General features: G+C 41.5%; 1 protein-coding gene and 1 long non-coding RNA gene across 2 annotated transcripts in view; both read left to right on the plus strand.

The window, feature by feature from the left end:
• The window catches only part of LOC148185185 (uncharacterized), a 17,129-nt gene extending 16,267 nt beyond the window's left edge, over window positions 1-862 (plus strand). Inside the window, exon 4 of the long non-coding RNA XR_015773859.1 lies at window positions 662-862. This is a non-coding gene — a long non-coding RNA (uncharacterized LOC148185185). The remainder of the gene's footprint in view (window positions 1-661) is intronic.
• A 20,050-nt stretch (window positions 863-20,912) lies between these two features.
• Window positions 20,913-60,272, plus strand: TBX20 (T-box transcription factor 20). Its single transcript, XM_005519054.2, has 8 exons — window positions 20,913-21,111; window positions 23,250-23,484; window positions 24,873-25,037; window positions 30,204-30,312; window positions 35,812-35,970; window positions 39,381-39,457; window positions 50,421-50,530; window positions 54,834-60,272. Exons 1-8 carry the CDS (start codon window positions 20,985-20,987, stop codon window positions 55,172-55,174), a joined length of 1,323 nt encoding a protein of 440 aa, XP_005519111.1. The 5' UTR covers window positions 20,913-20,984; the 3' UTR covers window positions 55,175-60,272.
• The last annotated feature ends 7,271 nt before the right edge of the window (window positions 60,273-67,543 follow it).

Raw genomic sequence — 67,543 nt, forward strand, 5'->3', positions numbered from 1 at the left:
TACCTGTGTAGAACACATTTAGTTGAATGATGTTGAATGAAAGGAGCAGAGCAGTTGATAATCACTACTTTGTCCAACAGAGTTCAAACAGATTTCTGGTAGAAGTCATTGCTTGGGGTTTCTTTTCTTCTTGCTGTTAATGCCACAGAATCGGGTCTTGTTCACTCTTGATCTCTGAGATATGCTGAGACCATCCTGTCTGAAATCAGACCAAGAGAGTCCTCACTTGGCTGAAAACTCCTGTTTCCCTTGGATTTCATTGCTCAGTGGGATAGAAAGTCTGTTGAAGTTGCACAATGCCCACTTTTTCAAGTCAGGCTCTGAGGAGGCTCATAGACATACAGTGATTTCCAAGCAGTCTTCCCTCAAAATCAGAGAGCTGTGCCTTTCCGCTCCTGAACCATTTTACTAAAATTAAAAGCATCAAAAAGAATAGGGGAAAAACCCAACCAACCAACAAAATTGAAATCTTTTCTCCCTCTTTTGTGGTGTTGTCATGCCTCAACTGTAAATTAGAATTTTAGGACTTTAATGGGGAATGGAGCATTTGGCTGCCTCATTTCATCCTAAATCAGAAATAGTATAATAAAGCAGTTATTTTGCAAAGAAAAGAACAGGAACTACTGCCCAGAAAACTGCCAGTTTTCTCCTGTCTTTGCAGCCAAGCCCTTGGGCCCCTTTCATCTCAGCCCTGCTATAATTGTAACACCTGCTCTGGAGTTACACGGGGAGCTGAGCCGATAAAGGTGGTGGTTTGCAGACCTGAGAGCACTGGAGCGCCTGAGCTTTTTGGAGGGCCCTGCTTTCCCTGGCCCAAATCCAATACACCACTTAGACATCTGCTTAACTTTAAGCATGTGAGTATCCCCTTTGAAGTCCAATGTATATTGTTTTGCTGGACTGAGGTCAATGAGCTCAGTACCTTGCAGGATTGAGCTCCTGAATGTCAGATTTGATTAAATGCTCCCCTTTTCTTCCCCCCTCCTCCTCCCCTACCATGAAAGCCTGACCAGAGCTAAAACAGCCTCAGCAAAAATCAAAAAAAAAGGAAAAGAAAAAAAAAAAAAAAAAAAAAAAGAGAGAAAAGAAAAGGCAGGCAGCTGTTGGGAAGTGAGCCTGGCTCAGCTGTGGTAGCTTGGTTTTAAACTGTTGCAGATCTAACCAAAATAAAAGCAGAGCAAAAAATCCAATTGGAGATCTGGTTAAAAATTAAACTATCTACACTTTCCTAAGGGAGCTGGAGAATCTCAGCTAGGAGTGACAGTGACCGTGATCGTGCTGCTTTTTTGTCCTTAAACTCTTGGTGCTCTTGCTTCACAGGTACGACTGCCTGTTTTATCTAAGTGTCTCCTGTTAATTGTCCTCCTGTTTCTGTTTTTTTCCCTGTGGCTCCAAAACGCACTCTCCACAAGTGGAAAGGACCGTGCTCTCTCTCCCCCAGTCTGTTCCTTGTCAATTCGCATCAGTTTAAGGTCAGGAAAGCTAACGGGGAACAAGGCACTGCAGCATTTGAACTCAACCTTGCCTTCCCAAGGAACAAACTGACAATTAGTCCAGGGATCAGCATCAAAAAAGAGCAACCCAGCGTGAAGCCTGTCTAATTAGTCATATGAACGGAGGGCTTCCCCTCCACTTCCTCAGGAACACATGCCTGTCAGATCTGATACAAAGAGACTTCTCTCCCTAGAATAATACTGAAATTAGGTTGAGAACAGGTAGCCCTGCTTGTTTAAGCAACAGGAGGCTTAGCTGCAGGATCGGCTTGCGCACCAGTATCCACAGTTGCAGCGTGCTTATGACCATGTGCTTTGCAAGTGATTGCAGGATATTTCCTTCCTTGCAAAATACAGGGGGAAAAAGAAAATGAGTTGATCATGTTGCTAATCTTCTCGATTTAATAACACTTCTTGTTTAGATGGAAAAATGAGCAAGGGGAAAAATTAGAGATGAAAGTTGAATGACAGTCTCCTAATCCCAGAGAATTGTGCTGGTTGAGAGACTCCATGTGTCTGACTTCTTTTTTTTTCTGTATGAACCAAACATGCCTTGATCCCCTACAAAATGAAAGACAGTATACGTATAACTTAAAACTTTGATTACTGCTAATTTTGCTGTAGGATTTGGATAGTGGCTAACAAGCTTGAAATTAGGATCCTGTTGCATTCACTCTGTGATGAGGGTGATAACCAAAGCTTATGCAGACTAGCAGCTTGTCTAGACAGAGACACAAAGAAAAGGAATGAGGCAAATTAACTGGAAGTGTATATTTTATGATTAGTTATTTAAATTCCTTAGTCAAACTCCTAACTCAGAGTTTAAAAGTCCTTCATCTTATTCTGCGATTCTGTTGAATTTACGTTGTAAGCGAAGCAAACGAGATGAAATAAAACTGCTTTTACCACGTCCTGAAACTTTTCTGATGTGGGCTGCAGAATGTATGTGGCATGCTAGCAATTCTGAGTTTTCATTTTGTTCTTGAACATAAGGTACCTTTTATAGTGCTGTGGCTTATTTCAGAAAGGAAAAAGGAATAAGCTACTTGGACATGCAGAACTTTTGCATTGAGGGAAAGAAACATCTGCATAGGTGCTACATGTGCATAGTAAGGAAAGAAACACACCTCCACCAGTGCCACTGTTTAGTCAGTGCATCTGCTGCATTTTTAGGGTGACGTGTTGCAACAAGTCCCTCAGCAGTGATATCCATACAGACCACAGCCTAGACTGAGCTTGCTTCTCTCTCCCATTTCTCCAAAGTGCTTTATGCCTCAGTTTCACTGATACATCTGTCCTTTCAGATAAACTCTCTGCTCCTTCTGTAGGGGCTGCCAAAAGCCATCAGAGAAGCTTTGTTCCCATAAGGCTGCCTGTTTCTGACAGGAGACTGACAGCTGCATGTCCAGGTTTGGATTCCTGGCATGGCAGGAGAACACCAGTACCAGTCCAGGCATCTGTATTCAGGTTGCTCCTTTGTTTATATACCAAAAAAGGAACACAGATGTTTTTTATTTCATATAATGCTGGGCTGAGTCTTGGGAGACATGCATACACTTCCTACCATGCCATTTACCTTCTGGTACTTCAGGGAACAAAGCTGGAACAGTTTATGTAGTTCTTCCTGTCCTATCTATCATGATCATACACTTATTTGCAAAGACCTTGAGCTGTCCCACTGAAAAGTGTGATAGAAGGCCTTTTCATCATTAGTTATTTTTATTAATGCAGAAGCATGGGCAACCCTAGCTTGAGCTAAGTGTGGGCTCATGAGGAGCACTGCTGTGACCAAGCAGAAATGCCCACCAGGACCTGAGACAGTAATTCAGTTGTTTCCTCATGTCCCAGGGTGTGAGTGCCAGCGTGTCAATTCCTCTGATAACTCTGATTCAGAAGCAATGCCACATGCCTGCCGGTGAAGCTACATCTCCCCAGTATTCAAAAAGTGCTCTCTGCTTCATTCATGCAGATGCTCCATGTATTAATTAACTGAAATCAGATACTTGTTGCTTTTAGCAGCTTGTATTTGAATAGACACTTGGTGGCACACTTTCTCTGAACAGTGCTATGGGAATACTTAGCTGTTTTGTTAGTGACCCTTTTTGTTACCTTTCATTGCCCTTGGCATGGTGTGTTCATACAGGCTGCCAGCCTTGTCCTCTGGCTTTTACAGCTTACCTTGAGAGGGTGAGAAGGTGCTTTTACAAAACAAACAAACAAACAAAGCGTGTCCCCACAGATCCCTTTCCAGTTCCCCAGAAGGAGAAGAAAATTGACAGAGTTTTCTGCTAGTTTTGATGACCACCTGTGTGGTTCCAGCTCACCTGAATTTCTCTGTAGTCTGTGGGTGGTGGACACACAAAGTCCTGCTCTCATGGATCTCCTGGGCATTCCTTCCTGCTCCTTCATTGCTGCTTTCTAGAGGGTACAGTACTCTTCAGTATTTGCATAAACTCAAGAAAACACCAATATTTACTTTAGCTAGACTTGGTGCTACATATTTCTGTTACACTCACACATAAGGAAGAACCTCTCTGTATTAAAAAAGGAAAGCTATTTGTACAAATAGTAAGAAGTGTTTTGTGATTTTTCCTTGTAAAGATACTTGTGCTTCATAAATATTTACCCTACTGCCCCTGTTATACAAATACTTGCCTAATACTATTGCTCAGCCATAAAGCTGACTTTTGCTTCCAGCAGAGTTCAGTGGTGTGAACTGGCTAATAAAGGTATCATCTCTCTGTGAATATGCATTACTGGATGACTAAAAGAAGAATTGTGTCTACATTGACCTGAAATTTTACATTTTTACATGGTGCATTGTTGACTTCCCGTGCTTGGTGAAATATTGGTTGAAATGTGGAAAAAGTATAGGAGTACCCAATGTCTGTTGAACTTACAGCTCTGATCATCTTTCCTTCATGCTGCTTCTAGCAGCTGGTACTTCAGCCATGCAATGGACAGCACAGCCCTGGGTGTGGGGGCCACTAATGAACCAGCAGTAAAGAACTCTGCCAAAATCCACTGCCATCAGAGCACAAAAGTAGAGAAATGGCCATCTTGTCAAGTGTTTCATATATTTAGCTGTGGACAAAAGCTGAGGGGGAGGGGAAAGAGCAGAGGGACAGTACTATACTACATATCAAAGATGACTGTCATATGATGAACTGGTAACTAGTTCCCTGGTGTTTTATCTGCAGTTCCCCCAGCCCTGCAAGTAGTATTTTAATTAACAGGATAGTTGTCCAAAGCAGTCTTTGCTTATCTGCTCACTTTCCTTACTTAGTGTATTATGGCATTTGCTGTTCTGCAAAGCTCTGAGGACTTCTGTGAGGAGGAAAAGAAACAGCAGATTTGGCTTCCAAATGCTCTAAAGCTCCACTTAAAACCAGAGAGCTAGTAAAGGCTTCCCATTGCTCACATAGGAAGGTTTCAGATGATATAATAGTGTCTTTTTCATCTTTTACAGCTCTGGCTCAGGTCTGTTAGCCATTTCAGCGGTGTCCCTCTGAGGGAACATTAGCGATTCTTCTGCTGCTGACTCACAAAAAGCTCCACTTCCTTGACACATCACAGTGACTGCAAAGAAAGCCCTTCTCCATGTGAGCCATGCAGCAGCTCAGCCTGGTTCTTGTTATGTTCCTCCCCATACCACTATACCTCTGCATAGATGCAGTACCCACTCAACTGGGGTCATGTCTGCTGCTAACAATCTGCCGACATATTAGATAATTTATATGGGTTTCTTCACTGCTGCCAAGGGCAAAATATTCCCACATATACCGGTTTTTGTCATCCTTTACTTCTTATATTTTTTTTTAAACCAGATGTGGGTCAAGCTACAAAAGCAGGGAAAGTTCCTGAAGTATTGTGTGTTTAACACTGCCTGGTCTGCTCCCCAGAAGTGTAGGATATGAAACAATGGGGAGGTAACAGTCAGGCTTTTTCCCCTTGGCATGTCTGATGGGACTTTTGCTTCTTTGTTTGTTCCTATACTCATCTGATGTGGATGCTATGCAATTTATTGTCGCTCTCTTTTAATTGAGGGAGATCTAATGATTCACCTGCAAGATCTTCATCTTCAAGGTAGAGCACGCGGACAATTTGCAAGACATCTTAATGTCTCTCACAGAGTTTTTGACCCCAAAGCAATATCTTTGTTTATGTGACACAAAACTGATATGATTCATTGTTGTGATATTACTATGAGGGAGCTCTGTTTGTTGCCTGCTTCTCCTTAAGGAAACAAGGTTGAAACAATTCTGCCTATCCCACCCCTTCTCCAACAAAGCTTCTGAACTACTTGAGTAATTTCAGTTTAATTTGGAAACAAGGACAGGATGTCAACGAATTTCAATGTCTACTTGTTTTGTGACTATAGACAGACTAATATATGAGGCCAGAATTCTCTTCATACTTCCATTCATGGAAGAATTACAGCATGGTATGATTCTCTAATTAGAAAAATTATTGACATAGCATACTTTATCACAAGACATAAATTCATGGGTGACCAGCCTTCATAGGTTCTACTACTTTCTACTACTAATTGAAATAATTCTTTTTGTCCCCTTCAATACATGCAGCAGAGAAGCTGTGCCTAAATTTGCACATACTGCTGCTCCACTGTATCAGAGGAATAGCCTGGTTTCAAACAAACTGAGCATGGGGTAGAAGTACTAGCAATCTTGTTCCTTGAGCCTCAGCAACTGGTCTAGTTTCCCAACACATGAAGTTTTGTGAGCTCTTGACATGTTCTTCCTTGTTTTGATTACACAGGTCTCATTTGTTATAAGCTCCTGTTAATAAAAACAAACCAACCACAAAAACCCAAACCAACCAAACAGAAATAATTGGTAAATTCAAATTATACCAGAGGAGGCAAAATTAACTTCAGTTGTTTTGCATGTGCTACTATCTCATATATAATAGTTTATACCTTTTCCAGTCCCTAGCATGTGGATGACTAAACAAGCTTGTTAGGAGCTTCACTGTAAGCCTTCAAAAAGGACCTCACCTAGACATGTCTTAAGCTATTTAGTATCAGTGGGGCACATTAATATCAAATCTGCTGAACAGATAGTAAATCTGTTTTCTGTCTTTCTTCTTTAAGAAGGGAACCCAGCTTTTGTAAAATCTGGGTTCCATATGCAGAGCCAGCTATGAAGTCTTTCCTTTCACAGGAAAAGCCTGCACCAGTGTCCTCAAAGTTTCATCAGCTCTGTTATGCCTCTCATGTCCCTTCCTTCCCCCAAAGAGATTCAAAGTACCAGTGCTTTGGTCAGGCCTGCATCATCTTTACTAGAGACAGATGGTGATAAGTAGGTTTCATGTCCCCACTACCTGTTAATTAAATGGCACATTGAAGGACCAAGGTGAAGAGCCTAGCAAGGAACTGCAGCTTCTGGTGGCACTTGCATGAGTCAACAAAGATGACGTGACCAGGTTATAAACATCATAAACAGCCTATTAATATCATTCATTCTGAGTCTGGCTGCAAAAGTTTGTTACAATCCTTCCCCCCTGATTTATGGCTTTGAGGGGAGGTTATTTTAAGATATCAAGAACTAAGTTCAGGAATATGGAATATAGCTGATCAAATTACCCCGTCTTTACTAGATGGTGCATGGCATGTTTCCTGTGGATAGCTGGACTAAGCTCACTAGCAACTGTGTGTTAGCAAAGATCCATCTAAGTAGTGGCTTAGGAATGTATAACAGTGAAGCACCACAGGAAGAACACTGCAGAATGATCACTGTTTATTAACTCCTCTGTGTCTGGGGCTGAATGTGACAATGTTTCAGCTTTACATCACCATTTATGTGCTCTGAAAAAGATCTGGCATTTTACAGCAGAAACTGCTTTTCTTTAAAATAAAAAAAAAAATTAAAAAGTAAAATGAGAACCAAAGTGAATTACAGATGTCAAAGACTGTAGGCTGCCAGTGATGACATGAGATAGCATTCAGATGACTTAGGCAGCGTGTGAATAAACTGAAAATTCTTTTGTTGAAAAAAAGGGCAGGAAAAAGAAAAGATGGTTTTCACTTCCTCTTTCTCTAATGCACAACCTTCCTTCTCTACCTCTGCAGCCCATGCATCTCTCTCTTGTGTGTTTCAGATGTGCTCAAAAGTTGGTTCTTTTTTGTTCTCTATTTTCCATGAAAGCCCTCTCATTTCTGTGACAGTTGGTTCTCTGGATTTCAACATGGTGCATCTTTAAGAATGCACATTTGTGTTAACAGAGCAAAACCAGGATAAGTGACATGGATACATTTGAGATCCCACTCTCTGCCAAGTGGCTGCATCTCCAGTCCCACAATTGCTGCCATCTACACCACCATTGGCAGGACAAGTGCATGCTCCTCCTGTAATTCCACCATCACCACCATGGAAAGCACAACAGACACAGATTTTAAGGCAAAAGAGCAAGGTCCAGAAATAGATAAGAAATAACAAGGTTAAAATGTTATTCGAAACTGTATATACTCAGTTTTTAGTGGAGAAGACCAGCAAAGTGATGGTAACCATTGTGTTGTTCTTGTGATGGGTCTGCACCCATTCAGTTCTTCAGTGCTCAGGTCACACATTAGAGAAGGATCAGTCACTGTAGATTAGCAGATGTCATCCATTTTAGTGACAGCAGAACTAAGTAATACTCCTTTTTCTGCAGCAGTCGGTAGTTTCTCTAAAGACATTTCCAAATTCAATTGCTGTTGGGTTAATTCCTCTTCTCTTATATCGTACTGCAGACTGGACAGCTGCCTCAGCTGGTGTCTGAATCTTCAACAAAGAAGAGGTCAGCAGAACTATTTTTCAACATTTAGCAGAAATCTACTGAAACTGTCAATTTTAGAAAGCTGATGGCAAGTTGTTTGACAGATGCCAAGTGGTAAGAGCCCAAATATACTATTGGGAATGTTTATTTGTGGGCATAATCTCCCCTGTCAAACTGAAGAAAAGGAAGCCATGGAGGTTTCAGATATTAAGTGACAGATTTCATGCAGTCTTTCTTTTGCTGGAAATGTGAGTGCATGTTAAACACAGAAGTGCTCTTCCCAATCCCTAGGAACACATCAGTGCAAAAGGCACACAACCCTTTAAACCGGACTGAGAAAATAAAGAGTTCAAGTATTGGTTGCTTTGCTAACAAAAATATTTTAAAACCTCTCTGAAAACTGACCTAATTGAATATGATTGTGTCATTAGTTGTTGGTGGGTAGAAAGAGTCTATTTTTAAACCTGACCTATTTTCTTTGTGAAAGCCCAGAGAGAGTCTACAAATGAAGGTGCCTTCCCAAGTGCCCTGTTTTATAGGCAGTACTGACAGCATCTCTCTAGGTGTGGTGCTTTTAATCAGCAGACTCTGATGCCTTTTCTGCAGCAGGTTGGTATCACTCCACTTGGGCTTGGGCAAGGCAAAACAGGAATGTAGAGCAGTTGCAGCTGTGGGCTAGAGTCAAAGACCAGTCAGTTCTGACCTTGTGTTCTAGTTACCACATTGTACTGATCAAGATCAGTTGTGGCACAGCCAAGGAAGGGTGGAGGCATCACCTGAGCTACAAAGCTGTCATTAGAAAGCTGTAAAAGTTTAGCTGGGCTTTTCCTAGCACTTCCATCCCTGGAACTTAGCACTAAATTCTTTTCTCTCTCACTCTTATACCTTTGGTCTTAGTTTTTTTTCCAGTACCAAATATCTGGTATGTCTATATGTCTGTTTATTTTGCCGGAATTAACCATGGGTTTCTCCTTTTGACATGAAACACCTGTTTTAAAGTACTCACTAAATTATGTTCCAGCTTTCCCTCTCTTATCCCTCCTATAGCCTTACTGTACACCATTATCTTTCTTTTATGGTGCCAGCCTTGGTTTTACTATCTGCTTAGTAAATCCCCATAATTTATTCTAGGCCTTTTTAGGGGATCCATGCTAATCACAGTTAATAGTTCTAATATTTTGTACACTATATAGAGGTGAATATCACTTTCCACATGATCACTTACATCCAAGTGTTTCAAACCTGAGAGACAGGGTTTGTCTTGGCACTGGCACTCAAAGCATTCCTGGTGTTAGAAAAAAAATATTAAAATTCTTGTACAGTACTTTGGTTGCTGTCTTTGAAATTGAAAGATGCATGACAGGTTTCTGTACTCCATACTTGCTCTAGAGTTTCTGTAACAGAAAGAGGGATGTGAACCCAGGTATATGAAAATACCACAGACTTTTAAAGAGAACCCACTCATTTCAGCTTGTGTGAGACTTAAACTCTTGACTAAATCCTTAATTTGTCAAAAAGTGACAATATAAAATATATTTCTTAACTTGAAATATACTATTTTAACCTGTTTAAAATAATAATTTCCATTATTGGAATTTTTTTTCAGTTAATGAAATGTATTTTTTTATTTGATAAATATCTTTCTTTTTTACTTTGAAATCCATTTACATATGGAACTAAAGCCTATGACTTCAGGCTGATTTCCATCACAAAAAAATATTTTAAAGAGAAAAAGACAAAATGCTTAACCTTAAATTTAAGGGACTACTACGGAGGAAAAATAAGTTGCCCCCAGTCCTCAGCAGTGGTTATGGGGGAAGACAAGGAGGCTAATCCATCTCTAGTGTAACACAGAGCTGCCTTGGCAGCTATGATGTGGCAGGATTTGGGTACATTGGGTAACTATTGATAGAGAGAACGGCCAAATCCTGCTCCAAAGCCCTTGCAGGCAGGCTTGGGGCAGTGAGAATGGAGAAGGAATGAGCTGTCTTCTTCCGCTGATGGTCAGCTTGCACAAGGGGAATCTCTCCTGTCCAGCAGTCACTGGTGGGGTTCCCTAAGGCCCAGTGTTGGGGCCAGTCATGTTTAATATCTCTGTTGATGGTCTGGACAAGGGGGTTGAGTGCTCTCTCAGTAAGACTGCAGATAACGCTAAGTTGGGCTGGAGTGTTGAGAGTGCTGATGTGCTGGAGGGTAGGAAGGTTCTGCAGAGGGATCTAAACAGACTGGATCAGTGGCTGAGGCTCAATAGTGCAAAGTTCTGGGCCCTGCACTTATTTCACAACAGGAATTCATGCAGCACTACAAACCTGGGAGGAGCGGCTGGAAAGCTGTCCAGCAGAAAAGGAACTGGGGGTGCTGGTCAACAGCCAGCTGAACATGAGCCAGCAGAGTGCCCAGTTATCCTGGCTTGTATAAAAAAACTGTGTGACCTTCAGGACCAGAGAAGTGATTTTCCCTCTGTATTCAGCACTGGTGAGGCCACACCTTGAGTGTTGTGTCCAGTTCTGGGCTCCTCACTACAAGAAAAACATTGAGGTGCTGGAGCATGTCCAGAGAAGGGCAACAAAGCTGGTGAAGAGTCTACAAAAGTAAATCAAAGAGAAGTGGAGGCTCAGGGGTGACTTTATCACTCTCTACAGGTGTGTGACAGGAGGCTGTAGCAAGGGTGGGGGTCAGCCTCTTCTCCCAGGTAGCCAGTGACAGGACAAGAGGACATAGTGTCAAGCTGCACCAGAAGAGGTTCAGTTTGGGCATCAGGAAGAATTGTTTTTCGTGGAAGGGTTTGTCAAGAGTTGGAATGGACTGCAAGGTAGTAGAGTCACCATTCCTGAAAGTGCTTAAGAAATGACTGGAAATTGGACATAGTGCTATGGTTTAGTTGACAAGGTAGTGATCAGTCAGAGGCTGGACCTGGTGATTTTGGAGGTCTTTTCCAACCTAAATGATTCTATTTTTTTTTAAACAAAAAAGTTCCCCATTTACATCCCTAATGCTGGGCTAAAAGAGCACACTGGAATGCAAATGTAGTTCAGTCCTTCTGTAACCAAAGATAATCTCAATAAAAGACCAGGAAGACTTATTTTTCTGCTATAAAAATAAGATGCATGATAGTGTTTCCTTTTTGTTGGAAATGAGCTCTTCTCACACTTTTTTAATTCCCCTTGTTTTTATCCCTGGGATATCCAATGTACATGACTTAAACCCATTTAAGACCTATATTTATGACTGTATTTCTTGGTTGTTTCTTCAGCACAAGCAGCAAAGTATTATCCAATTAGTTAAGTTTAATTTGTGTTTCATAGTAACAGCAGTAACAATTCTGTCAAATTTTGCTAACCTTTCATGTATCTTGAAAAATCCAGCCCAACTTTGTATCTTGCAAGAACGCTTGGGGCTAACACATGACTTACTCTTGTCTAGCTATATTTTAAACAACCAGATTTGAGCACTACAAGACCATAAAGGTTCTTCACTAACAAAAACTACCCATTGGCCTATATTAAATATAAACTGTTATAATCTCCTATAAATTCATATAATCTCATGTCTGTCATAGGGCAATGCTAGTTTCTGTGTCACCCAGAAGCCTAATTGATTTGTATTTTCATTACTGCACTCTTTGTTGGTGAAGGTTTTAAGATCGACCATGAATTCTGTACTATGGTCAACAATAAGTTAAGCTCTAAAACCAGCCAAAAATTCCTGGTAAGGCTGAACTGAAATATTGGTCAAGCTCTTCTCTGATCCATGCTAAATGAACTGTTAACTTTAAAGGGGCCATAATTTCACCTCTGATCACCTGAAAGCTGATGGCAACCTACTTGGCTTGTAGCCACTTTTTATGGTGCAAATTCCAGGTTGATTGGTTTCCTCGCTTTGATATAACTAATGGAAGCAAGCTGGCTTCTCCTGCAATCCTGCGCAGGCAGGGCAGGAAGTGCTTACCTCGTAGGGTTGTCTTCATGCTGCTGAAATGAAAACCCTCACAGTGTCAGCCTTCCAGCAAAGTGTGTGCTGGGAGTTACACAAACTTGTGAACTGTTTTCCCCCCGTGTTATTTACGACCACATTATTTCAAATAAGCTTAGTTTCCCTCTGCGAGCTTAGCTGTTGCCAGATAAATCAGCGGTATGTTATGGGTACTGAAATATGTTTTTCAAACCCTAATCCCGAATGCTTTCAAAACTGCAGGCTTAAAGAAAAAAAAAAATCCTTTTTATGCCAGAACACCCCCAGTCCTGTTCCCCTTTCTGTTAAAATAAGCAAAAGCAATGCCTTTCACCATGCCATGGTGTGGGAATGCTTCTCCCTCCATCCTTACCTTGTGGAAATAAGCCAGAAATATCTGGCATTTGCAGTGCCTCATGAGTCCAGCAGCAGGATCCTCTCTTCACCCTCTGGGTTTCTGTGATCATGGCTGTGAGACTTCAGGCAGCAGAAGGCTGCTGGAGCAGCTCTTCAGTGACAGCAGTGTTGCTCCTAGACCGTATCACACGCTCTGTTACAAGCTCTGCAAGAGCTGGGAGAGTTGTAAACCACAGCACTTCTCACTTTCCAAGCTCACCAGGCCAGAAACGAAACCTTCTTTTTTTCTAAGTTCACCTTTCTCCTCCTTGATTTCTATCTTTGAATTTCCGTTTTTTCCCTTTTTTTTTTTTTAAGTACCATTTTTCTTTACACCTACCAGGAGAGGTGAATGCAAATTACAGATACATCACTGAGCAAAAATGGAAAAATCACCACTACTGAAGTTTTTGTGAAGTGGCTGATAGCCTTCTTTTAATGCTTTCTACCTCTGGCCCTCAAAGCAAAACTCATTTTCTTTACTCGTTGTCTTTGGGCGTATTCTACTGCTGTATGTTCACAGAGGGAAAATATGCAGAGATCAGCAGTTTCAAAGGCAGTCTCTAATTTTAGGTCCTTAGCTTTGGATATTTTGGGACAGAACTTTAGGCACAAAAAAAAAAAAAAAAAATTGCAAGGAACTATAAATCTAGATGAAGTAAATAACACCCAAGACATCTCGAACTGGCGAGCACAAAGTGGACACTTCTATTTAAAAAAAAACCAAAGTTTTAACATTTGCCAGATTTTTTTTTCTCTTACTTGTTGAGCTTTCTATTCTTCACAGCATTTCCCACTATTCCTATTTTCATGTTGCCATTACAGGCAGCTCTGAAACTCTCCTACCAATCCAAGGGCTGCAAAGAGAGAAATTTGCCCTTTCTCATTAATGTTCACATGGTCATCTTTAGTGCTATCTAAAGTCTCATGATTTTTTTAACCAAAAAATGCTCCTTGAGTTTTTTTTTATTTAGTTAAAATTGTTCTAAATTGACAATTTATTGTTTATTAGTATTCCTTAAACAGGCAATTTCCAACCAACAGCAAATAGATCAGCTATTTAAATCTCACTTGCTTAATAAAGCTCAAAAGTTCTGATTTATTACTTTTTAATTAAAATTAAATATGAAATGAGGAAAAAGACAAAAAGGCCTGAAAGAAAATGAAAATAAAAGTGTTTCAATTAAAATATCTGCCAGAGGTGCAAGAAAAAAAAAGAAATATTGTTTCAGGAGCTTGAGGAACATTTTCCAAGGTGTTCAACTTCACAAGCAAGTCACACACTAGCCAGAGATTTACTTTAACCAACAAACAATGTGAGTGGCAGCTTTCCTGAAGACTACAAGCCCAAAATTTCAGGAGGACCACTGTACCTGATCAAAGGAGAGGGAGCCATCATATCCCTGCAGTCTGCCAGAAGCTGCATCTTGACTTCCATCATCAAGGTGAAAGTCAAGAAGCTCCATCCTATCTCAAGGACAGACAAATAGGCAGACATACATGTGCCTGTCACGATATCTTGACTCCAGTAACACTTCAAAAGTCAGGAACTAGAAGAGATTTTTCCGAAGCTCCAGCAAACTGCTTCCATATCATTGGCATGAATTTTTATGTCTTTAAAATGAGAACTGAAATAAAGAAGTTTTGTTTTCCACTAAAATTTTGGTCCAAAGCAGTGGTTTCAGCTTACAGTAAATCTTGTGCTGTGGCAGACCGTGGCTTTCTTGTATTGTTTCATGGAAGACAACTAAGAAAAGCACTGGGCAAGTTTAAGTGTATGGTACTACAGATGTATGTATGTGTATACAAAAGTGTACACACAGGCACATTTTGTTTATCTTGAATAATATTCCCATCTCCTAAGTAAACAAGTCACATTTTATGATTTATAAAATTTTGAAATGTTCTAAAACCCTTTGTGAGTAAAGAAATTAATAATACTTTTTGTGTAAAGAAACCAGACAAACAGTTTCTGTTCCAAGCCATTGAAATGTAGTTCTCCCCAATGAAGAAGTTGGACAGACAATTCTGTGTCCTCTGTTGTCTAAGACCTGTGAAGGAGCTTTTCTAAAGGTGTCTTTCTAACATGCCAGCCCTTCTGCTTAATTCTGCCACTTAATTAATATTTCCTCTAACTCTGCAAAACAGGTGGACGGGTTCCTAAGGACTTTGATTTGGAATTGAGCATAAAATGGTTGTATAAAATAGAGCATTAACGATGTGGGTTTTCATCACACTTCTGTGTGATTTAAGCCCCAAAATCCAAAGCTGGTGCTTGGTCCCTTCAAGCCTGGTCTGCATTGCATAGGTCCTGGCAGTTCTGGGTGTCTGGGGGGGATGAGTCGTTTTGCTTTAGTTTTCAATTAAGTGATGTTGGGAAAGACAAGCAAGACAATCTTGTGTGTTAATGATTTATATGTATATACCTTTAAAAAGCCTTTAAAAAAACCACAAAGACACATGATTTTTGGTACGTGCGACATGAAAGGAGGCAGAAGTTCCCTCAATGAGCCAGGAAGGCCCTGCTGCCTATGCCTAGCCCATCCCGCTATGGGGAGCCCAACCTTTCCCTCCACCGCCCTCTGGTCCAGGACAGACTCTCCTGGGACAGGAAGTGGTGCCGGCCGGCAGCCGTGGAGCATCGTCTTCCCGGGGGTGAAAGAACCTGTCCCGTCCTCGGGGAGGGAGGCTCACAGTCCCCACGTCCCCCGGGACAGGCACGGCACCGGCGGCTGCGAACCCGCTCACCTCATGACAAAGATTTTGCAATATTGGAATTAAATGATCACATCCGAAAGTCGTATATTGCTTGGTGGTGCTTCAAATTATAGCTGCAGAGCGTTAGGAGTTCAAGCCCTTAGTGAAAATTTCGTCAGCTTCCAGTGACAGTTTTAAACCGAAAAAATAATCTGTGGAGTACCCAAAGTGGGATATTTATTTTTAATAAAAATGTCATCGCTGTCATTAAATATAAACTTTAGGTTTATACAGAAAAGAGTGTATTTTCTGCACGTGAAGGGACATTAAAATCTAATTGCGTCCAGCTGATGCGGCGATGTGTGAGAGCTAGATGATCTTCCAAGCTCTGCTATACACGAACCGCGCTATACACACACAGTATGGCACTTTGGAATAGGCGCTATGGATGCGCTTATCCCGGCGGCATCTTTGCAGCGGCTGTGCGTGCGCTCGCCGGCTTGGACCACAAACAGATTTGCCACACGGCTCTGGGTCGGGAAGGATGTGTTTAATGATCCTCCCGGCTGCGAGACCTCCTGCGTGTGCGTCTGTCCGTGTGTCCGTGCGTCTGTGTTGAGCTGTACCCGGCTGTTCGCGCTCTCCGCGGACAAAGACGCCTCGCGTTCAGGAGCGCGGCAGCCTGCAAAGTGTGAATAATTTTCAGCGAGGAGTTACACTAAATGGGAAAGCTTTTAGCACATTATCCACTGGCAATTGGACTATAATCTAATTGTCAGCCCTCGGGTCTTAATAGAGCCTTTCTCTTTCCACCATTGGATTTGCATCTGGGAGATGCCTAATAGGTTTAAAATGCCTCGCATTTTGCTCCAATAAGCCAGCCACCTTCTCGCTGTAGGTGACATTGAGATGTTTTTGTTGTGAAATTGGATCTCGGGTACCTTGCTGGCGCGGCTCTTTCCGTGAAGAGCGTGGAGCGAAGGCAGGGGAGCGACGTCCCCGCCGCAGCAAGAGCGCTGGGAGCGGGGTCTGCCCCGAAATCGGGGAGCGCAAAGAGAGAGGGAATCCGGCCGACAGAGCAATAGAATTACGTGCAGCGGAGGACAAAAAAAAAGCTCCTGAAAGCGGGGTTGATAATCTTGTGAGGTCGCAGGGCAGCAGAGCCAGAGCCGGGTAGCGCTGTAGCCACGGCTTTGAAAAGTAGCGGAGCGCTGGCAAGGCACGAACGGACGAGCTGGAGACGCTGCCCGAGCGAATAAACACCATTCTTTATGCTGGACAAATTGTTTTCATCTACAGCGGTGAAAAATAAGAAAGAACAAAAGACTTTAATTCTTCCTTCCCGAGGCAGGAGGAAATTCAATCCCTAGGCAGTGCAGTAGGTTACCTTGGAGAGGGGGTGCGGGCTGGAGGGTCAGACACACACTCCGGGCAACACCGGAGCGCTCAGGGTGGGACGGCAGCAGGGAGGGTCTCGGCAGCGGCACCCCGCACCCCTAGGCTCCTAATTAAAGGGAAATGTGGTCCTTGCCCTCCTCACAGGCTACGGATCCGGAGGGGAGACGGGAAAGTAACGGAGGAGGAGGGATGGGATGCACATGCCGGGTTATCCCAAGGGACAGCCGGGAGAAGAGCGGGTGTCAGCTCGGTCGGTGCCGGGCCCGTATTAGGGGCGCAGCCCCGCGGCTGCCGCAGCACAGATTTGTCTCTGCGGCGTGGGGGATTTTGCGGGAACAAAAAAAAAAAAAAAAAAAAAAAAAAAAAGTAAAAGGGCAAGGCCCCTCACCCCCTATGCGAAAGAGTTGCTTAAAACCTGAGCATGGTTCCTCGCCCTGTGTGCGCCTCTCTCCGCACACCCCGCCAGCCGGCGGGGCCTGCGCGGCAGCGCAGAAACGCGCAGCGTAGGAGCTCTTGTCGCACAAGAGAAGGCGCACCTGAAACCACCCTCTGGACTGGGGTTTTGGGATTGCTCGGCGGGTTTCTGCGGGTTTTCTGTTCCTCGTGTGTCGTTCCCGTCGTGATTTTGTCTAGGTGAGGAAAGGGCCGGGAAGATGCGGTGCTCATGGTTTTCTCCGGATCGAGTTTTCTCCTTGGCTTTTCAGGGATCAGAGAGGGGTTTTGGAGGCAGGCTGCAAGGGGAGCAGTTTGAAACCTGAAGGCGAAACTGAGACCTAATCCTGATTAAAGCTGGGAACAGAACGAGCGCGATGAGGTGTGCAGCGATTACCGCACGCTGTTTTTCGTGGTGCACAAGAGAGTAAGGAGCGTTTTAGGTAAAGAAAGGCGGTGGAAAAAAAGTATTTTGAAAGAATAATGAAACCTAATGAAATGTCTCTGCCACAGCAGGCTGACAACAGCGATAAACACATGGATTTGCTAGATTAAAAACAAACTGCGGTGTACATTGCGTGTTCTTTATATTCGGATAAACAGTAAGGAAGGATTTAATTGAAACGGGTTCAAACGAGGTAACTGCCCTGTTGGGGAGCAGCAGGGTTGGTAACTCTGCTCTCGGGAGGGGGTCGGTACAGTGGTGACAGCCGCTCTGCCTGGGTGCGGCGGGGACTGGCAGCTCCGGTTCGCATCCCCTGGGAAGAGCGCACGGACGTTTTTAAATACATCCACTCGGTTGGGAAAGCAGAGAGGCATCAAGAGCCTTGGGTTAGTGGTGCGTTCCCCTGCCACCCCCTGGTCTCTGGAAGCCGGCCCGTCGCCGGAGAGGGCTAAGGGCAGGGACGGCAAAGCAGCCCAGGGAAGCCGGGCTCTCACACTTTCCATACTAGTGTTGTCTGATCCCCGTGTCTCCCCAGCTCGGCCCCGGCGGGGGAGGGAGACGTAGCGAGGATTAGGCGGCCGGAGTTGAGACCCATTCCCTGCCCACGGGAGAGGAGGGGGTGCTCTGGGCGTCTAGACAAGGCTCATTTCCTTATCGGAGGCGGAGCGAGGGGGAAAAAAAACTTAAAAAAATAAAGATTTTCATGGGGTAGAGCAAAAAATTGCATGGCTTAACCAAGCAAAAGAAAAGCCATCCCGTGTGGACGGACCCGTTAAAAATAAAATAAAACTAAGCTCCTCGTTTATTTCCATCCCGTTTTTATTTTACCTCCAAGGTACGAGCAGACACCCACAGGTCCCCAAAGCCAGTTCCTCTCCCCGGGGTGAAACGTCCTGCTCGGAGGTGACCGGCAGCCCCGTCCCAGCTCCACGGCCTCGCCGCGGCCTCGATTCCTCCTCGCCCCCTGCTCCGCTCCCCTCCGCGCCCGGGTGCGCCGTGCCCCGCTCACCGCGCAGCGCTTCCCCCCGCCGCGGCCGAGTCCTCCCCCGGGCCAGGGCAATGACCGCTCGCCCTGCGGGACTGGAAATCCCGCGGAGAGGGAGAGCAGAAATCGGTCCGGAGCTGCCTCAGCTGCCGGTGTTTCCCAGACGGACGCACAGAAATATCCACAGCCCCACCGCCCCTCTCCCCTCAGCCCCGATGGAGCGGGGAGCCCCTGCTAGGGACAGGTATGTTACGACCCCACTGCTAGGGGAAATAAGAAAGGGAAAAAAAGAGGTTGTTTTTGGGGTTTTGGGTTGGTTGCTTTTTGTGGTTGGGTTTTTTTTTGTTTGGGTTTCCTTGTGGGGTTTTTGTTGTTGTGGGTTTTTTAGTTTGTTGGGTTTTTTTTAGGATCTGCGCTGTTACTTTGACGGGTTTTAACCTGTGGGTTTTCTTATCCTCCTTACTTGCGCGGTGCATACAGTAGGTAGTAAACCAAAAGAGACTTGGGCATCCCTGTTACCACCAGAGGAAAGGTGAAGAGGATAACTTCCCCGGCTCTTTGTACCCTCTTTCGTCTTTCTTTTCAGGCAGGCCGGACCCTGCTTTTCAGGTAGGGCCAAGGGAGCGCAGGGCCGGGACCCCCGTCCCACCTCCTCTCGCAGGGAGGGGTCCCAGGAGCGGGGCTGTCGGATAGGGAAACCGGACCCATAATTGGTGGGATGTCCCTCGGGATAAAGCGGTAAAGTGTTGGGGGGACTTTTTGTTTGTTTTTATAAGATTGATGTCGGCAGAACTTCTCGTCTGTGTTTCCCTGTGTCAAGCAAGAGGCGATGCTTCGTGAGCTGACCCTCGCAGCTCGCCGGCCGCGGGACAGGCTGGGCTTTCCCCTTTCGCCCCTCTCCTCCCACTAATGCCTGAGGCGAGACCGGGGCCCCGGACCGCTGTGGGCCACGCCGAAATCTTCAGCCAGACTCTTTAGGCGCTTCTAAATATTCACGTCCCGTTTGCGATAGATATTCTGTCTGTTAGGAAATTCAGGTAACGAAAGGGCAAGCTGCAGTTGGTTCTCGCCGATCTCAAGGCGATGAAGCAATGTTTCGTCTTCCCCACTCCACTGGCTGGGGAGGGTGACCCAAATCATTCTTTGTCCATAATAATTAATTAAGAGTCGTAGAAACGAGGGTGACACCGGGTATGGCTCTTGGCAAGAGCCTGCATAATAAGAGTCCTTGGATTCTGTTCTAGGTTTAAAAGGCGGAACTTCAGTGACAAGCTTGCACGTCCTCTTGTGAGTCGTTCTAGCGAGTAAATATTTTCAGTGTTATTTTTATTTAAAGGAATTTAATCAAACGCACCTCTTTGCTTTATTTAATTTATTCAAGAGAATATGTTTACATTTGATGTGTGAAAGAGTACTGGTGATCAGCTTATTTAAATCACCGCCTTGGAAAAAGCTACCATCAGCCCTTCCCGACTTTCTCTGTCTTACGTGATTGATCAATACCACTTATTTCGGTGCAGCCGCTGGAACGGATTTGAGGAAAACTGTGCGATCAGCGGCCCACGCACTGGTTTGGCTTAGAAGGGAGTGCTGCAAGGGTCTCACCTGGAGTCGGTGGGGGCGAGTACCTCTCACCGGGATGACAATATTTGGGATCCGGTGCAGGAAAACCAAGGGCACGATCAGCCTTAAGGAACATTCTGTCCCAACAGAAAGCAGGCAACGACGAAAATAGCTGCTTTGAAAGTTGTGGTCATTTAATATTTGAATGTAAAAGAGAAAATTGACACTCACACACACGCATCAGAAAAATCCACAATTACATTTCATCCTTTCAAGCGCTTCTCCGCCGTTTCTCGCCTAGGAAAAGCGAATAGCCTAGGGACCTTCTCGGGAGCATCCCCGCCGCGCGGCCTGCCCTCCCATTCCCGCCCGCGGGGCTCAGAGGAGCGGAGGGCGCTCCCCGAACCTCAGCCGGGGCCCCTGCGGGGAGCGGGGTTGGGGTGCCCTAAAGGGGAGCGGCTGCGGGGAGCCGTCCCGAGGGCCGGCCGCCCCCTCCCCACCCTGCGGGCGGGCAGAGCCCTCCCCTTCTCTCCCTGCCTCCCCTCTCTCCCTCCCTCCGTCCGTTCGTTCGTCCGTCCCTCCTCCTCCTCCTGCTGCTGCTGCTGCTGCTGCTGCTGCCCGCCTCCGCCCCCTCCCCCGCGGCCGGGCCGGGCCGGGCCGGGGCCCTTGACGTGTCCCGGCGCCGATTGGCCGCCGCCCGATAGGATCTCCGCGGCCCCGAGTTAAGGCGGGGGAGCGCGCGGCGCCGGGAGCAGAGCGCTCCCGGTATCCCGGCTCCGCCATCCCCGGCCGGTCCTCCTGCCCGCCCCGTCCGGGCAGCGCCGCAGCGAGTCCCCGCACAGTGGCCATGGAGTACACGCCGCCCCCCAAGCCGCAGCTCTCCTCCAGGGCCAACGCCTTCTCCATCGCCGCCCTCATGTCGAGCGGCAGCTCCAAGGACAAGGAGTCCCCCGAGAGCACCATCAAGCCTCTGGGTGAGTGGGGACGCGGGTGACCGCCGGTGTCCGTGGGGTGCGGAGCTCCAGTCCGTCCGTCTGTCCCTGTCCGCCCTGGCTCGCTCTTCCAGCTCTCCGGCAGCGGGGACGGGCAGCGGCGCGTCCCCCCTGCCCGAAGGTTTCCCCTGCAGAGGGAAAAGCAGCACCACCTAATCTTGAAGGTTGAGTGCCTTCATCACCCACGGTCGTTTTTAGGCGAGGCTGTCTATAGCATAAAGAGTTTCCTAAATTCCTCCAGTTTCAGTTATGCCTCTTATTCATTCAGCTTCGCCATTTCTAGAATAATTCCGCGCTCTAAGGTAGTTCAATTTCTCTTCGCTGACATGAAATTAATCTCTTAAATATTTATTGCAAATCCACCCTGGTTCTGAAGTCAAATTAGAGACTTCCCGTTGTCGTACCTAGACTTACAAGGGGTAGAAAAACTTGTGTGTAGAACTGAAAATCCCTTCACTCCACAGTTCCTCGATGTAGGCTCATATGGGCTGTTTTGCTCTACACAGACCGGGAGTTTTTTTGTAAGCGCTTGCGATTTTCGGGAAAGCGATTCCGCTTCTATTTGGTTGCCTCGATTCAGAATCCTGAAAAGCTTTTAAAAACCATTAACATCTTCCCTTCCTCCCCCTCTCCAAGATTCTGGGGTTTGTCATCCTTACGTGTATCCAGGAGTTCGCAGAAAACTACAAAATATGTGTTAAGCTTTCAGGGCGCCAATGAACAGGATTACACTCAATCTTAAAAGAATTTAGAAAAGGCAGCTCCTCAGTGTCTGCTGCACCTAATCAACTGTCTCAAAAGATTTCACATAGTTTAGGGATTCATTGTGAACTTCAGTTTTAAGTCTGGGCGCTAATGTAGGCCGGGAATGTTGTAGTATTCCCGGTAGGCGTATTTACATGGGCTTGTGTTAAACTTACTGGGGATTGTTGTTTTGTTGTTTGTTTGGTGTTGGTTTTGTTTTGTTTTTTTTTTCTGAAAACTCTAATTTAACTTTTGAAAAATTTTTTAAGCCCTTCCCTCATGTCGTTCAACCAAAAATCAAAACGACTGCCTGTGACTCTGTTTTTATTAACTGGAGCTTTAGGCAAAACCTTTCCCTGGAGGGCCAGGGCGCGTTCGTGCTCCTCCCGTTCTTTGGCGCCGGGCGGCGGATCCGTCGCCGCGTCCCGGTGCCGCATCTCGGGGCCGGGCAGAGCCTTCGCAGCCCCGCTGCCTGCTGGCCTCGCCTCCGGCCGAAACTCCCAGCGGAGCCCCTGAAGCGCCCGGAGCCTCCCGGGGCTTGCGGGGGTGGGCGGCAGCGCCGGCGGGAGGCAGGCGCGGCGGGCAGCCAGCGTCGGCAGCAGCCACTGCACCCGCGCACGGTGCGCGGCCACACGCAGCTCCCCCGGAGCCTGTTTCTCCAAAGGAGCGGGCTCAGTGTCAGCAAACCGGCTGTGAGAAAGGCAGACCCAGTTTTCCGGGAGGGTGAGTCCGTGCCCGCTGTTTAATTAGTATTTGGGGTTCGCTTCCCCGTGAAGGAAGCGCGGAGGCTGCGCGGCCGCGCTCGGGCTCCTTTCGCGTTGCGCTCTCTGACAGCGGCGCAATCCAGGAGCAGCCTCCCGTGGTTCCCCAGCGTGACCCTGGCCCTCAGCAGCCCCTCGGCGCCCAACGCTCCCGTTTTAATGAGAATTAGTGACCTTTCCGTGGATCCCCTCTGTTGGAGGGGGGGCAGCGCGCAGGGCTGGCTCTGCCCAGCGGAGCGGGATCACAGCCGGGCGGTGAGGCCGGGGCCCCGCTGCTCCCGCCGCCACCCGGGTGGCTCTCCCGGTGCGCCTCTGGGGAGTGGCGCCGCTCCGGGCTCTTCCGGAGCTCATCTCCGAAAATCTCCACCGCTGCCCGCAAATGATGAGCGGACGCTTAAAGAATCGGCCGGGTCTGCGGGTGTGCTGGGGCAGTTGAACGATAAATGCCTTATATATATAATATATATATATATATATATATATATATATATATATATATATATATATATATACATATATTTAAAATAGCTTGTCTTGGTGGTCGCGTTGTCCTGGCTGAATCTTCTCTCTCTCTCTCTTTCTCTTTCTCTCTCTCTATTTCTTCAAACCCTGCAGAACAATTCGTTGAGAAATCCTCCTGCGCCCAGCCTTTGAGTGATTTATCCAGCCTGGATCCTCACGGGGATTTTAGCAGCAGCCCTTCTTCCCTGTGCACCGAGCCCCTCATCCCCACCACCCCCATCATCCCCAGCGAGGAGATGGCCAAAATCTCCTGCAGCCTGGAGACCAAAGAGCTCTGGGATAAGTTTCATGAGCTGGGTACCGAGATGATCATCACCAAATCCGGGAGGTAAGGCTGGGCAGCCCCGGGGATGCCCTCTGGGCATCTTTCGAAAAGCGGCTTTGGACGGGGGTAAAAACGTCAAAGTTAGCGAGTCCCCGCAGTTCTTTTGTATGGGGAAAACGGCACGGCTGGGTTAAGGCGCGGAGGAGGAGGGTGAAGCCCCGTTTTGCCGCAGCCCCTCGGCGGGCCCAGCCCGGCGCTGGGGGTGCGGTGCGCGGAGCCCCGCTGGGGCAGAGGGAGAAGCGGCCGGGGCCGGCAGCGAGGTGCGGTGCGCTGCGGCGGGGCAGGCTCAAATCCATCCCCGCCATCCTGGCTGCAGGGAAGACGTGGCGCTTCCCTAATAATCAGGTTTGTGACTAAAATCCCGCGGTGATTTTGAGGCGCTGGGTTGGTACAGACCGAGGGAAACGAGGGGTCGCGATTCTGTCAGAGCTCGGTTTAGTTTGTTCTTTTCTCTCTTGCAAAAACGCGCAAAAGAATTCAGGCTTTCTTCTTACATCGAGCTATGCCGTTTTCTTCAGTATAGCTTGTGGGGTTTGGATCAGTCAAACACAGTCCGGAGGAGCCAAATGTCTTTTCGAGTTTTTTAATCCCCAAAGTTACTTTTTATTAACGGAGTTGCCTGAAGTTGTTTTGTTTTTTTCCTAACTGGTGGGCTCTATAGGTATATGTTTGGGGTTTTTTTGAATAGGTATAAAACATGAAATATAAAACATGCAATTTAAGGCTCAAAATTTTAAACCGTCAAAAATTATTTATTTCTTTATTTTTAAAAAATTATTTATTTGTTTGTTTGTTTAATTCTTTATTTCTGGTCTATGCGAAAAACTTATATTTTAAAACTGTGTTTTCTTGAAAGTTTCGTACAGAAAATAAATGTTTTATTTTTGAAAATTCCGTTCAAAAACATTGTGAGCAGGCTTAAGAAAACACTCATTTAAATATGTGAGAATAACCACGGAAATAATTTCTGGAATATTTCCCTTACAGTAGTATGGATCCTGTAAAAAATAAATAATGAAAAGAAAATTCAAGTTTCTAAATATCTGTACTTTAGCTACAACTATTTGCTGACATCGTTGTGTACTTTTAACAGGAAATAGTATATTTCTCCTTTACTTTATCACCTTTGCCATATTTTTCTTTTTGCTTCCAAATATCATTTCGATTTCAAGCTGCTTTTTTCCTCTTTATTAGAGAGACACAAGATTTAACTCTTTTTTCCTCTTTATTAGAGAGACACAAGATTTAACTCCCATTATGTTAAAGTCAATAGATGCCCTAAGATTTTTAGGGGATTTAAATATAATTCTTACTTTTAACAGCTTTTCAAATGCTCTCTTATTTCTGATTTTGCCCAAATATTTATTTTCTGATTTTCCCTTTTTTTTCAGGAGAATGTTTCCTACGATCAGGGTTTCTTTCTCAGGAGTGGATCCTGAGGCGAAGTATATTGTGTTAATGGATATAGTTCCTGTGGACAATAAAAGATATAGATATGCCTACCACAGGTCTTCCTGGTTAGTGGCTGGAAAAGCTGACCCTCCTCTCCCTGCAAGGTTTGTAGATTTATTGCTGGTCTTCTATTTATCTTTTTTTTTCCTTTTTTTTCCCAAAAAATATCTTGTATTATCTTTTGATTCTGTTTACAAACATTACTCTGAGATTTTGAGTCCATGTTCAACAAAGTTGGTTACAAAACTCTGATTACAATTTTTGTGTTGCAGAATCTGGCCTCAAATCTCTGCTTGAGGTTTGATTTATGCTGAATATTCCAAGATATGCAGAATTTGGTTAAGAGTTCTTTTATATCTATTGTTTGTTTGTTTGTTTGTTTGTGTTAAATGGAGTTTGTCATGATTCAGATAAGAAAACTTTAAAAAGAAATAGAATTGATTTGTCTCTTGGATTTGCCTCCCCAATATTTGACCTCATAATTCAAAGCAATCCAGGCACCACCAGCCAAGCCAGAGTAGAAATAAATTGCAGCTCATTGCTGTTTATGCTTGAAATTATATTATTTCTGTAACATATCCAGCATTTATAGGTTAGCATTTGCTAACCAATGATTTTATTCTTGATTTTAATCATCTATTGGGCAGCAGGCAAAGTACAAAACAGTTTCTCGGCACAGTTACTTTTCTTTTCATTAAGAAATCATGAAATATTATGAGACATTAGGAAAAAAGCCCTCTGTAAAATAAATTCCCTTTTCTTTACAGAAACATGCTTCAGAAATTTGATTTCTAAAGTCATTCCATTAATGTAATTAATGACTGATTCCTTTAAGCGCTGGGCAACTGAGGCTGCAGGGCTGGGCTGTACAGTGGGAGGGCACTTCAGAGGAGACCCACACTTCATCGTGTTCAGCCCAGCACTTCTGTACCTACTTCAGTCCCCAAGTCCAGTAAGACTGCAGCACATGTCGAAAGGCTTTGCTGAGTCAGAGCTGGAGATATGGAAATAACGCGGATGCCTCTCTGGCTTCAAAGAATCTTCTTGCAGAGGGCTCTGCACAGGAACACAGGTCTGCTCCAGGTGGCTTAGCCCAGGGTTAAGAACTTGCTTATTACAGGGGAAGAAACTATAAGTGAAACACAAGAAATGGAAACAATTTTTTTTGGTGTGCAAGTATAGGCACCAAATTCTGCATGATTTCCTTATATAAATCATTGAATTGAAATCTTGGTGACTGGTGATCTCTGGAAGGCTGTTCAGGGAAGTAAACAAACAAAAAGCGCAAGTTGAGAAGCTGTGATTAAAGACAGCAACCTAGGAGTTATGTCTGCTTTATTTTCATGGCCAAAAACTCCTTCTTGCAGTGTGGTTAACGTCTGAGGGCTTCGTTTGACGTATTGTAATAGGCACTGATCAAAACCCAAAGAGAAAACACTGATCCTGCTCCAAAGGAGTCAGCATCAAAAGAAGAAATAACAGAAGAACAGAAATAGTTTTAAGGCAGGGTTTCCCCCTTCTTATTTTTCTGTTCACGCCCCTTTTGGGATACCTTTAAATAGATTTCTAATTGGTATTCTTTCTGGCATAGACTCGCTCAACAAGGAAATACTAGAACGTAAGACAAGAGACTGGAATAATTAACAATTGCCTTACTGAGTATTGGAAAAAACCTTCTTGAAGTTTAATAGTTATTTTTATTGTACTGTGGTAACTTTGTGAGTCCCCAGCAGATCAGTGTCCTTATGTGCAAATGCATGTGTCTGCTGTTACATTTTCAGGATTGTTTGCTCCTGTGTGTGAATGTACACCTTTCCTGCCTCAGTTGCAGGATGCTTAGTTAAACAGACTATTGATCTCTGATCATTCATGCACTTTTTCCTCCTTATACTTTGATGAGAAAAAGGGTGCCAAGAAGTTCAGCGTGCCAGTGTTTGCACTACCAGTGCTTCTTCTAGAGTGTTAACGCATCTTTTCAGGTGGGAGGCCTCAGTCTTGCTTGAACAGATTAAAAGTAGTTCTCCTTCCATCTTGAAACAAGTTTGGTCCTGCTCCAGTAACAGAAGCCTTTAAAAAAGTTATGATTTCTTGTCCTCCAAACACAGGGTTTTAGCTCTCCCTGCTTGAGGAGCATCAGAGAGGTGTGTGTGTGTGTTTAGCGTCTGGGCACTGGTAATGAGGTACTTACTCCCCACACACATCACTGCCTGCCTCTGCCCAGGCACAGTATAATTCATGAGTTGCATTGTGTCTGGGTGTAAGACTTTGCAGGATTGAACCAGTTCAATGGCTTTACTCTTTCCATTATAAAAATAACTTTCAACATCACAACAGTTTTGTAGGGCTTTTTTTTTGGTTTTTGTTTTTTTTTTTCAAATTAATAAGTATTCTGTGATTCTGTTTGAAAGATAAGCCCTTCAGGGAACTTTCTATTAAAACCAGTTTTATCCTTGTCTTCCTGCTGTCAATGTTGAAGACAAGTTTATGTTGCAATGAACAAGTTTATGTTGCAATGAACACTTAAATAAAAATACTTTTCAGAAAGTCTTTTGTAAATCTTCTAAAGTGGTATCTGGGGATAGAGTTTCTATGTGATATTTTGTGTTTGCCTTCCACATTGTTAAGACTGTGTGAAACATCAGTTCAGTAAGTTTCAGCATGTACCTTTATTTGATCTTCTTCCATTTTTGCCTCATTTCTTTCACTCAAAATTTTGTTACTATTTTTTTTTAAACTGTATTTGTCTCAATAATTTGTTTAATGAACTTAATGTTTACAGACATATGGAGAACTCTAGGCAGGAAACCTTTAAAAGGTATTATATTTTGAAAATTATTTGAGACATTATGGTAAATAAAAATAGCATGCATGGGGCTTATGGGACCAGACCAGCTGTTAAACTAAATAGAGGGAGTGCGGTGTTGCATTCCAAAATACACAAGAAAGAAGCAGTACCCAAACCTTGCTTATATCGTGAAACATTATATACTGCAGAGCAAATGCACATCCAAATATGGCTCCTAAATCCTTTGTGAATCGAAGCGAGGAGCCCCTCACATCTGGCTGGCCTTAGGCAGCAGATACCAGACAAACTTCTGGGAGAGCCTCGTGTGCCGCGCTGGAATGTGCACATTTATCTTGTTGGCCTGTTTGCTCGTGCTCACTCCTGGTCTTGCCAACTTCTGCTTCAGAAACCACTCTGTCAAGTGCTCAACACTCTTCCCCGAGGTGTGCAAGCTCTGGCTGTGGGAGAAGTGTGGGAAATAAGTTTAGGTCACCAGATGGAACCCCGGGTTGCAGTGGGATTGTTGGGGTGTAGCAAATGGGTAAAGAAAAGTAAGGTCTGTTACTGCTTTTCAGTAATTGACATTCTGGTGCCCATCCTTCAGTGACCTTCCTCTTAGCACTCTGCTTACAGGCACTTGGTAGTTTTAAAGCAGTGCCCAGCATTAACCATTGACGGTGTAAAACAATTGTGCTCAGCTTTTCAGCACAGGGAGCTCTTTACTCATTCCCTGCACATATTTGAAATACTTTGGCATCTTGGTCCCAATTAGCCAAACCTTGCTGAGTCTGACGCTGTGCTCACAGTAAACATTATTAGCTATCCAGGCATTCAAAATTAGGAGTCGGGCTCAAAAAAAGAAAAAAAAAAAGTCACAAGAGGCTGGCTGAAAAGTTGCAGGGCATCTTTGGAACTTTTTGTTTTGCCTTCTCTAATTCAGGGTTCTAAATATTGACATTTTCACAGTTTTTAGAGGAAGACAAAGCTAATTTTCATGATAGCTAAGATTCTTTTGACATAGCATGATTCTAGGTCTTGGTATTTCAGATACATCATCATTTTTCAAGAGCTTTGCAATGCAAGCAGCAGAGTTGATAGCAGTGAGGACGCCTGCATGCTAGGAATATTTTATTGTGACAGGAATCCTGGTTCAGCATCCCTCCCATGGACATAGCTAGAGCAGCCAAGCTGTGCTTTGGATCAATGTAAGGAAAACATCCTGCACATCTGAGGCGAGCTGTGCTGGTAAAACTTTGGTTTCACTGTGTCTTGGGGATTCTGCTGGCAAAAACAGAATACAGGATCAAATCTTCTTCCTCTCTGAGCAACAGGGCTATTCTCCCCAGTGTCTTTGCTATGGGCATTCCTTGATTAGGGATCAGCATGCTCTACTGGAGAGTTACGCCCCACCATTTAGTGGTTTTTTCCATTCTAAAATCGTAGCTCAACAACAAGGACAAATGTTTATCTTCCTAACCTAGCAGCTCAGTGCTGCCCCACCCACCTAATGGAAGAAAGTAATTTGTGTGGCTAAAGACATCACCCAAAATGAGAGTCAGGCCCTCAGTGAGCGATAACCAATACAGACAGCAGCAAAACAGGGCTGGCTTGCACTAGCTGAAGGTCTAGTCCATCTTTTAATTTGCCATCACAAAAGAACAGTTGAGTTCATAATTTCCAGCAATACATTATTCCTATAAAATCATTGCTCTTAAATAGCATGGCACTTGTAATTAGTGTAGTCATAATGTATATATCATTGTATCTGCATGTCTTCTTGCTTCCTTTCCTTCTGCTTAATTTCCCAAGTGTAGGACTGTTAATAGCAGAGCTGCAACTGATTTTTCATGTCAGACCACTGTGTTGGACTGCAGCCTTCAACCTCTTATAAACAGACGTCACCACAGCGAATGTGTGATCGAGTGCAGGTTAAAATCATTATCACGGCTTAATGTTACATATAAAGAAAAATGCATTTTTATCTGCATTCCCCCATTATCTCTGTAATGACACCATGTTTTTTCTCTTGGAGTTGTAGTCATTGTTATTTTAAGTGCTTGTTAGTACAGCTGTGGGGAAAGACATGATCAATTTTTCATTTGGGAAAAGACACAACAGGGAATGTTAATGTTTCCATTTTAGATAGTGGGATAAAATAATAAGTATGGTTAAGGAGCAGTCTAGCACTCAGACACAGGATTCTCAATTATGTTCCAGTGAATTAAATAATGCTTTACTGCTTTACTGTCCTTCATGAATAACTTTATTTCAGGAATTCATTTATTTGGGGGGAGATGGTGTCATGTTCTAGCAGCAGATTTGTATTATCCTAAGCTCTCCGGAAGTCCATGCCTGTGAAAACACTGCATATCCTGAAAGCAAAATGATATGTGCATTTTAATTTCATACAGAGTTGGTGCCCACAAGCACACAAGCCCAGAGGAGAGATTTTATTTTGAGCAGGCATTTTCCCTGTGTTTTTTAGGTTGTATGTGCACCCTGATTCCCCGTTCACAGGAGAGCAACTGCTGAAGCAGATGGTGTCCTTTGAAAAAGTCAAACTCACCAACAATGAGCTGGATCAGCATGGCCATGTGAGTAGCTCTATGGGTGGGAAAGGGAAAAGAAATAAACCAAGGAATTGCTTGCTTGTGCCACAGGGCTAAATGGGAGAGAGACTGCCATGGGGAAAGGCTGCCGTGGCCCCCATGGTATGCCTTTTTTAGCCAGCCCTTCATACCACAGTGGTGGAAGATGTTGTGTAAAGCTTGAATGTGTTTGGTTTAACACATTTAAGGGTACTTTTGGGTTCCTTTGTTGCTGAGGAACAGGCAGCTTTCAAGTCAGGGTTTTCTGTAATATTTCATAAGGTAGAACCTGGTTCAGTGTTTCAAATCATGCTTCTACTTCCATTAGAGGCAAAACATCCATCAGGGGCAAGTTCAGGGTGGAGCTGAGCATCAGAGCAAGGGGTACAAGGAAGGTAGATGAGCCTTTTGTTGTGCTTCTGCTTGCATTTTGCTGTGACTTGGCAGTATGCTCTGCCACATGCTGTGGCCAGCAAACCCAGGTGCTTGGAAGCTCCCTACAGGTCACTTCAGGCCACCTGTTAGGGTTGGGTCTGTCAATAACAGCTCTTTTACTTCCAGACTTGTGGCAGTATGGGCTCAGAGTCAGAAGCAAATACTGACCTGACACCAAAGCTGGGTCTATTGAATTATAAAACATAAATGTGCCTCAATTGCCCTTGAAATTACTGTAGGCTAACTGCAAGTCAAGGTGCCACAGGGTGGGCTTGGGCCTCTGAAGGAGACAGGTCCCAGATTGGTGCCAGTTTGTTGTCACAAGTCCTGAGGCTGGAAGATGGTAAATAGGATTGAGAGGTGCTTGCCATGGGTTCCTGCTATGCTCCATCAGTGGGGACAACTCCTTTAGTTATCTGACTACCCAGTGGTAGGTGGTAAGAATAGGTATTGTCTGTCCTGTTCTCTCCATAAAAGTACCTATAAAGTACAGGAATGTCTAGGTAGAGCTTCCATATTTCAAAGAAAGGGCTAAAATTGTTGCCTCTGGGCTTGGTGAGTCTTTCAGGGAAGGCAGAAGGAGCAAGGGGATGGATTTGAAAGGATTGTTGGCTGAGAACGGGGAAGTTCAGAAGAACAAGTATAAAGACAGTGTTAGTAAATGAGGTGTTGGGAAGAGAGGAATGATTTTGAATTCTAAAGCATGGGTAGGGGTAATGAATTCGTTCAGCTGAATAATTGCAGAATACGATGTATCAGAAGTCCCTAGTGTGGTATTTGTTGCCTGGACTGTGGGATACAGTGGCCATTTGTCTCAGCTATGCTCTGTGCAAATGTTTCTCATCCAAAAGAGAATTTTCACTCATTTCACAAACTGAGAATTGAACCACAGCCATGCTCGTTTAAAATACATCTTGGAAATAACAGCATCAAAAATAGCTGAATACCCCAAACAAATAAACAAAAGAAAGCCCAGATAGATGCCTCTGTGTTGTTCTTTTGTAGAGATCCATATGTCGGTATATTGTTCTTGAACCCAGCTCCCACCGTTGTTCCCTTCAGGACTAGCGGAGAATGGTTTTGCTTTTTTCCTCTCTTTTATTTCATAATCTGTAGAAGGGCAAAGCTGAAGATTTGTGGGCTCTATCACCGAGTGATGATAGAGCAGTATACGTGAGCACTTAAAAAGAAGCATTTTTCATCATAACAGGGGCCATGTGTGCCTCTAATAAAGGGCTCGCAGCAGTATATTGCAAGCTAGTTAGGAGAGCTGCAGTTCCCAGAAGCCCAGAGGAGTAGGAAGAAGAAGTAGGTCTGAGGAGCTGTCGGGAATAGAGACATGTGGCAGAGCAAGAAGATGTAATCGTCTCAAATACAGGCAGCAGGAGAAAATGATCCGTAGTGTTTGAGATGCGCCTTCCCATTAATTTCCGGAGAAGCAGAGGTTGATCCCATTCTTTACACAAAGGCTCTGGACAGCCAAGGACAATGGAAAGTTTTGTGTGTTCAGTTAAGGATAAGCCCTGAAGTCTTGATCCTGTGTTGAGATTTGAGTGACAGGTGTTACCCCTTCACAGAGCACTCTCTTTTAAATATTTTGTGGGGGGTTTATGTTCCAAATGAGGACGTCAGGTTTTACGTGCTGCCTTACTGAAGCTATGAAAATGCCATCATTTAATGATCAGTAGAATTAAGGATGAAATCAGTCCTCTGGAGCCTTTAAGGAGGATTCACTGTGCTATGGCCCATGGCATTTCCAATCTCCTGTGTATGAAGAGAAGAGGAGAATTGAAACACCTCCTAAAATCTCTCCCTTCAGTTTGAAAGAGCCAGTCTTCACTTTTAAATTATATTCGATAAGGTGTGTTGGTTCCTGAGGAAGTTTGGATGACGCCTTTAAATACCAGTTACAGGTATGGAAAATGAATCCAACCTAATTCCAGTTTGTTCTAGTTGCTTGCTTTCTTCACCATCCAGAAGACAGTTTGGGGTGTTAAGGTAATTGTGGTTTATTTGCAGGGTGGTTCACTTCCTGAAAAGGAATCTGTAGAGAAGAGAGGCATTTGTTTGTTCTAGCATATGTTTGTTTTCTCGTGTTCCGAGACTTTTGGAGTTGGCAAGCATTTCTGATGTGTACCTTCAGCAGTATTTGTAACCCCAGAGTTATGCACATATTCTCCCCAAGCCCCAGGCACAAGTCTTATCTCTGTGTGCATGGCATACAGCTCACTCCATGGAAAAACTTTCAGATATCCTTACCAGAGAAAGGAAATGACTCCTATCTCTAGATTTTTACAGCCAAGCAAGTAATTGCCATTTTCCTGACTGTGAAATATTTATGAATGTGACATTTTCCCCCAGTTTTTAGTGATATTTTTCAAATCGAGTGCTTTCTTTAGGATGTTTCATTGCCCTTCATTGGAGTGCCATCATTTCTGATTTGTGGTGAGGTGAACCATGAGTGTACACATTATTGTAATTGTTATTTTGGCATTTACTCAAACACATGAATCTATGCAAAAGCAAACTCAAAGCTGTGAACATGTTTAATAAATAACTGTGAAAGCAGGGTGTGTGGAATATCCACTCCACACACTCCAAGGAGTTATGCCCAAGTTTTTTTGGTCAACTAGATAGAAGTTAGGAACCCCATGCTTTCAGAAAGAAAACTTTACATGGTAATGCTATTATTTGGTGAATATGGAAGCTTCATTCACAGCACAGTTCCTGAATTCAAAACCACCTTGGAATTTTGCAGCTGGCATCCAGATTGCCTCTGGTGACTGGTCTGTAGCCAGTGTGAGCCAGATGCCTACAAACCTGCCTGACCTTACAGCAATCAGGATCCAGTAAGAAGGTATCCTGGTCATCTCCCCTGACTCAGGCTGTCAGCACAAAGGTAGATGGGGTAGCTGGGGGCCTCTGGCTGCCAGCAACTGTGTGCGGTGGGGCTGCCATGAATATATGGGCACCTGATGTATCTCTTGGGACATGCCAGCAGGATTGTCACTGAGCTGGCATAAGGGATTTTCTGATAGCTACATCATGCAGGAGGGGACTGCTTGGACTTTGAGGCCACTCTTGGAGACTACTCTGTGAGGAGCACCCTATGGATCTAACTCCTTTGGGCTATTTTCATATGGTCCTAACTCAAGAAGTTGCACAGGTATTAAGGAGTGTCTTTGTATGTCATCAGCAGCTTGTGTGGAGGTACAGGTGGAAAACTACACATACAGACCCTCACATGAAGGAAATGTTCACATTTACCTTGGTCATGGGTCTTTTGTGACCTCCTGGCTGCATTCAGTACTTGTTTTGTACATGAACGACCAGACTTGCCTCTGGTGGGAATGGGAAATGCAGAGTACCATGGCAAGGGATGTTTTCTATGTGCGTCCTATTTTTTGGAAAATTTTCATAAGAGAGTCTTGTTTGAGAAACGCAGTTCCTTTATCAAAATTAGCATTCAGAGAGGAGTGAAAGGAAAGGGCATGTGTGGGAGCTGCTCTCAATATTTTTTTCTTCCTTCCACCTGAGTGCTGCTCAGATGTAATGTCTTGGTGTGGACATCATGGCCATGGAAGGCAATGGAAAGCACCAAGGTCTGTGGGCCAACCCCTCAGTAAGCTCTTCACCATCCACACACCCTGCTTTAAAATGTCTTTTCCATCTGCTTAGAGCACTCCAAGTAACTAGGATGGCAAGACAAAATTTTACAAAGAGAAGGAAAAGCGCTAAGGGTATTAAAGGCAAGGTCTGTGGCCATTGTGTTTGTTCCTATATAAAATGGTAAAGTACTTTGGAAAAGGACCTGAGCTGGTTAAAGCAAACATGCAACACTTTCAGGATGATGGTTCACTGTCATTTTAATGTCTTTCTTGTTGCTGTGTGCCTCCCCTCAAAGTCACAATGTGAATCTTGGCAATATTTGGCCCCAAAGGAGCAGCAAAGGAAAAAACTGATGGATATTGTAGCCATGATAGAGCTGTCTCTGTGCTCTCCACTGCAATGCAATGTGCAACCTTCCTCATTGACTTAGCATGAAATACTGCACCGCTCCTGCTATATTTCAGCTGAAGTTAACGCTTCCTGAGGAATGCACATTAGCTATTCCAGATGTACGGAGCTGACTGTAATGTCGTTATGGCCCCTGCAAAATAGAACCACCCACACCATTGCCAATTTTGTCTTGTGACTGTGATTATATCCAAAACAAGGGCTGGTGTGAGCTGAGCTCTGTATTTAATTCTTATATTGTAATACTGTGGTTAGAGGCCGCCAAACAGGCCTCCAGCCAGTGGTAACTGAAGCAAGGGGGGACTCTTGGTTTGACTCCAGTGAATGTTGAAATTAGTTGGTTGGTACTTAGGTTTAGAATTGTTTTGGGAGCTCGTAAACAACTATTAATGAGGATAGAATAGCAAAACCCAGTCATTTGGGGGTTCCATACTGGTTTCCCTCCTTGCTCGCATTTTTGGTAGTCTGCGGTGAGAAGCAGTTCCGAAGGAGTTTGTTTTAAAGGTTTGCCACAGTGAAAGGCTACGTGGAGTTTTACTTTTGGTCAGATGGTTTGTGCTGCTGCTGGTAGGTTTTTGGATGGGTCTAATTTTTTCCGTCATTTTTTTTTTTCCTGAGGGATTTGTGACTATTTCATTCTGCACCTGCGCATTTTTGCAAGTGGGGACTCTTGGCCATTACCTTTCAGGAGTTACATATTCACACCTGCCAACCAGGGCACACTCTGGCAGTGACTAATTCTGTATGTAAAACACCTCACCTGTAGGAACAGGTATTTACGCCGCAGGAAATACATGCTCGCCAGTGGCGTAGGAGTGAGAGGAGACTAGCTCCTGGGATGCCTGCTTTTCCACCTTCATTTCCTGGAACTGCCCAAAGGAGCTGGAGAGTTTGCTCTGAAAACCAGCCCTTGGCTGGTTAGATTTCAGATGCTTCCCCTGAAGTGTTAATTAGATCTTCCCTCCCCCAGCCACCCCCTGCCATGGTTTAATAGCCTTTGAGGGCCCTGTCAACCTTCCTCTCAGGACGGTGCTCTGTCATTCTTCCTTGCAGATCATTTTGAACTCCATGCACAAGTACCAGCCGAGGGTCCACATCATTAAGAAGAAGGATCACACAGCTTCTTTGCTAAATCTGAAATCAGAAGAGTTCAGAACATTCATCTTTCCAGAGACAGTTTTTACTGCTGTTACTGCCTACCAGAATCAATTGGTGAGTAGAGTTCCTAATTTCTACAGATGTAACTAGATCCCACCCTGCTGAAAACTCCCTTCTGCCCAATCTAAACTAGGAAAATTTCTGCCATAACCTACCTTTCCATGCCAATCTTATTCACATTCACAAATAATTCCTGAATATACAGTAGCAGTACAGACTTCAAAGAGCAGTAAGGATTACTCATGAGAGTAAAAATGGCAAGTAGGAGGCTTTCTTTTGTCTTCCCCTCTGTCTATACAAAGCTGCTTGCATATTAACATTTAGTCATTTTCTAATTATAGCTCATTAAAGAACTGTTCTTATTTGCAGTGATATTTCATGCCACAAGCTACGAGCTGAGAGAGATTCTGGTTTGCACATGATGATTTCACGGGCTTAAAAGGTTGACTAATTAAGCTCTAAGGCTCAAACGTAAGGAAAATCACTCAGAGATATGCTTTTCAGAGGCTGCCCAGATTACATCCAGATGTTTGAATTTCAATTTGTATGCCAGTGAATAATAATATATACAAAATGGAGGAGATCATAACAATGGATTGCTAATGAGTAATTTTAGGAAGTCTATAAACAATCAGAGAACAGAGGCTCTGCTTGATGGTGGATTGGGCTTTAATATTAAAGTCAGTGGAAGTACATTCTTGCCTTCAGTGTGATTCAGAGCATGCTTGAAGGGCTTACTGACTATGGTAATTCAAAAAAACCCACCTATTTTGCTCCTTAGCTCCCTCAAGTTAAGAAAAATACAGACACTGTCCAAATATGTGGGTAGGCAGCATCACAGAGTTAATGTACCTACTGGATTGTTTAAAGTAGGCATTTCCTAATATGAAGCAAATCAATTTTGAAATGCTATGAATAAAATGAAACTAAATCATAGGGTGCCAAGGAAGCTCTGAATATAATATTAGTAATATTAAGTCAGTCCTTATGACAGACCCCACATCCTGTTTTAAGGCTTTAATGTATTGATTTAGACTTAGATTTGTATCTGAATGCTGTAGAAAACACACTCAGAACCTGGCAATCTCAAGAAAATAATGTTTAGACAGGCAGCTAGATTTTTCCATGTAACTTTCTTTAGAAACCAGCAAAATACTAACAGGCACAAAACCAGCTAAACCCAGAATTTATTTCTGTAGGATGGATTTGTGTCTACAATGATATTTACACTAGAGATGTTTCTAAACTAACCTTCCCAAAGCACATACATTGAGTCCTGGAAAATTTCTCAATGGAACATCTCCGGAACCCCTAGAGGTTGATGTTGTCATTTTATTTATGACTAATGAAAATGGAGCCTTTTTTCATTTTTGCCATTTCTTTCAGAACTGTTTTAAGGAGGGATTGATTACATTTCTGGAGGTTATTAGATAAAAGCTAAATACATTACACTTTCAACAAACTATCTCATAATTTAAGATTTAAAGGGCATGCATTTATTTAAACAGTCAAACCACTGCCACAGAGTTGAATTGTAGGTCAGATTTCATTTTAAAATGCTTTCTAGCAGATGTTCTCTGATTGTTTGTGAGACAGTCTCTCAGGAAAAATATGGTCATAAATGATTTTGAGTCTCATCTGGCTTTGGTGGATACAAAAAGTTTCTCCTGTGATGTCATACCAAAACTTTAATATCAGGAAGATGGAAGTTTGATTGGTGAAAATATACTCAAGAGATGAATAGACATCCTTATTGTTCTGTAGTGCAGTTGGCTTGGTGTGTCGGTGATCTCAGTCAATGGAACTAGTTAGAGCTTGTCTTTTTTCAAGGTGGTTTTCAAAATGCTGCCATAAAAATCTTCACTAACTTGCCACTCTGCAACATCACCATGAGCTGAGGGCTTATGGATGCCTTGGAAGGAGAATGAGCCAATAGCTAAATTTTTGTGCCATTTCGAGGTTCTTGCGACAAGGCTTCAAGGTTGTTCCCACCAGTTGTACCTGAGCAATGAGACAGCCTCAAACCCTCCACCAGCACTCAGGTCCATGAGTTTTAATTAACTGGCAGGCCATTAATTAAAAAGGTAGAATTTCCCTTCATCAGCATGTCCCTTCCTCTCTGTGTTTTCCTTAGAAGACCTCTTTCTCAGAATTAAAAGTTGGGTCCAGTTGTCTCCTTTATATTTTTTTAATATTTTATATAAATACATATTTGTCCTCTTTATTAATTTTTTATTTTGGGGGAGAAGCCACCCCATTTTGAAATATATTTGTTTGATGAGAGCGTTTCATTGTTTGAGGATTTGGAAAAGATCCCATTTCTTTTTTTCCTGAGTCTTGAGGCCCAATTATTAAAAATGAGATTGTAGCCTCTTTGATACAGACTTTTTTTGAGAGAAGTCAGGCTGACAAAGCCCCTTAATATGAAATGATTTTCATGGCCTTAAGCTAGAGTTGGTGGCATTCACTGTGCTGCAGGATGGGTCCCATGTTTTCTTTCATCAAGCTCTAACTCTCACAATTTTAGTTTTAGCTCTAGGAAGAGGTATGGCTGGAAAATCCATATATTACAATGATGTCTCAGGTTTTATTCACCAAATCCAAACTGGTTGTATATATAGAAAATTTCACAAGCACAATGGAGCTTTTTTTTTCCTGGTCCTCAAGAAACATATTGAAAGCCACTGCCATTCACCTGAAAAAGTTTCACCACAAAGAGGAGCTCAGATGTTTTGGGGCAGGAGGGATTCCTGGTCAATGAGTTGCTCAGTCAAAATGGAAAGGCTGACTGAATGACTGGGCAGGTTTATAGCTACCTTTGAAGAAGGGAGGAAAGTTTTTACTCATGATCTGTGGTTTTTCAAGACTGATAGTTTCAATGGGGTTACTCCTTCAATCCAAGCTCTGTCACTTTAAATCTGACTTCTCCCCACATTTTTCCTTCCCTTCCTTAGCCTCTTCTCATATAAAGCCAGTTAAACTGCCCCTATATGGTCACTGGTAGGCCTGGCTGAGAACATTTCCACCCCAGTAAAAAAATAAAGGTGCTAGGGTAGTGAAGCCATGGCTTCAGGCTGCTTGGGCTTGTTGAATTGGTTGATGTGCAGCTCCACCAAGCAGGCTTAGCTGTTAGCAGGGTGATTTGTGCTGCTTGTGGTAAAGAAAACCTGATTGATGCTGGGAAAGTATTTGGAAGCTGTACTGCTGGCCATGGGTGGGTTCCTCCTGCTCCAGGCAACAGGAAGGCTGAGCCTGCCATGCCCTTTAAGCCTTTCCACTGTCGTATGTGCAGTGCACCCTGGTTTGCCTCCTCAGCTTTGCAAAGTCTCAGGAGCGGCGCACATGCACAGGGCATGCGGATAAAATTAGCAGTGAAGTCACAGGGGATGGATTGGTTAACACTTTGTACGCTGCAGTACCCTAACACTGTATTCATGTAATGTTGCTCTTTTCTGTGTTCCCAGATAACCAAGTTGAAAATTGACAGCAACCCTTTTGCTAAAGGATTCCGTGACTCTTCCAGACTCACTGATATCGAGAGGTAATGGGGACTTTCTGTTTACTTTCCATGCAGATAAGATAAAGAGAAGAGAGAGTATGTAGGAAAAGCATCCTTTCAACTCCTGAGAACCTGTGCATTTTAACGTTATCTTGCTGCATACAGTAAGACTCCTCCACATCCTTTAAAAATGCTTATAAACTTTATGAAGAAAGAGCTGTTTTGAGTTTTGACATCTGTTCCAGTTGGGGCCAATATATTAGTCTTCCTCAGGGGGCTTCTTGAAGGAGGAAGAGGGTCAGTTTTACAACTTCAGAATGAAAAGCTTTTTTCTTATCATGCCATTTAATCCTGTTGAGAGCTGTGAATTGGGTCAATGGGAAACAAGGGCAGTGGTCCTGTGAAAAACATCTTTACAGCTCCCCACTGCTCAACATAGTGGAAAAGAGAGTGGAGAGCTCCCAAAATTCACTTCAGCAGTCCCAGACACCAAATTGGCAATTACTGCCATCAGGATGACTCCCATAACTCCCACTCTGACAACAAAGATGCCATTTTTGTTTCACCAAAGTTGTATTACAAGCTTCACCAGGGGAAAGCTTTATCTGGAAACTGTTTTGTATGTGTACAGCTCACTTACAAGCAACTGCTGCCATAGGGACAGAAGCATTAACCCACAGCTGAGTTAGGAAATAAACTTCAATCTCTTGGTAGCTTTCCAGCATGTCACATTTTTATGATATCGTGTCATATAACTTGGCAAATGAAGCAAATTAAGCTGCTTGTGTCCTTTAAGCTGGAAAAGAACTCAATGGAGATGGATATAGCACGTCCAATTTTTCCTATGAGCACACAGTCATGAAAGAAAGTTTGGAGAGGTCAAAACCCTCCAGGCTCCTATGTGGAGACATCCAGATGCATCTGTGAATCATTTTTTCACAGGTGCATACAGGGGACAAACTGCTCAATGAAGTCATAGCCACAGAGCTAGAGAAAGTCTTTACAGCAGTTCAAAAGTACATCTATCTAAGCAGGCCCATGGATGGGAAATAGTGGTATCCTTTACACCTTACTAATGACTGGATCATAAGTGATCTGTTGAGTAAATGGGGAAAAGAACAGGAATTTGGGGAGAGAAAGCTTGTAGGCTGCAGTGCACACTTGCAAAATCTCTTAAGTGAAAGCCTTCATTAAAAATGGAAACAAACCAAAGAAAAGAGGCAAATTTAATAAAATAGCATGGTCTGCTGTATTGACAGAATACTGAGGTAAACAACATCCAAAGCTCAGGTTAGTACGCAATAAATAGTCAAGGAAGCACCTGTCAGAAGAGGTTTCCTTATTTTACAGACAGGAGACATCTAACGATGCAGCTTTGCAAGGGCGGAAAGAGTCTGAACAGATAAGCTGGGAGAAAAACTTAGTTGCCTCTGTGCAGATGAACTGACTATCATGGTGCTGGATATGAAGGGAATTTTTCCAGAGGACAGCTTATTATAACAGCACATGGCATGGAGTCAGAAATGCTGAGCATAAGCTGCAGTGCCCTTTTGTTTATTGATAAGTGTAAGAATAGAGCCTGAGACAGGCAGCCGAGCCCAGGCACAAATGTTGCCATGAAAGATAAGGCAGACAAATGGGAAGCCTACAATAAATACAAGAAACAGAATGTGAAAAGTGTTAAACCTACATTAAAACTCTGGATTTGAGAGCCCAAGTTTGGGCCAGGTCCGATTTGTACTTAAATTAGAAAGCTTATCCCTGATTACTATTACAATAGTATTTAAAAATTCAAGACCTGCTGCACAACACATCAAGTCATGAGATAATAAAAGTGTAACATGCAAGTGGGCTGAGAATTGCCCAAGATTTGAGAATTGCCTAAGTTATAAAAATGGTACAGAAATATCAAGGGATTTATTCAGTTCTGCCATTAAAATACTCAGGCTGATGAGGACGTCATTCTCTAAGTGCCCACAGGTTCTACAGATTTATCTTAGCACCAGCAAAATTGCTTAAAGAAATCTGAAACAAAGCAAAGGAAATAACAAAGTGAGATATGACAACAGGAAGAATTTCTTATTTGATGTCCATTGCAATATTAATTGAATCTCAAATAGTACAGCATGACTCTTGCTCAGTCTAATTGGAAATTATAAGATCACTGCTGGAGAAAAACACTAATTTTCCAGGGAGAAGACTGTGAAGGCCAAAACACACTTGCACAGCTCTTGAAAATGGAATAGTTGTCTAGAAGCTGTGAAAATACTTTGCCTGCACTGCTCCCTCAGCAGGCGTGTACTCAGCACGAGCAGCGTGCAATCTGCGGTGTGGCGTGGTGATCCTAATGGGCTCCCATAAAGCATCCCATGATGCTGGGGCCAAGACAGCACTCATTTATCCTGAGTCCCAGCTTTTCCAAATGACCTAAGTAGTGTGAAAGCGCACAGAGCTTTGTGTTTCATTTCCAAGTATTTAAGCCTGCTTTTTCCTAAACAGCCTTTGGGGAGGGAAACAAATCAGATCAATTGATCTTTAGAGACCTAAAGAAATTAAATTAGTCTGGAGTCAGTTACTGCACTAAACCATCTAGTAATTGGATTGCTTCTTGTAACTGATTGAAAACAGCCTCTATCTGTAACAATATAGGGAGCTTTTCTTTATAGTAGATCTGAGAGAAAAACACATCTTTTTATGACATGATGACAGAAATTGCACTTTTTTAACCTAATTGAATATGATTTTATAAATATGTGACTTTAACGATTTCAGGCTTCCCATTCTAGATTTACGATCCTTATGTAAGAAATTCAAGCTGCAAATACCTTTAGGATTAAATCTGTGGACATTGAATGTGTTGGAGTTGAAATAATATATGTAAACACGGTGAAATTTGCACAGCAGTAGAGGAGGTCGGCAACAGCAAAACTTTTGAAATGCCCTCTGTTTTCTCTTGTTCCTGTCTAAGTACCATAGAATGGTTTCCTTTTACTCATAGCTATATGCAGGCCTTTAAACTATTGAAAAAAATCTTTGGTAAGTTTGGTATATACTGAATTTTTTGTAGGATGCAAGGCTCCTTTCACAATCAACCCTTTCCCTACATTACTTGTGGTAATCTATTTATAGCAATGGGGCAGACTTTATCTGGAGCTACTGCGATTTAGATAAGTTTCTGACTCACCTTTTGATCTTTTTACGTGGTATTTACATCTCCTCTACTATAAAAAGGCTCCTACAGTGGTAGTGAACAAAAAAACTGAACATTTAGCAGCAATTACCGGAATGTGGAGCTTAGCATACTGTGGTGTTGACTATGGGATGCCAAATCAAGTAATGAGGCATTTCTGCTGAAGAAAAACTGCCAGAGGCATGAAGGATGTAGAGGCAGAACCCAATATGCATTTTTTTTTGTCTTGAGTCTGAATTTATCTTTCAAGTTGTTGTGAAGAATTAGCTTGTTAAAAATAAATAGACAAATAAAACAATCATAATTACTTACCATTTCAAAAATCTAGTGAAAAAGGTGATAATTTCAAGAGCAGGAGCCAAGTATGCGATAGGCAAGTTCAGGGTGTGGATTTTTAACTATTAAAGAGAGAGTTAAATGGGTATACCCATCTGCACATGTCCAATACAGACATGTGTCTTCTGGGATACTTAAGAGGAAATATGGAAAAGTATGGTTGCACATCCAAGTAATTTTTAACCAGTGAAGGGAAGGATGGGGGATGGAGAAGTTAGAGAGCAGCATCCCAACTGGATTTGCACGGTAATAAAATTCCAGATTTTCCCCTGAGGAGCTTCATCTCTGAGATGTGGAAATGCATCATGATGGCTTACAAGGCTGTAAGCAAAGTTCATGCTAATGCCTGGATAGGGGCACTTCCCTGCTGAAGGATCAGTCAAAGCCACGTGCTCAGTGATGGGCTGAGCACAGCCATCCTCTCTCCCATCCCCTTCTCCTGCTCACCCCACAGAGCTGCCTTCCTTTCCGTTCCTATTGCCTACTGCTGGTCTAGAAGAACTTCTTAGAGTCTTGAAAGACACCTACCAACAGCCAGAAATATATTCATGCTCTATGACCTACCCCCACATCCATGGTTAAGTAGGGCTTTGTCATAGTTCTCCAGTAAGTCAAAATTCCAGCTGATCTTTTATTCTCAGCTAGTTGTCAGTCTGTGAATGTCAGCAACCAGCCATGAGATATCATCTCTAATGTTTAGGCTCAGAGAGGAAAAGGGGTACAAGTCCTGAATTTAGGGAGCAATACCAAATACTCTGGCACCTAAATGGCTGGTATCTAGTGCCATTCCAGATGTTGCTGAGGTTATTCCAGCCTTCAGCTGCTGCTCCAGATGGGTGGGTGGATTGTCGGTATTTTCTGCATCATCCCTTTCAGAACACTGCAGATGGCTTGGATGCCTTGGCAAAACTTGAAAGCACTACCTGCCTATGTTTAAACAACTATGTTTAAATTATTCCCTTCAAATCTGGTTCATCTGACTCTGCTTGTTGTTAGCCAGGCAACTCTTCACCCAGCAGAAAGCCCCCTGTGCTACCTAAATCCTCTTTAGTTCCCAAGTTTTTAAGGACTCATACTCTGGATCATTTTCCACTTAGGTTTTCTGTTATCTATCTTCTTACTTGTGCAAAATAGTATAAAAATATTTTTCTAGTTGTTTCCATTCACCTCATGCAGATGTAGTGTGTGCATAACAGGTGGGGATTCAGTGCCAGGTGGGGTCAAATTAGACCTATGGTTTCCACCCCAGAGAAAGTTTTCCAGGGACTTCCCCCTACAATTTCACAGGACTTCTCTGTACTCACCTCTCATCATTTGGTTACAGTCAGAAAAAAGTGGTTGCTCCCCTGGGTGAAGTGGAGCTCCATAGGGCTAGATCTGTAAGACAGTTTTCTCATTTTTATTTTCAATTGAGAAAAGAGGAATGAGTATATGGAAAACTTCATCCCACTTCTTCATAGATGTCATTACTTTTCCAATGCCATGGCTTCACAGCTAGGCTTTGCCACATCCATGCATGCTACAGCTCATCTACAGGTGCTGGATTTTTACTGAGAATGTGACAGTAAACATCATTGTGGCAGCGCATTTGTTCTTCTACAGTCATCAAACCCTAGATTTTTCATAATTTAAGACTAATTTCCCTTCTTTCTTGTATATATTCTTGCAGTAATGCATCCATCCAACACTTGCCCAGCAGTGTTGACTTTGTGTGAAAGTGTTTTGGGGATGTGGCTTAGTTTTTGGGCCAGATCACATGAGCCACTGTAGCCTGTAGGTCTTGTTTTGTCCCTGGTTGGTTTGGTTTTAATCTAAGCAGTGGAGCAGAGCTACTTGGTTCTGCTCAAGGATTTGGTCTGTACTGTGGACCTTCCACAACCTGAACTATGTTCCTGTGGTCAGCCTCTAATATTCATCTACCAGTAAGACCAAGTATATGTAGAAAAATTAATATGTCTATATGTTAGTGCATATGTAAAATAGCAAAAGCCACAGGAACATAAAGGCTGAATGATATCTGACAGCAAAAGCTGTTCACTCATAGCTGCTATTAAAAAAAAATGTATGTGTTCTTCCTGCTATGTTGTTTTGGTTTTTTGGGACGTGAGTGGTCTTATTGTTGGATTTTTGGGGAGAGTTTTGTTTGTTAATTGGGTTTTTTGTTTGGTGTTTTTTTTTTTTTATAGACTTGTTTTTAGCACTTGTGTCTTGGACAAATTAGTCATCTTTTCCCTTAAAAAAGAGTTCTACTACAGTGTGACTTCCGACAAGTTTATTTTTGTGCCTTCTCAGTCCATTTATTCCATCTGTCTTCACCTCACCTCACTTCTGACGTCTTCTGTTATCTGGGCTTTCTTCCAAACATACTGACTGGCAGCTACAAAAAAAGGAAACCTTTGAAATGCAGAACTAAAGAAGCCATTCAGGCTGCAAACTGATAATTCATACACTTTATATCCTGTTCTTTATTTTTCTTTCTGTTGGACTGAATGGCCAAGCAAAACACAATTGTCAGTTTTACTATTTTATTATTCTCTTTCTTTTTTTTATTTTTTTTTGTTTGTTTTAAATTGTTATTGCCTTTTCTTGCAAAGAGCAAGAAAAAGTCAAAAAAGCAAATTCCACAACACCAGGAGCAGGGAGCAGATTCTAGGAATATCCTTACCTTTTTGCATACCTAACACTTGGATAGCAAGGGGTAAAAAAAAAAAGAGGTTAATAGCCCTGCTCTGAAATTTGTACCTCTTGTAGCCATTCCTGAAATAGAAACTTGTGCGGAAGACACTAGTTCAGAATGCCTGGCTCAGTCACTAGCTCTTTCTCACAGCCCGTTGACTTTAGCGTGTTGTCTTCAAAGAAGCTTGAACCTGGCTCCCACTTGGAAGGGACAGCTGCCCCTTACATCAAACCTCATCTTCTTTGTAGCCATGGTATAGATTTAAGATAGGTACTGGATGCCTTGGTTCCAGAAAGTTACTTCTGAATCAGCTTTTCTGACACCTTCACCAACACTAAATATGTCTTAAGCATTCTTGTCTCAAAGGGAGAAGGTAGGCTTCCCATCTCCATCTCCTTTCTGCCAAATTCAGAATCAGGGTCATGGTGATCACCAGGCTGCTGTTCATGCAAAGCTGAAGTAGAGTAATTGCAAAAGGAGCAGAAAAAATGACATCAGAGATGCCTGCCCCCACCTACAAAGAAGCCCTGTTCTTCCATCTTGATTAAAGATCCTGCTCAGGGTAATCTGGGACTTTATCATCTCCTGAGAGAATTTCTATAATCTGGGTTGACAGCAAAAGAAGTGAGCACCCTCACACAGAGCCTCAGCTACTTACCAAGCCAACTCTATTTTCTGCCATCTCCTAGTTCAGATCCATGGCAAATCTTGGATAGTGAATCATTTGTCAGGTACATCAGGATTTTCCCATCTTCTTATTGCTCATATAAGTCTACTCTGTACATGCAGGGCACTGTCAGTTAAACAAGGCCAAAGACTCAGCTTGGAACTGCATGACATAAAGCATCCCTAGCCAGAAGTTTAGTTTTGGAATCGGTTGCCAGCAGAAACAAGAGTGAAATGTTTAATCAAGAGGTTAGAACCTGCAGAATAGCAAGATGTTCCCTGTGCACCCTAAACCCTTTCTAATTGATTAATTCTCTCAGCCTTTCACATGCTTTGATTTCAGGTTCAAATATTGCTGTTTAATTTTTTAGACAAAGGAGACAAGTGCTTCATTCATAATAAGGTTTATTGACAGGGCTGGGCTCAAAGTGTACTTGTGTTGGAATGCAGATTATTGGGATCAACCCAAGCTCCTTTTCGTATTATCTCTCTTCAAATTTGTCCTTCCTCAGCATCTTCTCTGTGGGTGTGCTTGTCAATACAAGCTTAGATTTTTCCTTTCTATTTGGCACATGGATCCTTCTTCTCAAGTGGCTTCAGTCCCTAACTTGCTCTTCTCTAGTCTGCATCTCCTACTATTATCCAGTTCTACACACTGCACAGCTTAATCATAGTAATATATTGTGTGTATGTGCATGCTTTTCCCCCTCCTCTGGGTATTTCCAAGACATCTGTGAGTTGAAGAACAGCGTGGAAGACTGAAACTTGTTGGTAGACCACACAAAAATATTTGACAGAGAGCAGATATCTTTCCTTTATTCAACTGGCAGCTTGTGATCTCTCTCAGAACAAAGTTTACAACTAATTTCTTGTTAATAGAAGAGATTGTGGAGTTCTAAGACACATTAAAAGGTAAAAATTGTTGGGTCCCAGTATTAGATAACAAGTTTCTGATCACAAAGAAAGAAACAGAAGGACAGAAGTTGAGTAACTGGAAGTCACTCTGTTTTCCAGACTGTGGAACAGTGCTGAAAAATATGCAAAGACAGCTTTAAAAAAAGCCTATACCCTACTCTTCACTTGCTAATTTTTTGAAATTGAGCATAGAATCATAAAGTGCCAAATATTAACTTATCATTTAGTACTTGATAAAATTATTTCCATCAATCCTTTGAACCACATTGAAATACCTGATGTTGCATACATAACTCTAAAGCCAGAGGTAATACTGTATTTCCCTTTTAGTAGTGTTAGTGTAATATTTTGGGACTTGAAAAATGTATTTTATTAATCCACTCTCCAGAGCACCATATTTGGGATAACTTAAAGGGTTCATGGTTCCATAAAGAGAATTTTCAGAAAGATTTTAAGTCCTTTTGTGTCCAGTGGAAACAAGGATATAAGAAGGAATCTGTATTCCAGATTTGCAGCTTTGTTCCTGCATTTTGAACTAGATTCCACAGGCACTTAAGTCTTGTTGGTAAAGCTTTGCTTCCTCCTATGTATCTGCATTGGAGAAAGTCCTAAGGCACCTCTGTCTTTAAAGGGTGGAGGAGGATAGTCTCCTCTTTCCAACTTGTGTAGGAAACTTCAAATGTTTTCATAGATTAAATGAGTTTCAACTGCTGTCTTCTCGATCCAGACTCCAAGTGATCTGCTCTGAGGATGGAATACTGCAGCATGGTGCAGAGGCCACCACACCCTTTCCTTTGAAACATGAGGGGAAGGAAAGAAATCTAAGTGCAGATTTCTGCTCTTGTTTTTCTAAGTGGAAGAAACAGTGCTTGGAGGATAACTCAGAGATATGCTTTATGAGTGGAGAAAATACACCACTTCATTTTTTTTTTCCTGTTTCCTTTTGCACACTTAGGTGTGCCCAGCCTTTTGCATTTTGTAGGTCTGTTTGGAGGTTTCTATGCAGCTTGTGTAGTATGTGGAAAGAAGAGGGGCCACCTGAAGACTGTGGGGGCAGGTGCCTAAATTCTGGTGTGAGTCTCAGTGTTTTGCACTCATGATGAGAGTCACAGCCTCAACCTCTAAAATGAAAATTCAGTAGGTGTTTTGTGATTATAGCATAAACAACCAACGTGGTTAGTCAAGATAAGCTCATACAGATCTGAATATTAAATCTCCACTGCACAAAAGTGTTTGAGTTTAGTTGCTTTCCCCTGATGCAAGTTTCCACATTCCCTCTGCCATAAAAACCTTTGCCTCTTGTGCTGATGAATGAGATTTATCTTCCAAAACCTTTTGCATACTATCTGCAACGCTACATCATAAAATAAATAAATAAACCTACGACATAGTTCCCCGGTTTCAAACTTTGCAGATTCAGGGTTCACTAAGAAGTCATCTCTCTTTTTCCTTTAAAAGAAGACAACCATATAGAATAATAGAGTTCTCTGTCTAGCATACAAACCCATCTGGAAAGAATTTAGTCTGCAATAATTGTGGGCATTTGATTTAGCTTTAAATCCCTGTAGGTAATTCAAATGTAAATTTATTGGGGTGAGTTTATCCCCAAGCTGCCATTGGATCCAATGTTTTAGAGGTGAAATTGGCCCACTGCACTACAACTAAAGCCCGCATTGTTTCTGTTGCATCAGGATATTATTACATGCTGTAATCTCTGCCATTATAAGCAGACCCTTACTAGAAATAAATACAGACAATCACCTGTATTAAATTTATTTTTCAGACCTTGATAGACTAGTAATTCTTTAATTATGAATATGTTTATATACCAGTTTCTAAATCACTCAGAAAACACTGGCCTAATTTGTTATTCTGTTATGCTGTACTCATATGAAATAGTCATTTTGGGCAAGTAAAATTCTTTGCATGTCACATTCTGCTTCAGAAGAAAGCCTAATGTTTCAAAAGGCATTCAGCACATAATGTAAACAATGCCATCTGTCTTTTTCTTTGGAAAATCTTCTTCCAGATAGCCCTGATATGCCTACTGTTTTCAATCACTTAAAAGGCAGTAATCCAATTATATCATACTCTATGTAGGAACTGCCATTGCTTTCAGTCCACTTCCAATCCTGACACAAGTAAATCACTTTGATAAGATCCTCTTTTTATTTATTTTTTTCTAAGGAGACTAGCATAAGTAATGATGCCAGTGATAGACCAAGGACAAAATGACCATAATGGACTTTCTGTAGGAAAGGAAAACATGTGCCATTGTGATTTATCATGTTACTTGAAAAATATTTTTCCTTGGAATTTCTGGAACAGGCACACTCACTTAGCCAAGGGCATCAGCAAGTATGAATGGACAAATGGTAAATTCAGACAAAACCTTAATCAAGTAGTAGATTTAAACAATTATGGATACTTAGTTTTCTTAAACAGGAATAGAAGGTCAAAGCCATTTTGAAATGTGCCTAGGTAATTTTCATCTTTGGTATAATGCCACCTACTTACATGGAAATGCGCTTGGAATGTGTAAGGTTGGATCTTCCTTACAAACTACTAAGGCTTATTGTGCAGATCTGCCTTCCTTCTATTTAAAAATGGTTTGGGTGACTTCAGTGCTTTGTGCTACCAGTGAGGCAGGGGCCTGGCAGACGTGTCTAACCTCCCGGAACAGACGTGGCACGAGATCGGTAGTATCTGCAGACTTCCTGCTATGAACTGCCCCCAGCTCTGATGCTGAGAGAGCAAAGTCAGAGCTGAGCTGTCTCTGGACACACCTATCTTTGCCCCTGCTTTCAGAAAAAGGAGAGAGCAGCAAATGAGGTGGTCATGTGCGATGCAAAAGCTTATTTGAAAGGAGCTGGACCACAGGTGTCTCTTTGAACCCAGACTCATCACTCAGCACAAATAACTGCAGAATTTGCATTTTCAAATTTATGGAGAGTGCTGGTCTGATATTCACTGTCTGAGACCACATCCAGGAAACACAATAGGAAGTTCACTCTGCTGAAGAAGCTGGTAAGCAGTGATCTGCAATATTAAAAAAACACAGGCCAAATCTGACATTTCCAATGTCATGCTATGAAGTAAGTCTTTTGCAGAGCCTGTGTGAGAAGGCTGTGATCTGGACAGGAAAAGGCACTGTGTTTACCTTAACAAATTAGGATGCTGTTTAGGATGGTATTGATACATTAGGTTGTTTCCTTTTACAGAGAAAGTGTGGAGAGCCTTATCCAAAAGCATTCCTATGCCCGATCACCCATTCGGACCTATGGAGGAGAAGATGAGCTTGGAGATGACAGCCAGGCAACACAAAGCAGAGGTAGGAAAACATGCTCATGATATAAACTGTGGTGACTCATTTATGCTTGAGAAAAGCAGGACCACAGGCAGTACTGTGGTACTCTAAAGCATTTCTCTGGTGTGTCTCTCTGCCAGGAAGTCATATAATGAAGAAGAATACTTGTTACCTTTTGGCTCTTTGGGATATCTGATATGCCCATGGCATTGGTGTGGGTGGTTCAATTCAGGAGGCAGTTCTAGGGACAGCCACGTAATCTTTGCCATCAGAAGAGAATTAGTTCTGCATCCTCTTCAAGATGTCTGCAAACCAGGAAACTTCATTACTGTGGTGCTGAGAACAAGTTAACACTCCCCATCTCTTGGCAGGACTTACTAACTGGGCTCCACACCACATGTAAAGTGCCATGCTGATGTGCCTCTTGCTGCCCCTCCAGCCTTCTGTGAACAGAGGACTTAGTTCTAATCATCTTCAGCCAGCCTGTGGTTAACCCACTTTGCCTCCTCAGGAAGAAAATTTGCTGGCTCCCTGAAAAACTGATGTTTAATTGTTATCTGTTAGTCTCTTAAAGGTGCTGTTCCTGCTGAAGCAATTAGCCCCAAATGCTTCAGCAAACAATTTGTCCGCATTAGTAGCAGCAAAAGTAGTAGCAAGACTGACTTGTTCTTTGTGGGGATATTTACTGGAGAAATTGCGTCTGTCATAATGTACCACTGGAAATAGATCTCAGACCCTTCCTGCAGGATTGCTGACTAGCATAAACTTGTGTTGCATTACACTCTGCATGTTGACTTTGTGACCTGCCTGATATGCCACAGCCACTTGAGGTAAAGCAGTTCTGTCTGTCTTCGACTGGCAGTGCCCTTGTCTTGTCCTCTAACTTCATACAGTGCTGCTAAGATAAGAGCATTATTTCTGGTCATGAGCTCTTTGGACTTGTACAGGGAAAACACACTTATTTTTAACCATGGGTTGCTCTTCAGCAAAATGTGATTAGGTGGGCTTGCTTTTACACATCTATTCTAAGAGCAGGTCCTTAGATTATGGAGTTTCTGAAGCAACTTTTCACCTGGTATGATGCCATCCTTTCACATAGTTCTGGGGAATTACCTTGCTTCATGTCAACTTAGATCCTAGGCCAGATATTGTTGAAGACAGTATTAAATTTTCCATTGCTGGAAGTGCTCAGAGTGAAGCACCTTCTCTTCTAGAATTAAATTTCTCCCTAGTATGATGCCCTCCCTTGGGAGTGACAAAACAAACCAGGTGAATCTCAGTATGAGAGTTGGCTGTTAAATCTCTTGAGAAGAGAGTCCCTGGAAAGGTGTCATGGGGGATATACTACTTTATGACAATTAACTTTATGTGCAATAAAAGGGTACAGTTCTGCATTTGCTTGCAATATGGCAAATGAGTAAGTGAGGAAAATTGTGAATCATGGCAAAGAACTTTTTTCTAATCTGGGAGCCATATGCTACATGGGATGTGAGCACTCTGGGCAACCAGACATGCACAGAGGGTAAATCACACTGTTCTTACACGTGAGTAACTGGTACTGCATTTGCTCTCTCCTTAGGGCTAGTGTCCTTAAATAAGGAAAAGTCCTCCAAGATACAAGGAAAGAAACAAAGTTCTTATTGAAATTCCATTGATATTTTAATTTCTGCTGATTAATTTTAAAATTACCTTGCATGCAAAACTGATAGATCTTCCCCCCTAAAAACATGAGTTGAGAGCCAAATACATACACATTGCTGGGTGGTGTGTGTTATAAGCTCTTTGAGACCTTGATTGCCTCAGAAGTACTAATTACCTGACAAAAGTGGTATGTGAGACTTTTTGGAGTACTAAGTTGCAATTAGAGACCAAATCAGTTGGAGCAGGAAAGGATGCTTGAGGAAGTTGCTCATGAAAATCATTGAATAGTAAGTGTTGGAAGGGACCTTTAAAGGTTATGTAGTGCAAACCCCCTTCAATGAGAAGGGACATCTTCAATGAGGATGCTTAGAGCCCAATCCAACTTGACCTTGCATATTTCCTGGGATGGGACATCTGGCCCCTCTCTGGGCAGCCTGTGCCTGTATTTCAACACCCTCATAGTAAAAAATGCCTTCTATCTAGTCTAAATCTATGCACTTTTAGTTTAAAGCCCATACTCCTGTTGCTACAGACCATGCTGAAAAATTTGCTCCTGGCTTTCTCATAGGCCCACTTTAAGCACTGACAGGCTGCAATTAGGTGTCCCAAAAGTCTGCTCTTCTCAAGACTCCACATCCCCAATTTTCTATGTCTTTCCTTAGAGGAGAATTGTTCCAGCTCTACAATCATTTCACAGTCATTCATGAGAAAGAATGGCATACCTTATTCTGCATAAAACAAAGAAATAGATAGCAGCAATAGAGTTGGTAATTACTTCAGCACCCTCTCAGAGCATTCTCTGCTCAGCCAATTTCAGCCATCTAAAGATGGAAGCAGCTAACCTACAGTACAAGACGTCTAATTCCAAAGGAATTGACAAATTGGAAATATATAAATTCAATGGAAACTCTTTATTGCATAATTTCTCTGTGCCTACATCCACATACATTCATAGTAGCTGCCAGAGTCAAATGCAAACCTTCTGCAAATCCAGATTTGTACCCTGCTTTCCCTGTAGTGCAGTAATGTTCAGATACCCTCTGATTTGTCAAGGGTTTTCTGGTCTGTGAGTAATGCATCATCCTTAGAGTTTGGCTTTGGATCCTAATTTCTCAGCAGTTAGGATTTGGTTCAGTAGTAGGACCAGGATTTGGTTCAAGTTTATTTCCACTACTAAATTGGCACAATTTCTTTTTCCTGTTACTGGGCTGTTTTACTTGTTTCATTAAACAGAGGGAAAATACTTCATGATTTGAGAATATATCCCATGAGAGATTTATGATTTAAAAAAAACCCAAAAACACCAATATGCACTTTTTATTTCTGTTGTTTTTTGCTAATAGTTTTGGCTTGAGTATGTGGCTATGATTGGTTACTTTACTTAATTCCAATAAGTTTTCGTTGATGGATAGAAGTCTTCATATGTTTTCGTTCTACAGTTTGGATGCATCTTCCTTCCTGAATAAAATTTATGAAACTAGTACCTGTTACAAAATTTGTTGTCTCAGAATGTTTTGCAATACTGATTTTAAATAATATTTCATCAAATACTCTTGCCAACAGATTTATTTTCTAAAGTAAGAGAGTTGGTCAAATATAAGTGACAAGAGTTAAATTATTGTTTAAAGAGGAAGACAAAGAGTTTATTTATAGAATTTTGTTGTATTTCCCATTTCTAGAAATCAGACGTATGGTGATGGCCAGATGCATATAGGAACTACAGAGATGAAGGGCAACACAGTCATCAGATTATTTGAAAATGACCATGTGCAATTATCCAAACAAATTATTGTTTCTCCAAAATTTTAGTGTCAAAATGAAATAAGAAATTAGTTTTAGTTTTAAGAAACCATTTTTCTTTCTTTCCTTTTCCTATGATTCTTCAATCTTCAGGAAAGAAAGGTATTTTAAAGAGTTGGAAGATTTGTGGAAATAGTTTTTGAAACTTTTCAGATTAAACAAACCCAAAACAAAATGACAAAAAGAACACTTTCATTTGATCAAAAGTAGATAATTATCTTCAGAGCAAGTTCTGCACCTCTTACTATGAATTAGCACTGGTGTTGTTTATTAGAGTATTATACACAGTTGGAAAAACAACAAATACTTTGACATTTATATTTTTAGAATTTTTTGTTCTATATTATGGAAAGAATCAGATTGACTGGAAAAATGTAGTGTTGACATGTTTCACTGGGATAAAAAAAAGGAAAACTTGTAGTGCAAATTACATTTTTCTGCATTTTTGCCTCACCGAAATTTTAGAAAAAAACCTGAAACAACAGTTCTTCTAAGGATCTAAAGTAAAAATCAACAAGTATGTCTTCAAAACATGGATGTAATACAGCAGGCTTCCATGTCAGAGTAGATATTTCAATGTTTAGTGACAGCATTACAAGGTGCTTCAGTGTTTAATATCTAAAATGTTCAATGTGGAAAGCTGATTTTACTGTTGAAACCACTGCAACCAGCTTCTGAAAATCAAAATTTGTCTAAGATGTAGTGATAAAGGACAGCAAACAGAAAATAACATTTTAAAGATGGATGTATTTGGGAATTATTTCCAATGACAACTGGTCATTGAAACCAGGCTTGTTGTGAGAGACTCATTTTCTCCCTTTTTGCTACTTTACCAGCTTTGTGTGTCGCAGCACCAATGTTAGGTATTCTTTCTCTTTGCTTGCAGGGTCAGCCTTTACAACATCTGATAACCTGTCCCTCAGTTCCTGGGTTTCCTCTTCAACCAGTTTCCCAGGATTTCAGCATCCACAGTCTTTGAGTGCCCTGGGTACCAGCACTGCGTCCATAGCTACACCCATTCCTCATCCGATCCAAGGATCTCTGCCTCCGTACAGCCGCCTGGGAATGCCTCTTACACCCTCTGCTATAGCCAGCTCCATGCAGGGCAGCGGCCCCACTTTCCCATCCTTCCACATGCCAAGGTACCACCATTATTTTCAGCAGGGTCCTTATGCAGCCATCCAAGGACTGCGTCACTCTTCCGCAGTGATGACACCGTTTGTATGAGTGACGTAAGACAAGAGGAACACAAGATTTTACATGTGCAAGTTTGCTATGAAAAATACGTGGGACCTTCCTGAAAGGTCTGTGGCAGGAGTGCTGAACTCATAACAAACCAGCTAAGAAAATGCATTGTGGATATAGATTCCTCTTTTGAGGGATCACAAGAAGAGAGCATGCAGCTTGGAGCTGCTCACAGATCTATGTGTAACACAGCCAAAATGGATCCCAAAGTTCCCAGGATCTTTGGTCGCGTGCAGCTTGTTCCAAAGGTGCATTATACCTGGTGGAAAGAGATTATCTTTAAGCAGCAATGTACAAACTATTTGTCTATAGGTCTTTTTCATATGCTAGATGAATTCTAAAAAAGGCAATACTCTTACTCATCTTCATCTCTTCTTGTGACTGATGAGCATCTAAACAGAAAAAATGTATTGCTATAACTTTGAGCATGTTTTAGGCTATCTCAGCATACATTTGCTGAAAACAGGACAAAGTGGAGAAGACCACTGTCCTTTTTAAGACTGGCATATATTCACCAAAACCAGTATTTCTTAGTTGCTACTATAATCACAAAGAGAACGTTATTAACAAGTATTTCTTTCTTTCTTTGTTACTTTCACAAAACACTTATCGGTTCCAAAAAAAAGAACTGTGTTACAGGACTGTGGTAGTAATAATGTATTCTGTCCTTCAGCCTAAAAGGAAGTTTGTTCTATATCTGAGGAGGAGCAATTTAACTGTTGGTTAAGGTATAATGAAGAAAAATTTTGATTTGGAAAAATCTGTTACTTAAACTTAGAAACCCAAGATTTCAAATTTTAAAGCAGTGCTTGTTAGCTACTGTGCATGCCACTGAAGGCTTGTTTCCACCTGTGCATGTGTTAACCAAGTTAACACAATTTCAGACTAGATCAGTCTATAGACTCTCTGGATCGAACTATAATTAGTGGACTGGTATGAGTAGCATTGGAGTATCTTTCCACTTGTTCTGATTTTGTTGGGTTTGGTCATGGCTGCTACTGTACAGGTTCCTTGGCCAGGAAAATGAGGGTTGTACTACCACCTTTTTCATGTCCTACTGGAGTTTCCTTGGGAAAATATCAGTGCAGAATTTCACATGAATTTTTTTTTTTTAAATTAATGTCTGACATTTTTTCAGTTAGTATTTGGGGCTCTCGTTCAAAGTACTGTCCTGTTTTTCTAGTACGCTGTCTCTGATGCAATGGAGGAGCTATAGAGGCATAAGAAAATAATGACCTTATCTGCAGAGAGCTAGCATGAATCTTTTGTACTGCTAGAAACAGTACCAGTGTGATGTTGGTTTTCTGTGTGGTAAGAGCTGGGATTCCGCTGTAAATAATAAATTGACACAGTTTCTGTGTCGAGTTGCATCCAAGCTATAGATGATAACACATCTACTGACAAAAAAGAACTAGCATATATAATCTCATATATTACAGATCTCTGTAGAGCTGGAACACAAAACAGACTTATTTCCTGCTATTGTCCTCTACTGTTGACCATTCTGTGTTGGTGTCATATGGTAAAAAGCACAGTGCAGTACACCTACTCCCATACCTGCAAAGTGCAAGGCAAGGCACTTGTGTCCCACAGAAAAAGAACATCATTATGTATTTTCTAGCAGCTGAATTAAAAATCTTCTCAAGCTGGCCATTTCAATCACCTTTTCAACCAAGTTATCTGCAATATCACCCTAATTCCCCATTAATCACTGTTGGACCTGCTGATGAAAAATGACCTGGGCCAATTTGCAGCTCCTGTGTTCTGTATGTAAATAAAAATTAAAATTTATTTATAATTCAGACCTGCTACAAGGAGTTCCATAAATTAATACAACAGGGCAAGCTCTGCAATATTTAAATGGCTCAGAATCAGACCCTGAATTTGTCTTGGTGTACCCAAATATTAGATTTTGCTGTAGGCTATCATATTCACAGGAAAAGTGCATGTTGCAAGATTGTGCCTACTTATAACGGGTTTTGATATAAACTCCCCCTATTTTTCATGAAATTAGGTGCTACTGACCCTACAAGGATGTAATTCTTCAAGTGCACATGACTATACAGAGACAGTAATTACAGAAAGGGTTTGGAAGAAAGCTTTCTCTTCAGTTGTTTGACTTCTGTTAAAGCAGTATGAAGACCCTAGGATGACAAGCACTAAAGCCTGTGGGGAAATTCTATTTCTTTTATCTGTCTCCTTCTGCAGATTCATTAACTTACCTGAAGCTGCAGGGAATGTGTTTAGGTTCAGAATTCAAGCCAGTAGTTTTACTGCTGGTACTTCCATCAGAGTCAAGTGAGCAGGCAAAATTCACATGACTCTGGAAACAAGTTTGGAACAGGTGGGCTGATTTAGGCATGGTCAATATGTGACATAAAGGCTGCTCATACATGACCTTCCTTCATGAAGCAAATTCAGAGAAATAAACAATCTTTTAGCCCTGTCCCAGTCCCTGCTCTGGCAACACCAATATTTGCATGCAGAAATGCCCCTGATACGGTTTCAGAGAAAATTCTCCGGGCTCTTTCTGTACACTGAAACTGGATTTTGACAACTTCATTTATAAAAAATATTAAATGAAAGAAAAGTGTTTTTCACTACAAGTGAAGTGTGATTCATAGCTGAAATAACATGGCAGTAGGCTGTCTCGATATTGAAACACGATAAAGCAAACTCCTCATCCAAATTCTCTCCAATGAATTTTGTATTACAGATGATGCAAAATTATCTGTCAAAATCCACAGCTTGATTTTTCCAGTTACACCAAGTCTGTCTCAGTGGGCTCATCCCTCCTTGTGATGCTCTCTGATGGTTTAATTCCTTTGCAGCAGAAACCCATTGGGTTCCCCACTAATGCAGAATCACAGGCAGGTCCCAAGCAAGGGAATGAAGGCAGCTTGTGAGAGATTTCCCCCAGAATGAGATCAGTTGGTCTGTCCATTCCTCACTTCCTCTTCTTTGCCCTCACAGGTCTACCTACAAAACCAGTTGCATAGAGTTGAGGTTAAAGGGATTAAGTTCACAGAAGCCACAGGACATCCAAAGAGGTCTTGCCACCTCACAAGGTTTCTGCTCCATGTCCCTCTCATCTTCCTACGGGCCCAGGGAAGCATGGGAGTGATTCCAGGAATAAAATTCCTGCCCAGCTGAAGTCAAATGGAAATTTATTGACTGTAACAGGGGCAGGATTTCATTCCACTTTGTCATCTAAAAATAAAGTCTGACAGTAAGAACAGTGACTTAAATAACAGCAAAAATACAAGAACAGTACTGAAAAGATTAAAACCCAAGTAAAAATGAGCTTTAGCACTGAACCCACAACTGGAAGAAAATGAGTGCAAATTTGTAATTAATAGGTTAATGAGTGAAATCACTTTTGCAAAACAAAAAAACCAATAAAATAAAAAAAATTATCTCCATCACTTTGACAATAACCCAGTAATTTATTTAAGGATTTGCTGTAATGCTGTCAAAATTTTATCACTTTCAGGACAGAACATCTGTTGTTGGTAGATGGGCTAGGAATGCCAAGTATAATCTAGAATTTATTTTCCAAATACATTTCACATTTTATATCCCATGAGAAGTGCTCTTCACCTTTATGAACTTTTATCTTGGCTCAGAAAAATGGAGCTGGTTTATGTTGTTTGATTTTGTTTGGGGTATTTTTTTGGGGGGGGGAGAGCTGTTTGCCTTTTTTTATAAAGAGTGGAGAGAATATGCATGAATATACTTTTTAAAGAAAATGGTAAGATTTCCTTGGAAGTGTTCCAAGTACTTTTGTGTTTTTCCTGAATTACCATTTTATCCATAGATTGTCAACACCCTCCAGTCTTTAATCCAACAAAAGTGCCCCATACATTAACAAAACTTATTCGGATGTATTTGTCTGAATTTTATTTCTTCTACTTTTGGAGCCCTGGGAATCTAAACATAATACTTCCCATTTTTAATTTATCTCTTTGGTTTGTAGTATTGCTTTATATGGCCTGAGGCACTGTCAAAGATAGCAAATCAATGCCACTGGGTTTCAGTCATACTTTTCTGGGTGTAAACTGAATAACAAGCATAGACCAGGTAGAGACAGTTCCTAGTGGAAATGCTTCTTCATGAGGCTGAGGATGGTAAGTTGTATGGTAGCTAACATGCTTGGTACTACAATCTTCAGAATGCAATTGCAGAAGTTCTCACAGTTAGTTTTACCCATGAAGGCTGGGACACTGCATCAACATGCTATTTCCAACATCCAGCAAACACTAACTGGCACTTGAAAAGGAACCTTTTTTAACTGAAAAGCATTTGGGCTGCAAGCTGATTATGTAGTATCTCCTCTTTATATGTGTGTACTACACAGAAACAGAAATATCAATGAAAATTTTTGAAAAATCTTGGAATAATTTCCAAAAGTGTAAGTCAATATAAATTGTGGTAATTTACTCCTAGATAAGGGTAAAAGCAACAGTGAGATCAGTGTAACACTTATGGCTTCTTGTCTTCAGGAAGTTGTGGCCACAGTGCATATACTCATCATCTGCAGGGGGATGACACCCACTGCAAGATTAATTTTAGTTTTAGTGAGATTTTATTCTCACTATTCTTTATAAAGCATTTTCTGCTGCAGCTGTGGTTTCTTTACTAACCACCTACTTGCTGGCCAGAGGATTTATGTATTACTTTATAATCAAACGTCCTTGCATATAATCTCTAGATTATCAAATGACAACTCCTTTATTTTATCTTTTTAAGAGAAAACTAAGCAGTGAATTAAATAAGCTCTGAAGTAACTTTTTATGATAGTTTAGGGACAAAAAATACAGTTTGCTGTATTTTACCTTTAGCACATTTAAAGAATCTTCTCTTTTTTTTTTTTTTCTTTTTTTTTTTTCTTTTTTTTTAACTTTACCTTCAGAAACATGAGGAAGGATTTGGTTTAAAAATAAGGAAGGTAAAAAATCTGGATGTAGCCTCTTTAACAGAATGTACCACAGTTCTTCTGTTTGCTGTGTTGACTTTGTTGTTTATAATGCATTGCGTGAGCACATTCACCATGTACCGAAGTGTGTGTTTGTGTGTATGGGGTGGGGGTAGAGGGAAATCTTTTTATGAAAAAAAAAAAAAAAGTTGTGAACATAAACTATGAAGCAACATCTAATGAAAAGTTTCTTTTTAAGTGCAATATATTTATTTCTGCTAGAAATATAATATCAACATTATGTAATATTTGAAGCATTAAATGTTATTTGTAAACAGCTTAAAATTATATATATATCACAAAAACTGTACAGAAGTGCAAATGTGTGGATATTCAGTTTCTTTCATTAAAATATTGGGTGTTTTGATATATCATTCTTATTTAGCCAAATCTTTCTCCTTCTGTTTATTTTTTTCTCTTACCAAGTTGCTGAAGGCAATGGAACCAGTCACAGATGTTTCTCAGAGCACACAAAATTTGTTAGGGCTGCTCATCTACAAAAGGTGGTCTAAGTCTTGGACTCATATGGAGTGATAGTTGTTCTGTAGTTAAATACAATTGTAGTTTGCATGGAGTTACACAAATTATTTATTTTTCAAAATGCTTTGCAATCATATTCATAAACATTCCTGGGTTTGCCAGCAGAAGGCAAATGAACGGCTGAAATATGGGGTTCTCAGGGTCCTCAGGGTACTAAATACAGACCTAGGAAACACAGTATAAGAAGAGAGTAGATTAGGTCTCTTAAGTCAGGAGTAGTGAAGAATGTAAAGAAGTGAGGAGTAAATTCCTCTCCATAAATGCTGCAGGCTTTTTATTTAAAAAAATAAAAATGGTTTTATTTCAATTATAATAGCATATATTAAAGCAAGAGAGAGTTACCTGAGACTCTATCTAAGGTATTCAAAAAGGAAAGACAGTGACACACAGTAAAGGATTACCTAGAGAGTATAAGGAGCAATACCCATCATTCAAAGTCTTCTAGAACAGGTTGAACATGCACTACTCAAGAATGATGTGATTAAAGCTAATCTTGCCTTAGGACAATCAAATGATCTCTTGAGGTGCTTCCAAGCTTCCTACAAGAGCAGCTTCTGACAAAATTCTCATGTTGCTCCAAAAGTTTTTGTTATGAACCCAGAGTTTATCTTGTCCCCAAACTGAGATCAGCGGCTGGGTCTTTTGCAACTAGGTCACAAGATCCCTGGTTTGCAAAGAAGCTCAGTGGGATGGAAGAACTGTGAGGTTCCAAGGAACAGCAGCAGCAGCAGCATCTTGGTTAGCGAATGTAAGCAAGGAGATAGCAGCCTCAGGTAATTCAAGTCTACCTTTACCTATGCTAAATTGCAACCATGCTTTAATGTATCTCAATAATGTTTGGAATGTATGAAAATTAGGATGGATTGCTGAGTTGGTAACTCTGTATGATGCCTTTTGTCTCTGTATTAGATTTTACAGCATCTTGGTAGCAAAACACCTGCATTCTCTCATGGATATTCAATGCTGTGAAAGTTTTTTGCTTAACCTCAGGCTAAGGGGGCTTTCTTTATTACAAGTAACACCAGGCACGTGCATTGGCACTTTCCTGAATCAGAACTATTGGTTGTGCACTGGTTTAAGACACAGTTATGCCAATGGTCCCATTGAAATCAGCAGCCTTGCTTGTGTGAAGTTAAATCAGTGCTTAAGCATTGCAGTGGCTCTGCAACAGCAAAACTCCTTGTGCTTTACAGAATCAAGACCTTTGAGAGCAAGTTGGCTGTGCAACAAATACCTCTGTAACTGGAGCTTTTATTTGCTATTTTACAAAGAGAAACTGGGGAATTAAACAAAATGAAGATTCTGAACTGTCTCCCAGTAGGGTTACTTCGAAGAGACTGATGAATAGTCATGGTGACTGTAGGCTGCCTTGTGTATCACATTTAGAAAACAGATTTCTATCCAAATTATTCATCCTGGAGATAAGCAGTGCAGAAAACAAATTCTTTGGAGAATGCTATTTTCTAAACTTCCTGTGCAGGAGCACAATGAACGCATGATTTAATGGTATGCTTCAAATACAGAGTAATAATATTTTGAATCAAGATCATTTCAAATACACATAAATTATTTAGATTATACACTAACAGTTCAATATATAAAAACTAACAACAATCACTAAGAATAACTCTAAAAATGAAACTGCCAGTGGTCTAATGTTCAAGATCTTTATTAAAATTAGTCATTGATATCAGGGTTGGTCAGTGAGGCTCTAGGGACCTTTGCAGGCAGTACTGAAGCTGGTCCCTGTTCTCCAGAGTAATAACCAGAGGGACCAAGAAAAACTTAGAGGGATGCCTACCAGAAAAGTTGGACAGAGAGGTTTTTTTTGAAGAATAGGATAATAACTTCTCCCAATGCAGAGAGTATTAGATATAATCACCACTGTAGCATTTTTAGCTCTGTTAATATAAAATATAATTTGACAGGCAGACACATCAAAATCCAGTATTTTTGAGGCTTTTTAGAATGGAAAATAGATCTATTGCATGAACTGCACTGACTAACTAATTTGGTAAATTAAAATCAAGCAACCATTCTCAAGCAATAATTTTTGCCTCTTGGTTGATTTTGAATTGTTTTTTATTCCCTAGCAGGAATATATGCAGTAATTTTGAGTTGTTTTAGGGTGCTGTGTCCTAGAGAACTCCTAGAGAGTTTGAGTCATGTTTTCACAAACTCCATGAGTACCCCCTTCAAAGGTCTGTGTTCCCCTGTGTTTGGAGAAGGGTAGTTGCAGAAATGGTTGTGAGCTGAATGGTTGTGCTTTAGCTATGCAAGGGGCACTCAGCTTGCTCTTTGTTTAAATTACTGACAATATCAGAATAGCCCAAAGAGTAAGATGAATTAAAAAAGGGAAAATGCTTGCAACTGAATCTGTAATTGATGATATTTAGAACAAATAATCCCTCAAAAGCTGGAGGTGATAACAGTTCCTTGAACAGCTGTGGCTTTTCTCTATTTAGATGCTTAAGTTTGGTCAGCTGTTCTGAGAGACTCATAGAAAAAACACAGTACATACCAAAAAATCTGTGTCTGTCACCTGTGTCAGAAGTCTGTTATCTGTGCTGTAAAAGGCAATGCATTAATATGGCTTTGTCACCTCAAACTAGAATGATTTTTGTGCTTTTTACCTGGATATCTGTCTTAAGGCATCTTAAATGATGTGAAAGCAATGATATTAAAATGGTGAAATTCATTATGTCTTTGCTTCTAGTATGTACTGTTTTGCAGTCAGCTTCTAGGGACAATGCATACAGAATTTTAAGTATAAATACTAAATCAGATAGGTATTTGGTGTCATCAGAAACCACCCTCTCTTTGAGTTCTCACAGAGGTGCAGTAAATTGCAATGCTTAAACTGGTATCTGTGCTTAATAGGGTTCACTTAAATTGGACTGTTTTCAATGAAGGTTTTTTTTTATTGAAAATTCCACATGATTTTCTGAAACAAGAATTCTGTGGTCTTCACTGGTCTTCACTCCAATGTAAAAGTCGAGTGTGGGAGAGAGAAGTTTCTGTTTATCTTAAAGACATGGTTGATACATCATCACAAATCGACTATTATTTCTTCCTGTGCTCTCTTATTGATTGATCTAAGGCAGCCAAAGGAGGGATTACTTTTTATCTTGATGCAAATTTTTAGCTGTAAGATTTGCATTGATTATATCTGAACATGTACCAAGGGCTTTGGAGTGGCAGGCTTCAATTACCTTCCCTCTGAATGTCATAGCTTTCAGACTTGAGACACCAGTCATACTACTCATCTCCAATGATATTACAAAGAAGTTAGTAGTACTCAGGGGATTTATCAGCCTGACTTTATTTAATCTCTCCATTTTCAGTTAATATAGTCACCTCAAACAGTGAATTTCCAGAGGATGATTAGATTGTTTCAGATGGTTAAAGACTTTGGCCTTCCTTGCTCCTTCATTTTACAATGCACTAGGAATCTTGTACATTTTTGATTGAACATACAAAAGCCTAACACTTGTGCCCCCATAATTTCCTTTACAAGGCTTTAAACACTTCCAAGTTGTTCTTAAATTAATTAGTATGTGTTGTAGAGCCTATCTAGCACTTAAGACAACTTGGCAAGGTTTCCAGTGGTTCTGGACAGACAGCTACTTGTGTTTTCAGTCACAGAAAATGTTTTCCTTTCTATGAAAAGCCTGATGAAGGAAAAGACTAACAAGGAATATTATAGGCTGAGCTTTCAAAGTCATTACAAAGGTAGATGCACAGCTCACAGTAATTTTAGCAACTCGTCTTTCTGAGTCCTGTTCAGAAAGTCTTTTCTATAGTGTTTGTTATTTTAAAAGGTTTATGTTTTTTTTCAGAGACCAGCCTAAACATTTTAACATTTGTTCCTGAATTATTTTAAAGCCTCTTTCGCTCCATGCCATAATATCATGCCTTTGTTCTTCTGTTCTTTCAACCTTGGCCAAACTGTTAGAGAACACATGCATACTTCCTTTTCATTTGCTAACTCAATAATAAGAGAATGCATATGAGCTGAAGAGGTTAATTTACTTTTTTCTTTCTTTGTGGAGTTTTGGAGGTGGTTTTGTTGTGGATCCTATTCTTCAGAGCTTAGTTCTTTTTTTGCCTTGTTTATAGAAGTATAGTCTATATATTTGTCTCAAAGGCAGAGTTGCCATCATAACAATATATGCAAAACTGAATTTTGCTGTCCAAAATTTGAAGGATGGGCTCAAGCTGACATAAAAGAAATCAGAATTTAAAATGACATGAAGATGCATCAGCACACTTTTACCGCTGCCAGGAACTCCCACCCTGCTCCTGAGCAGCTGCTGCCATTCTGCATGCAAAATTTCCCCAGCAGCAAAAGCAAAATGTTTTCCTCTTCAGGGCTTTGGTATAGGCAGCAAGGCAGGCATCAGGTTTGGGACTGGTTTGTCCCCACCTTGCCCACAAACATATAAACATGCAGAGTATTTGATGCTGAGGAAGCGCAGTGTCAGCTTGTGCCTAGAGCTGCTCAAGGCTGTGGACTCCCCGAGTGATCTAAAAGCCTAGAACCTAAGATCTGCAATGTACAAGTCTCTCTTTCACACACGCAAAATCTTATGGCTTAGAATATTTTTAACAATGGTATTATTCTGGAAATGTGAATCCGCAGTGCAGCTGCCATGAGGTGGACATTTTCACCAGAATGGACACACTGGAAAATCCAGAAATACGTAAATAGCAACTGTCCAGATGCAACAGTAGAAATAAATTGGAAGCTGATCATAAGATCCAAGTGGGTATTTAGAGTTAGTGTAAATAGAAATACCAAATTAAGCAAATAACATGTAATTTTGAGATGAATTGCCCCATGTGCCAAGCACAAAACTTTGCACTGACTGTGCACTGCATGATAACATGAGAATAGGGCAGACATTTTAAAACCTAAAATCACATGAGAAATTGCAAACCACAAAAAAGAATACTAAAAGTCACACATGCAATGCGACCGTAAACAAAACTGCAGTATGGTTAAAGACAACTGTAGCTTAGAAAGAAGGTTTCCATAACACGTAACCTGAAGGAAAACCAGATCATACATCCAAATTTCAGCTATATTAGATTCTAACTGAAAAAAATTTAAAAAAGCACCAGTGTAAGAATACCTAAACACAGGAAATATGTTATATAGCTTATTCTAATTTCTGAGTTAGAATACACTGCTAATTCCCTGTTTACTGCTTTGGTTCTGGAGTATGTCCACATAAAATAAGTTGCTCGACTGTGGCTTAAGCCAGTTATCCAAACACACAAAGACAACAAATGAGACGGCAATAATGGATTTCTGCTTTATCTGGGATTCATGGCAAGTGCTGAACATGCATCCAGATGGGGAAATTATTTAGAGAAGACGAAAAAGACCCCAGAAAAGGAAACAGAGAACTGTGTATCATCTTCATTTAACTAATGAAAGCCATAAGAATTAATAAGTGCACCAATCTGTTGGAATAAAATTGAGAAAAGAAAGAGAGGTCTGCAAAGTTTCCCCTACCATTGAATATGACATAAATAATTTTAAAATTAACAATGACTTCATTTTTGTTTCTCTCCACACTTCACTGATGTTGAATTAACCAATGCCTTAAAATAGATTTCTCCATGTGAAGTCACTTTGAAAATTAGCTTTTGAAAGAAACATTTCAAGCTAGTGAGGAAATCACAAGTTTAAAAAAAAAAGCAAGCCTTTGCAAAGATATTACGTGATGGTCTGCACTTTGGCTAGTAAAAAAAACAGTGATTCCTAAACATGAAAAAGTTCAGGCATAAATCTGATTCTGTATGTACTCTTTCCATCTCTGTGATGGAAAGGACCATAGCAGGGAGCTCATTCATTTTACACAAGTGTGGTTTCAGCTGTTTTTACTGGATTTCTTTATTTATACACACAAGACATTATAAACTAGTTGCTCGTCTTGCTTCACCCAGATCCACATGTATCGGATATCCACACATAGAGCTACAAGGTATGAGACTACTTTTAAATTTTAATATGGAATGGTTATTCCCCATAATCTAATTTTATGACTAAAACATTTCAATTCAGCATTCAGAAAACCAACCTTTTCCTCTCCAAGGCATCCTCTGATTTTTCCTTTGTAATTCTACTGTGAATTTTGTGTTGTTTTATCTTGTTTTGTTATTAAATACATGGACATGAGAAAGATAATTTCATGAGAATCCCACCTTCTATTAAAAAGAAAAAAGGCAGGATGAAACTAAGTTGGAATAAATGTTTCAAAATTCAGGATACTAATAAATGAACCAGTTTATAATTCTTGTTTGGATACCTTTTCTTTTTTTTTTTTTTTTTTGATATTTGGGACTGGAAACAGAATAACTTTTGCTGTTGTTGCTGTGTCAAATAAAAAATAAATTTACTTGCAATATAATTTATTCCAGTTACATAACCAAAATAAACAGTAATGGCAAAGTGGCTTTTCACTGTCACTCTTCACACAGCCTTTAGGACTCTTAAAAAAAAGGCTACTGGATGGTTTTTGGTTGGCTGATGAACTGGAAAAAATAGGGGAAAATTAATTCAGAATTAAACGAAAATGCAAAAATCAAATTTGGAGGAGTATAAAGAGTTTATTTAAATGAAGAACAAGATGACCCACACATTTTGTTTGTGTAAACGCGCAATGTCGTATTCACTGAAAATTGTTTACTGTGTCCTCAAACGAATCATGACTCTTTGTTAACTTACAAATTTACATCAATTTCAACTGAAATACTAAAATACTTTATCACCTATCAACCAACTTTTTATTTTCAACTTCTGATATAGTTTCCTCTTTTTATTTCCA

This window comes from Pseudopodoces humilis, chromosome 1 (genome assembly GCF_049639895.1).
Source record: "Pseudopodoces humilis isolate 2021_Gansu_Grassland_sample_001 chromosome 1, ASM4963989v1, whole genome shotgun sequence".
Taxonomy (NCBI): domain Eukaryota; kingdom Metazoa; phylum Chordata; class Aves; order Passeriformes; family Paridae; genus Pseudopodoces; species Pseudopodoces humilis.

Excerpts from the sequence above, each read along its gene's own strand:
- TBX20 (XM_005519054.2), top strand. The coding sequence starts at position 20,985 with ATGGAGTACACGCCGCCCCCCAAGCCGCAGCTCTCCTCCAGGGCCAAC. Across the intron at positions 21,112-23,249 it reads GAGCACCATCAAGCCTCTGG|AACAATTCGTTGAGAAATCC; the intron begins GTGAGTGGGGAC and ends CAAACCCTGCAG. Across the intron at positions 25,038-30,203 it reads GACCCTCCTCTCCCTGCAAG|GTTGTATGTGCACCCTGATT; the intron begins GTTTGTAGATTT and ends TGTGTTTTTTAG.